The sequence below is a fragment of the Diabrotica undecimpunctata genome, chromosome 10 (assembly GCF_040954645.1).
Source record: "Diabrotica undecimpunctata isolate CICGRU chromosome 10, icDiaUnde3, whole genome shotgun sequence".
In the NCBI taxonomy this organism is placed as follows: Eukaryota; Metazoa; Arthropoda; class Insecta; order Coleoptera; family Chrysomelidae; genus Diabrotica; species Diabrotica undecimpunctata.
In genome coordinates this window covers 50,723,766-50,795,854 of record NC_092812.1, presented here as the reverse complement: position 1 = coordinate 50,795,854, position 72,089 = coordinate 50,723,766, and the positions used below count along the sequence as shown (strand labels likewise).

The 72,089-nt window shown below is 32.0% G+C and overlaps 2 protein-coding genes across 3 annotated transcripts; one reads left to right on the top strand and one right to left on the bottom strand.

Moving 5' to 3' along the window:
- Positions 1-12,949: 12,949 nt before the first annotated feature.
- Positions 12,950-63,687, bottom strand: LOC140452406 (luciferin 4-monooxygenase-like). 2 transcript variants are annotated; one of them, XM_072546636.1, is made up of 5 exons: positions 63,634-63,687; positions 54,633-54,736; positions 30,058-30,747; positions 23,027-23,320; positions 12,952-15,319 (listed from the first exon to the last, which is right to left on the bottom strand). In XM_072546636.1, the coding sequence occupies exons 1-5, from the start codon at positions 63,638-63,640 to the stop codon at positions 14,792-14,794; spliced, it is 1,623 nt and encodes a 540-aa protein (XP_072402737.1). In that variant the 5' UTR covers positions 63,641-63,687; the 3' UTR covers positions 12,952-14,791. The 2 variants fall into 2 exon arrangements, with proteins under 2 accessions (XP_072402738.1, XP_072402737.1); XM_072546637.1 differs by lacking the exon at positions 23,027-23,320 and having other exon boundaries at positions 12,950-15,319.
- Positions 63,688-69,005: 5,318 nt separating this feature from the next.
- On the top strand, positions 69,006-71,768 carry LOC140451710 (uncharacterized). The gene is made up of 2 exons (XM_072545555.1): positions 69,006-70,126; positions 71,006-71,768. The coding sequence occupies exons 1-2, from the start codon at positions 69,006-69,008 to the stop codon at positions 71,766-71,768; spliced, it is 1,884 nt and encodes a 627-aa protein (XP_072401656.1).
- The last annotated feature ends 321 nt before the right edge of the window (positions 71,769-72,089 follow it).

Here is a 72,089-nt window from a genome sequence, read left to right as displayed (position 1 = left end):
ACTTTTGTACGAAACTTTTTTTCAAATTGTTAATAAATAACGTCTCAATTACAAAAACAAACAACGAATTGGAAGTAATCTGATATTATAAATTAGTTCTTAAAACCGGTAGTTGCTGCATGTGGTCCGAAACGGACTTTAAAAATTATGAATAGGGTTTAATATCTCGAGAAATACACTTCCAAATGAAAAAACCTATAAAACAATTTTGTAATAATTTTTAAGGCTCTATCGAAAGACACCAAAAACTACCACCCACCTTCACCCCCTGGGGGTGAGAGAGGGTGCAACTTTTAAATTTTAAATGGGAACCCCTATTTTTTGTTACAGATTATATTTCCTCATAAAAAACAAGTCAACTCACACAAAAATTTTTTCAAACGGTTAATAAACGGCCCTACAATCGGAAATAAAAGATTTATCGTGTTACCATAGGAAAATTTGGAATAGGGTTTGAAATATGGAGAAATACACTTCACAATAATAATCCAAATAACACGTATTTAATACTGTTTAAAAATCTATCGAATGCAATAAAAAACTATTTTCCACCCCCATCCCTAGGGGTGAAATGGGGTGCAACTTTGAAATTTTAAATGACAACCCCTATTTTTTATTGCATATTTTAATTCCTCATCAAAAAATAATTGACTTTTGTACGAAACTTTTTTTCAAATTGTTAATAAATAACGTCTCAATTACAAAAACAAACAACGAATTGGAAGTAATCTGATATTATAAATTAGTTCTTAAAACCGGTAGTTGCTGCATGTGGTCCGAAACGGACTTTAAAAATTATGAATAGGGTTTAATATCTCGAGAAATACACTTCCAAATGAAAAAACCTATAAAACAATTTTGTAATAATTTTTAAGGCTCTATCGAAAGACACCAAAAACTACCACCCACCTTCACCCCCTGGGGGTGAGAGAGGGTGCAACTTTTAAATTTTAAATGGGAACCCCTATTTTTTGTTACAGATTATATTTCCTCATAAAAAAACAAGTCAACTCACACAAAAATTTTTTCAAACGGTTAATAAACGGCCCTACAATCGGATATAAAAGATTTATCGTGTTACCATAGGAAAATTTGGAATAGGGTTTGAAATATGGAGAAATACACTTCACAATAATAATCCAAATAACACGTATTTAATACTGTTTAAAAATCTATCGAATGCAATAAAAAACTATTTTCCACCCCCACCCCTAGGGGTGAAATGGGGTGAAATGGGGTGCAACTTTGAAATTTTAAATGACAACCCCTATTTTTTATTGCATATTTTAATTCCTCATCAAAAAATAATTGACTTTTGTACGAAACTTTTTTTCAAATTGTTAATAAATAACGTCTCAATTACAAAAACAAACATCGAATTAGAAATAATCTGATATTATAAATAATTTATTTGCTTCATGTGGTCGGTGGTCGGCATTGGACTTTAAAAATTATGAATAGGGTTTGATATCTCGAGAAATACACTTCCAAATGAAAAAACCTATAAAACACTTTTGTAATAATTTTTAAGGCTCTATCGAAAGACATCAAAAACTACCACCCACCTTCACCCCCTGGGGGTGAGAGAGGGTGAAACTTTCAAATTTTAAATGGGAACCCCTATTTTTTGTTACAGATTATATTTCCTCATAAAAAAATAAGTCACCTCACACAAAAAATTTTTTTAAACGGTTGATAAACGGCCCTACAATCGGAAATAAAAGATTTATCGTGTTACCATAGGAAAATTTGGAATAGGGTTTGAAATATGGAGAAATACACTTCACAATAATAATCCATATAACACCTATTTAATATTGTTTAAAAATCTATCGAATGCCATAAAAAACTATTTTCCACCCCCACCCCTAGGGGTGAAATGGGGTGCAACTTTGAAATTTTAAATGACAACCCCTATTTTTTATTGCATATTTTAATTCCTCATCAAAAAATAATTGACTTTTGTACGAAACGTTTTTTAAAATTGTTAATAAATAACGTCTCAATTCGAAAAACAAACATGGAATTGGAAGTAATCTGATATTATAAATTAGTTCTTAAAACCGGTAGTTGCTGCATGTGGTCGGAAATGGACTTTAAAAATTATGAATAGGGTTTAATATCTCGAGAAATACACTTCCAAATGAAAAAACCTATAAAACACTTTTGTAATAATTTTGAAGGCTCTATCGAAAGACATCAAAAACTACCACCCACCTTCACCCCCTGGGGGTGAGAGAGGGTGAAACTTTCAAATTTTAAATGGGAACCCCTATTTTTTGTTACAGATTATATTTCCTCATAAAAAAATAAGTCACCTCACACAAAAATTTTTTCAAACGGTTGATAAACGGCCCTACAATCGGAAATAAAAGATTTATCGTGTTACCATAGGAAAATTTGGAATAGGGTTTGAAATATGGAGAAATACACTTCACAATAATAATCCATATAACACGTATTTAATACTGTTTAAAAATCTATCGAATGCCACAAAAAACTATTTTCCACCCCCACCCCTAGGGGTGAAATGGGGTGCAACTTTGAAATTTTAAATGACAACCTCTATTTTCTATTGCATATTTTAATTCCTCATCAAAAAATAATTGACTTTTGTACGAAACTTTTTTTCAAATTGTTAATAAATAACGTCTCAATTACAAAAACAAACATCGAATTGGAAGTAATCTTATATGTATTATAAATTAGTTCTTAAAACCGGTAGTTGCTGCATGTGGTCCGAAATGGACTTTAAAAATTATGAATAGGGTTTAATATCTCGAGAAATACACTTCCAAATGAAAAAACCTATAAAACAATTTTGTAATAATTTTTAAGGCTCTATCGAAAGACACCAAAAACTACCACCCACCTTCACCCCCTGGGGGTGAGAGAGGGTGCAACTTTTAAATTTTAAATGGGAACCCCTATTTTTTATTGCATATTTTAATTCCTCATCAAAAAATAATTGACTTTTGTACGAAACTTTTTTTCAAATTGTTAATAAATAACGTCTCAATTACAAAAACAAACATCGAATTGGAAGTAAAATCTGATATTTTAACCTTATAATTTTGTAAACAAACCAACAAAGACACCATCAGCAACAGCCGGTTCGATGCCATGCATGCATGCATAGGCAAGAATTCTATTTTAACTGAGTGATGAGTAATGTCATATTTGCGTTGGAAAATTCCAATAACCGTAACAAAATTGATTAAATTACTTACATGAGGAGTTGTTAGCTGATAATTCTGTGACAGCATTTTGAAGGTCTCGTAGCTGTCTTACAATTTCTAATATATTTATGTTTTCTTTCCGGCATTATTAAGCACTAACACAAAAAACACTTTATAGCGACTTATGCGTACGACACTAAAAGCAAGAATGAGGCCAGACCGGGGGTGACCGGATGAAGATTTGGTTTATTTACTTTCGACTAGTGTGTACTTCACTAGCAAAGCAGTGATGCCATTTGTGTACTAGACTGATGGAATGAAGCGAAGTATAATTGTGTGGAGATGTGATGTTTCGTCCACACATAAGAAAGGGAACCAAGCGTTTTGTTGGTTTCGTATTAAGACGTCGATTCCAAATAATCTCGGTCGAAGTAAGGATGATTTCCGGTAATAAAGAAAGTATTGAATCTGCTACCAGTCAATTTTATTGATCACAACTATTCTAACAAATGCGATTTTATATAATAATTATCAACGAAAGCCGACCATAAATGCTTCTTGCTATGTCGTTGATCGCGAACAAATGTGAATATATCCCGTTTAAGATTCTAATTACACTATTTCCGAGTGAGAGTCAGAGAGAGAAACTCTATATTATCGAACCGTTACGACTGAAGGCCGATACTTGAATATATTTTTGTGTTACTGCATCGTCGCCAAAACATCAAGTCAGGGACCACAACCCGTTAAATCACCGGTTTAACAACTCCTAGAACTTGTTTAATACAATATACGACTTGACGGTCAGGTAGTCTCTGAGAGAAAAAAGGTTTTATTTTTTGAACAAAGAATAGATTTTTAATTCCACTAAACATTCGGAGAACTGATATAAAGAGAATTGACAAACTGACTTTCCTGTAAATTACCTTACTTTGTAAATAAATACTTTTATGTTAAAGAGATTTGAACAATAATAAATAATTTATTTGCTTCATGTGGTCGGTGGTCGGCATTGGACTTTAAAAATTATGAATAGGGTTTGATATCTCGATCAATACACTTCCAAATGAAAAAACCTATAAAACACTTTTGTAATAATTTTTAAGGCTCTATCGAAAGACATCAAAAACTACCACCCACCTTCACCCCCTGGGGGTGAGAGAGGGTGCAACTTTCAAATTTTAAATGGGAACCCCTATTTTTTGTTACAGATTATATTTCCTCATAAAAAAATTAGTCACCTCACACAAAAAATTTTTTCAAACGGTTGATAAACGGCCCTACAATCGGAAATAAAAGATTTATCGTGTTACCATAGGAAAATTTGGAATAGGGTTTGAAATATGGAGAAATACACTTCACAATAATAATCCATATAACACGTATTTAATACTGTTTAAAATCTATCGAATGCAATAAAAAACTATTTTCCACCCCCACCCCTAGGGGTGAAATGGGGTGCAACTTTGAAATTTTAAATGAAACCCCTATTTTTGATTGCATATTTTAATTCCTAATCAAAAAATAATTGACTTTTGTACGAAACTTTTTTTCAAATTGTTAATAAATAACGTCTCAATTACAAAAACAAACATCGAATTGGAAGTAATCTGATATTATAAATTAGTTCTTAAAACCGGTAGTTGCTGCATGTGGTCCGAAATGGACTTTAAAAATTATGAATAGGGTTTAATATCTCGAGAAATACACTTCCAAATGAAAAAACCTATAAAACAATTTTGTAATCATTTTTAAGGCTCTATTGAAAGAAACCAAAAACTACCACCCACCTTCACCCCCTGGGGGTGAGAGAGGGTGCAACTTTCAAATTTTAAATGGGAACCCCTATTTTTTGTTACAGATTATATTTCCTCATAAAAAAATAAGTCACCTCACACAAAAATTTTTTCAAACGGTTGATAAACGGCCCTACAATCGGAAATAAAAGATTTATCGTGTTACCATAGGAAAATTTGGAATAGGGTTTGAAATATGGAGAAATACACTTCACAATAATAATCCAAATAACACGTATTTAATACTGTTTAAAAATCTATCGAATGCAATAAAAAACTATTTTCCACCCCCACCCCTAGGGGTGAAATGGGGTGCAACTTTGAAATTTTAAATGAAACCCCTATTTTTGATTGCATATTTTAATTCCTAATCAAAAAATAATTGACTTTTGTACGAAACTTTTTTTCAAATTGTTAATAAATAACGTCTCAATTACAAAAACAAACATCGAATTGGAAGTAATCTGATATTATAAATTAGTTCTTAAAACCGGTAGTTGCTGCATGTGGTCCGAAATGGACTTTAAAAATTATGAATAGGGTTTAATATCTCGAGAAATACACTTCCAAATGAAAAAACCTATAAAACAATTTTGTAATCATTTTTAAGGCTCTATTGAAAGAAACCAAAAACTACCACCCACCTTCACCCCCTGGGGGTGAGAGAGGGTGCAACTTTCAAATTTTAAATGGGAACCCCTATTTTTTGTTACAGATTATATTTCCTCATAAAAAAATAAGTCACCTCACACAAAAATTTTTTCAAACGGTTGATAAACGGCCCTACAATCGGAAATAAAAGATTTATCGTGTTACCATAGGAAAATTTGGAATAGGGTTTGAAATATGGAGAAATACACTTCACAATAATAATCCAAATAACACGTATTTAATACTGTTTAAAAATCTATCGAATGCCATAAAAAACTATTTTCCACCCCCACCCCTAGGGGCGAAATGGGGTGCAACTTTGAAATTTTAAATGACAACCCCTATTTTTTATTGCATATTTTAATTCCTCATCAAAAAATAATTGACTTTTGTACGAAACTTTTTTTCAAATTGTTAATAAATAACGTCTCAATTACAAAAACAAACAACGAATTGGAAGTAATCTGATATTATAAATTAGTTCTTAAAACCGGTAGTTGCAGCATGTGGTCGGAATTGGACTTTAAAAATTATGAATAGGGTTTGATATCTCGAGAAATACACTTCCAAATGAAAAAATCTATAAAACAATTTTGTAATAATTTTTAAGGCTCTATCGAAAGACACCAAAAACTACCACCCACCTTCACCCCCTGGGGGTGAGAGAGGGTGCAACTTACAAATTTTAAATGGGAACCCCTATTTTTTGTTACAGATTATATTTCCTCATAAAAAAATAAGTCACCTCACACAAAAAATTTTTTCAAACGGTTGATAAACGGCCCTACAATCGGAAATAAAAGATTTATCGTGTTACCATAGGAAAATTTGGAATAGGGTTTGAAATATGGAGAAATACACTTCACAATAATAATCCAAATAACACGTATTTAATACTGTTTAAAAATCTATCGAATGCCATAAAAAACTATTTTCCACCCCCACCCCTAGGGGTGAAATGGGGGTGCAACTTTGAAATTTTAAATGACAACCCCTATTTTTTATTGCATATTTTAATTCCTCATCAAAAAATAATTGACTTTTGTACGAAACTTTTTTTCAAATTGTTAATAAATAACGTCTCAATTACAAAAACAAACATCGAATTGGAAGTAATCTTATATGTATTATAAATTAGTTCTTAAAACCGGTAGTTGCTGCATGTGGTCGGAAATGGACTTTAAAAATTATGAATAGGGTTTAATATCTCGAGAAATACACTTCCAAATGAAAAAATCTATAAAACAATTTTGTAATAATTTTTAAGGCTCTATCGAAAGACACCAAAAACTACCACCCACCTTCACCCCCTGGGGGTGAGAGAGGGTGCAACTTTCAAATTTTAAATGGGAACCCCTATTTTTTGTTACAGATTATATTTCCACATAAAAAAATAAGTCACCTCACACAAAAAATTTTTTCAAACGGTTGATAAAGGGCCCTACAATCGGAAATAAAAGATTTATCGTGTTACCATAGGAAAATTTGGAATAGGGTTTGAAATATGGAGAAATACACTTCACAATAATAATCCATATAACACGTATATAATACTGTTTAAAAATCTATCGAATGCCATAAAAAACTATTTTCCACCCCCACCCCTAGGGGTGAAATGGGGTGCAACTTTGAAATTTTAAATGACAACCCCTATTTTTTATTGCATATTTTAATTCCTCATCAAAAAATAATTGACTTTTGTACGAAACTTTTTTTAAAATTGTTAATAAATAACGTCTCAATTACAAAAACAAACATCGAATTGGAAGTAAAATCTGATATTTTAACCTTATAATTTTGTAAACAAACCAACAAAGACACCATCAGCAACAGCCGGTTCGATGCCATGCATGCATAGGCAAGAATTCTATTTTAACTGAGTGATGAGTAATGTCATATTTGCGTTGGAAAATTCCCAATAACCGTAACAAAATTGATTAAATTACTTACATGAGGAGTTGTTAGCTGATAATTCTGTGACAGCATTTTGAAGGTCTCGTAGCTGTCTTACAATTTCTAATATATTTATGTTTTCTTTCCGGCATTATTAAGCACTAACCACAAAAAACACTTTATAGCGACTTATGCGTACGACACTAAAGCAAGAATGAGGCCAGACCGGGGGTGACCGGATGAAGATTTGGTTTATTTACTTTCGACTAGTGTGTACTTCACTAGCAAAGCAGTGATGCCATTTGTGTTCTAGACTGATGGAATGAAGCGAAGTATAATAAATAATTTATTTGCTTCATGTGGTCGGTGGTCGGCATTGGACTTTAAAAATTATGAATAGGGTTTGATATCTCGATCAATACACTTCCAAATGAAAAAACCTATAAAACACTTTTGTAATAATTTTTAAGGCTCTATCGAAAGACATCAAAAACTACCACCCACCTTCACCCCCTGGGGGTGAGAGAGGGTGCAACTTTCAAATTTTAAATGGGAACCCCTATTTTTTGTTACAGATTATATTTCCTCATAAAAAAATAAGTCACCTCACACAAAAAATTTTTTCAAACGGTTGATAAAGGGCCCTACAATCGGAAATAAAAGATTTATCGTGTTACCATAGGAAAATTTGGAATAGGGTTTGAAATATGGAGAAATACACTTCACAATAATAATCCATATAACACGTATATAATACTGTTTAAAAATCTATCGAATGCCATAAAAAACTATTTTCCACCCCCACCCCTAGGGGTGAAATGGGGTGCAACTTTGAAATTTTAAATGACGACCCCTATTTTTTATTGCATATTTTAATTCCTCATCAAAAAATAATTGACTTTTGTACGAAACTTTTTTTAAAATTGTTAATAAATAACGTCTCAATTACAAAAACAAACATCGAATTGGAAGTAAAATCTGATATTTTAACCTTATAATTTTGTAAACAAACCAACAAAGACACCATCAGCAACAGCCGGTTCGATGCCATGCATGCATAGGCAAGAATTCTATTTTAACTGAGTGATGAGTAATGTCATATTTGCTTTGGAAAATTCCCAATAACCGTAACAAAATTGATTAAATTACTTACATGAGGAGTTGTTAGCTGATAATTCTGTGACAGCATTTTGAAGGTCTCGTAGCTGTCTTACAATTTCTAATATATTTATGTTTTCTTTCCGGCATTATTAAGCACTAACACAAAAAACACTTTATAGCGACTTATGCGTACGACACTAAAAGCAAGAATGAGGCCAGACCGGGGGTGACCGGATGAAGATTTGGTTTATTTACTTTCGACTAGTGTGTACTTCACTAGCAAAGCAGTGATGCCATTTGTGTTCTAGACTGATGGAATGAAGCGAAGTATAATAAATAATTTATTTGCTTCATGTGGTCGGTGGTCGGCATTGGACTTTAAAAATTATGAATAGGGTTTGATATCTCGATCAATACACTTCCAAATGAAAAAACCTATAAAACACTTTTGTAATAATTTTTAAGGCTCTATCGAAAGACATCAAAAACTACCACCCACCTTCACCCCCTGGGGGTGAGAGAGGGTGCAACTTTCAAATTTTAAATGGGAACCCCTATTTTTTGTTACAGATTATATTTCCTCATAAAAAAATTAGTCACCTCACACAAAAAATTTTTTCAAACGGTTGATAAACGGCCCTACAATCGGAAATAAAAGATTTATCGTGTTACCATAGGAAAATTTGGAATAGGGTTTGAAATATGGAGAAATACACTTCACAATAATAATCCATATAACACGTATTTAATACTGTTTAAAAATCTATCGAATGCCATAAAAAACTATTTTCCACCCCCACCCCTAGGGGTGAAATGGGGTGCAACTTTGAAATTTTAAATGACAACCCCTATTTTTTATTGCATATTTTAATTCCTCATCAAAAAATAATTGACTTTTGTACGAAACTTTTTTTAAAATTGTTAATAAATAACGTCTCAATTCCAAAAAGAAACATCGAATTGGAAGTAATCTTATATTATAAATTATTAGTTCTTAAAACCGGTAGTTGCTGCATGTGGTCCGAAATGGACTTTGAAAATTATGAATAGGGTTTAATATCTCGAGAAATACACTTCCAAATGAAAAAACCTATAAAACAATTTTGTAATAATTTTTAAGGCTCTATCGAAAGACACCAAAAACTACCACCCACCTTCACCCCCTGGGGTGAGAGAGGGTGCAACTTTCAAATTTTAAATGGGAACCCCTATTTTTTGTTACAGATTATATTTCCTCATAAAAAAATTAGTCACCTCACACAAAAAATTTTTTCAAACGGTTGATAAACGGCCCTACAATCGGAAATAAAACATTTATCGTGTTACCATAGGAAAATTTGGAATAGGGTTTGAAATATGGAGAAATACACTTCACAATAATAATCCAAATAACACGTATTTAAACTGTTTAAAAATCTATCGAATGCAATAAAAAACTATTTTCCACCCCCACCCCTAGGGGTGAAATGGGGTGCAACTTTGAAATTTTAAATGAAACCCCTATTTTTTATTGCATATTTTAATTCCTAATCAAAAAATAATTGACTTTTGTACGAAACTTTTTTTCAAATTGTTAATAAATAACGTCTCAATTACAAAAACAAACATCGAATTGGAAGTAATCTGATATTATAAATTAGTTCTTAAAACCGGTAGTTGCTGCATGTGGTCCGAAATGGACTTTAAAAATTATGAATAGGGTTTAATATCTCGAGAAATACACTTCCAAATGAATAAACCTATAAAACAATTTTGTAATAATTTTTAAGGCTCTATTGAAAGAAACCAAAAACTACCACCCACCTTCACCCCCTGTGAAAGTGTCTCTGTTAGGGACGCTGAAGGAGCACACCTGACTTTTTCCGGGGTTTGGCTTAAAATTGATTCATTATCTATTTTTGTTGTGTTTAAGGTATGATTTAGATTTTTCTCCATTTCACCAACAAAAGTTTTTTACTGTGCAATAATAGATGTATCGTCTACATAATTAAAGTCCTAGCATTTACTGGTATGTGCTGTATGAATGGAATACAGAATAGGTGCCATTACAGTACCCCAAAGGAGACCGTTCTTCTACGTTCTCCATCTGCTATTCTTACCATTGAGTGATACGAAAAATCTTCTTTTGTGTAGGCATACGCGGATAATACAAGTGAGTTTATTACATGCTTTGCCACTAAGGCTTTGCACTTTTTTTGCACTTTGCAGAATTGGTATCTGAACTTAGTACCGAGGCATTTTTAGCCTCATTCAGACGTTTTATAGCACGTCGAGGACGTTGCTCTGTTGTCTATTCTGATTGCGGAACAAATTTTGTAGGAGCAAAATCCTATTTAGAAGACATTAAGTCACATTTTGATAAAAACGACCTCATTACATGGTATTTAAATCCTCCGGCAGCTTCCCATTTTGGTGGATTGTTTGAAGCGGGTATAAAAAGCGTAAAAACACATGTGTCTAGAGTCATAGGCGAACAGGTTTTAACCTATGAAGAATTCAATACATTACTTATACAAATAGAGACTGTCTTAAATAGTCGTCCCTTATGTCCTGTCAGTAATGATCCAAATGATTTTACAGTGTTAATACCTGGACATTTTCTTACACTAGAGCCTTTAAAGATAATTCCCGATCGGGATTACAGTGATGTTCATTTAAATAGGCTAAGTGGTTGGCAATTGCTGCAACGATTACATGCAGACTTTTGGCAAAGATGGAGCAGAGAATATTTACATACTCTTCATCAACGCACGAAGTGGCATAAAAATGAGAGTAATCCTAATATAGGTACACTCATATTAATACGTAATGAGACCAAGCCTCCCTTCATCTTCTATTAATTTTCTATTTACCAGCGATATTTCAGATTCTAAGTCTATCAAAATTTTGATGGGTGTTTCATTGATAAATTCAGCCACAAAATTTAAATTTGATTCATTTTCTTTTTCCTTGTGTCCTGCAAGTTTTGATAATTTCTTGGGGTGGCAAAAATCTTGTTCATTTGTTCTCCTGTAATTGTTATTTTTTCTGGAATTTGTATTCGTGTTCCTATTACGATTTTCCCTGAGTCTATCTCTGTTCCATTGTTGGTTCCTCGGTTCGTAATTTTCTCTTCTGTTTTTTTATTTCTCATATTCTTTTCTCTGGATAAATTCTCTTTGTGGCCTTTCTTGGCGATAATTTTGTCCCATATCTTTATATTCCTGCGTTATTTGCGCTCTTCTCGCTTTTCTGTCTTGTAGACGCGATTCTCTTATTTGAAAGAACTGACACAGACTATCAATATTTTTATAATTTTGCAGAATAACATGATCTTCTAAGGTTTCTTGTCTTTAGTTCTACTAATTGCTCTGATGAATAATTATATTCCAAATGTTTGGCGTTGTTGTAGATCTGTAATACATAGGTTTTTTCTGATATTCCTTTTTTGTCGTTATATCAAAACCTATAATTGCCTTTTTTCAAAATTTTCACAACTATTAACTTGCTTTTCCTTACTGTCAAACCATAGGCTCGCTTTTGGAACCGGCTGTATTTTTCTCACATCCCCGCCAAATTGCATTTTCACGTCACCGGTACCATGAATGACTATTGTCCTTCTTTCTCTGAAATTTTGCTGAGTCTGGATTTCCGTAATTTGTTTTTCGTTTTCCTTAACTTTTTCTTATATCTCTCGCTTGTCTTCTTGTATCGCGTTTTCAAATTTGATATCTAACTCCTTTAAATTTTCTTTCATTTGATCTTTTTTTCTCATATTTTGTTTTTCCATCTCTTTTTTTATCATTTTCAAATATCCTTTTATTTCTTTTTCGGTCTTTTCTATATGTTCCTCCATTTTCCTCTTGTCCTCTTCTAAGGCTTGTTTTGTCTCCTGTTGATTTTCTTTTATAGTTTGTTTTGTTTCTTGTTGATTTTTTTCCATTGTTTGTAATTGTAACTGCATAAGTTGTAAAATTTTCTCTATTCCTGATAATTTCTGACTTTTTGTCTCTACTATTGTTGTTTCTAAAATCCTTTCTTATTCTATAATTTCTTCTTGTCTTTGGTTTTCCTTGCTTTTATTCATAGTTCCATACATTGTGTTGATATTTAATAAATCTACTTCCTAGCCAGATATGAAATTTTATTTAATGGAATCTCCCCGCTGGATGTCAAAACATTACAATTTTCTTAATTTGTTGCAAATACGACAATTGTTTTTTACACAAAACCAAAAAAAATGTTTATAAAATGTTACCAAATGTGAATAAAATTTTTAAATGAAGTTGTTATAATTTGTAAATATCAATAAAAATCAAATATCGCAGAAATGGCATATATCCAAAAATAATTTTAATTCGATCAATAAACTCTCAACCACCTGCGAATTTCATTTCCAATTGCCTTCCTTCTCAAATGCAACTATTAGTTTTTTAATTGCCCCACGCGTTGGGAAGCCAGTTATTATGGATTGCAAACTATTACTCTTATGATGTTTTTTAAACTTTAATTTGCCTTAGGATTAATTTTGCAAAACAAATAGATTTTTTTTAATTAATTTTTAATCTCAGAGCTATTTTTATCGTTAATTTTTCTACGAGGGTTTAAAGTAATATATATGGGTACTTTTGCCTTTGAGGGAGAAATGAACAATGGGAAAATAAATAAATTTGTGATAATAAATTATCAAACAATTTTTTTAATTTACTTTCAATTTATTAAATCAAATAAATTTATAATTAAACCAATAACCTATGCTTTAATACGTATAATTAAACTTAAAAATTCTCTAATATTTATACACAAATTACCAATATTTATTATGGCTTGTACTAGAAGATCTCCTAATTAAATTTTATATTTATTATGAAAGCGAATAGCTGAACAAAATGTTAGAAGAATCAAATTAGTTATGACATCGTTACGAGTGTGGTTGAAAGTCCTTTTTTTATTGTATATCAAACTGACTTTTTCTGTACACAATTTTTCTATTGGCTCCTTTTCTCTTCCGACTGTGCTCTGACCACCTACTACTCGTATTCTTGGATGCTTCACATACCCCCGTTCTCCTTAGCTGGTGAAAGTCTCCGACACACATTAACGCCGCTTCATTTTCTCCAAAACATCTCCTAAATAAACACCTATCCCACAGGAACATACTTTTTACTAATCGAAAGGATTTTCACTTCATCGATTAACACTAGATATATGCTACACCTGTTTTCCTTACTGCAGGATGTAAATTCCGTTTTGAACTGCTACTACTCCTTTGGCTAATCTACCAATCAGATTCCAGCATCATACTCTCCACACCTTAAATTTCAACCAATCACATTCCATACTTTCTCAGTAAACAAACTCGCTGTCGTCATGACCTTATATCATTTGGTATTTCCAATTTCATAAATAATTCATTTCTTTTTTTTTTACAAGTCTCGATATAGCAATATAACTAAACATCAAGATTATCTACCCTCATCTTTTACTAAAAACTTTCTCCTTACTTTCAAAATTCTGTGTACAAAAGATTTCTATTTTGTACTCAAAGAATTCTTATACCTGTGCCTTTGACATAATTGTTTATTAAAAACCGACTATTGCTATAATACCGATATCTATCCGCTTTATCATAGCTTAGAAAAACCATTACTCATTCTTATTTATTTGGTTTTTACAGAAATAATTCTCCTGTTTATTTATTAAATCGAATTTAGTGGTCGACGAAATTAAATTTATATTATATTTTTTTTTTAAATATTTTAGACCAATTCAAACCACAACAACATGTAGGTCGTAAAGATAAAAAAGATAAACCCAAATTACATAAAAGACATAAATATTAACTTATAGGCATTAAGATCCGTTAATTTTCCTAACTAACGGGTTTATTAAGTTGAATTTGTCTGTCTGTGTTATAAATTTTATGATAGCTAATACATTTTTATAATCTTATTTTCAAGGATTTTTTTATTCTCCCATATATTCACCACTGGGTTTTTGGAGAATTAAATACATTAAATAATTGAAGACAGTAATATATTTTACGCAACATCTAACAAAAAGGATAGGTTAGTAATCATATAATAATATAAAAATGATGTACCTACTATTGTAAGTTGGTTCTATTTTAAACGTTAAATTATTATACGTTGACTTTATCTATTAAGTTAGATATGTAATAAAATCAATTGGCTAATCAGATACTTTTATGTTATTTAGAATAAAATTTCCGAGATCCATTCTTCTAATCTTTCCTGTTGCAGTTTTTGGAATGGAATCTACTATCCATACACCTCCCCTTAATTTCTGACTATCAGCAACTTTTTCGTTAACAAAGGTTTGTATTTCTTTTGCACAACTTTGATCGAATCCAGGAATTAGTACAACAAATGCTCTGGGATGTTCACCGTCAACTTCATGCGGAACACCTATTACTGCAGCTTCTTTAACGGCAGGATGTAAAAGTAAAACGTTTTCTATAATAGCTGGAAGCACATGCCATCCACGGTATTTAAAGATTTCTTTAATTCTATTCTCAACGTAAAAACATTCATCTTCATCATAATAGACAACATCACCAGTTTTAAAATACCCCTCTGTGTCATATGCAGAAGACGTATCCATTTTAAAATAACCATTCATTAAATAACCGTCCCATTTCAATCTAAGTTCTCCTTGTCGATTGGGACCAAGCACTTCTTCTGTATCAATATCTACTACCTGCAAAAAATTTAATGCCATGTAATAATGACGTATATATATATATATATATATATATATATATATATATACCAGCCAACTTTAAAACCTAATACTAAAAATTACTTTATATGTAACTTAGTAGCAGCTCAAAAAATTCAAATTAATACTTGAAGAGACAAAATCGATTCTGCAAAAGATGCTAAACCACTCTGCAAAATAAATTCCCGATATCCAAAGAATAGATATTAAAAACCTGACTAGATATTAAAAAATCGTAGATATTAATAATCATAAGTATATTCTACTTCATTGATCACATCCTTGTTATTATTTTTCCATTTTCATATCCTCCAGTCTAAGTGGTTCATATATTTGCAATTATACTCATTCCTAACTAATAATAATCCCACACTAATCATTCCTCCTGGTCCATACCTAGCATAAAACTCAGACTTTTTCTAATATATGCATCTACCACGTAAAATCAGATTAATAGCTGTATCATAAAATACCAGCCAACCTTAAAGCCTATTAAGCCATGTATCATATAACACCAGCCTTAAAGCCAATAGTTTATATGTAACTTAGTAGCAGCCCAACAGGTTCAAATTAAAGTTTTTTTTTTATTTAACATCCAATGTTTATTGCAAGCTGTCTCATAACAAACAATGAGCAATATGTATAATTTATGTACAATAACATAGTGGGAAGCAGCTAGTGGCAAGCACCCAGGTAAGACAAAATATAAATATAATCTATGATATAACAATTAATTCAAACTTCAACTTAACAAACAAAGTTTAATACAGATAAACATCACTGACACACATATGAGTATTACAAGACTAAAAAAACAAATTTAGAAAAGATTTAGAAAACACCAGAATAGAAACTTGTTATTTCACCGCACCATGACACTATGCTCTGTTCCTCCTGATTTACTAGAGGTCCAAAGGGTCTGGTCGTTTTAATCTTCTTACGTGTGAAATGTTGAGCAGATCCGTGGCCAGCGGATTTGGATGGCAGTATAGTCTGGTCTTGTATATAGAGTTTACAGCAGATATTGCGTCGCTAACTGTTGGTAACTGTAAATTGTAGTGTAATCTGTGGTTCGTGATATAACAAGGGGCATTACAGATCTGGCGCAGTACTTTCGATTGGAAACGTTGAATTTTTTGTATGTTGGTATTACTTGCTGTACCCCAGATTTGTGCTTCATATTTCCATACCGGTTTTAAAATACATTTATATATCAGAAGTTTGTTCCCCAGGCTAAGATTTGATTTTCGACTCATGTACCAATACATTTTCCTGTAGATTAAGCCGAGTTAAAGGCGTTTCTTCCAGATGTGGATGTCCCAATTAAGTTTGCTATCCAAATGAATTCCTAAGTATTTAACGACGGTATTAACTGGTAGTGGAGTGTTGTTTATAGAAACTGGTGGCGCGACAACTTTTTTTAAAATAAACGTTATTTGTGTTGATTTTAAACTGTTAACTTAAACTCGCCACAAATTAAGCCAGCTCTCTAGTTTAAGTAGATGATTTTGTACTACCTGGGATGCTTCAGTTACTGTAGAATTTGAAGCCATGATAACTGTGATATCGGCATATGTGGAGGGTGTAGAGGGTGGGTCCTAGCATGCTTCCTTATTGAACTCCGGAACAAATTTTAAACAGGTTAGTAATTTCCCCACCTCTTTTAACTTGAAAGAATCAATCTGTCAGGTAGGATCTTAAAAGTGAACTTATGGGATGAGGAAATATGGATTTAATTTTGGAGATAAGACCTACATGCCAAACTTTGTCGAATGCTTGAGAGACATCTAGAAATGCAGCAGTACAGTAGGTCCAGGAAGAAGAAGAACATCTTGGTTAAAGAACTTCATAATCTGGTTCAATACAACATCTGTGCAGCTTTTCCGCGCTGCTGCAGATAAGATAAAGATTGCCATGATGATCGCCAACATTCGTAACGGATAGTTACATCAAGAAGAAGAAGAAGAACCATGTTGTTTCCTAAACCCAAACTGATAATTCGGTAAAACATTACTGTCATATAAAATAAGCTCCAGTTTTCTCAGAAAAAGACGTTAAAATACTTTGGATATAATAGGCAACAAGCTAATTGGGCGGTATGAAGATACTTCCGTGTCATCCTTATTAGGTTTTGGAATAATAACAATTTGAGCAACTTTCCATTGGAGTGGAAAATAACCTGTTTTTAATATTGGATTAAATATACAAGTAATTAAACTTACGTAGATATTAAATCATATATATCCAGGTGACTTTTTCAATTTCCAGATTATCAATTATTTCTTTGATTTCAGATTTCTCAACTAAATGGATGTTTTTATTTCTTCTCTATGGGGAACAGTTATGAATTTGGCTTTGTAGATCTATGAAGAAAGGGGAATGATCTGATGAGAGGTCAAATGAAGGAGAAATTTGGAAGTAGGTATGTGATATTTCTTTTACTATAGGAAATCAATAAGATTGGGAATTTTTTGTCTATCAGTAGGCCAATACGTAAGCTCTCCAGTAGAGAAAGGAATTAAATGATTCTCATTAATATTTTTTATTAATTCTAGTCCACGTGAGGTTACGATTTTGGAACTCCATTTATGATGTTTAGAATTATAATCTCCAGCAGTAATGAAACGGTGTCCTAGCATCTTAAAGTATTCAGTAAAATGATCAGCTTTAATTATTTTATTCGGTGGACAGTAAACAGCAGATAGAATAATCGGGCCTTGTGAATCTTCGGCCGACACTGATGTGGCTTTGATGTTAACTGTACTAATTTTATTTGTTTCATAATGTTATTTCTTATAATAATTGCCGTACCTTCGTGGGCTTTACATAATGGATGTTGAGTTATATAGGTTGAATATTTGGGAATATGGAAATGGGTCTTAATAGTCATGTGTGATTCGGAAATAAACATAACATTTAGATTATGAGAGTAAATAAATGCTTTACCTTCGCGGAAATGAGTGGTTAAGCCATTGGCATTCCAACAGCACATCTTTAGTTTAGTGTTGAAGGTTAAGCTTAGATATCAGAGACAGTATGAGATCAAACATCTGTTCTTTCCATTAACTTATGTACTAGTAGTTCTAGAATATTTTGTATATGTTGAGGAGAGTTTTTATCTCTAAGTGTTGGACTTTTTTTTTCTGTAGCTCTTTGTATACTGAGCATCCCTTATAGCTGGCAGGATGATTTTCTAGACAGTTTACACATTGAACATCTTGCATATTTTTTGGTTTTGGGCATTGAGATGATAGGTGATCGCCCACGCATTTTACACAGCGTGCACTCCTGTGGTAATAATTTATGTTGTTTGCGTTTTAAAGTTGAAGTATGCAGCTTTTTTATGCAATTTTGGATTTTGCCGCATATGTAGTCATTTTCTTTAAAGATGTTAACTAAATAAATAAACGTTGCGCGGTTGTTTCTATTTTTTACAATTCTCATGAGATCAATAAAATGTATCACTACGGAATTTCCATCGCTAAAGCTGAATATTTGAAATATAAAGCACGAAATTTCCGTTCTAAGTTTTGACAACAAATGTAAGGCATTTGAAATATGTCTAAGAACGCTGAATTTTAATTTTCACACTATAAAGCGTTCTTAAACGATATAAAGCATTTAAAACTACTTTTGTTTAATTACACAAGTATGTTTTTCAAAACCACATAAGTTCAGCTACAAATCCCACCTAATACTGTCTTCGTGAAAGCATTTTCTGTGACGTGCATTCGTTTATAATGTGAAAGTTTCTCAGCCTTTTTCAAGTACATTTCAAATGCCTCATATTTGTTGCCAAAACTCAAAGTCGAAGTTTTATGTTATAGATTTGAAAAATTATAATTATAACTTTTATAGCAACCGGTCAATGTAAGAGATAATTTTTATTTATTTAACAAATTTATAGAAATTGATTTTGTATGTGACGAAATACAAAAATTGCATACCAAATTTGCACTCTTCACCTTTAAAACGTATTTTTTGAAATCCGTTGTCGATAAAACACTTTGATCAAGAGATATGAAATTTTTACCGTTGAGTTAATACAAATTTATCTAAATTTGATTTCGCGCGCATAACTGACATTCAAAATCGCTTTAAGCGTTGTTTCTGAGAGAACGGTTTATTCTACAGTGCTAAAAAACATTGAAACATTTTTTTAATGGGTTTAGCAATTCTGCATATTATCTCGTCGGGTTACAAGCAAAATGCACTAAGTCAAAAAAGTGGCTTTTGAGTTATTGCATTTTTAAATTTGACTCATCTTCTTATTCATAATTTAAGGATCCGCGTTAGTTTTTTTAATAAAATGTCCACTCTGTATATCTCCACACATGTTTTAAGAACAATCTTTTATAAAAAAAATATTAAATCTAATAAAGGAAGAACTATAATAAACTAGTTTTTGTTAACCTCGCAATGACTTAATGTGTTTTACCTGAAACTGAAAAATTAATGTATTTTGCTTGTACTTTTATAATCGCATTGTTGACTTATTCGTACTTTAAAGTTTGGTCTTATAGAAAGTACTTAAATAACCTCATAGAAAATTAGTGAAAAAAATTAAAAAACGATTTTTTATTAAGTAAAATATGATAGTATAAAATTATTTAAAATGTTGATATTTTAATTTATAGTATTTCTTCATCCTCTGAATCACTAAGAGATGATGGTTCGGCTGCATTGTCCCTTACTAAGGTTGAAGTTGGTAGACTCTCGTACCAACAGTGAAGAGCAGGAGGTACAATATTTTTTTTACAAAGTTTCACCAAGTCCCTTTTTTTTGCTTCAGAAATTGGCAACTGCTTAGTGTACAATTTAGGAATAGTTAGAATTTTTGAAACGTCCTCTTTAACATTTCTCTTGCTAAGGGTTCGTTTAAAATTAACATGTATACTTTTATACTCATCTGCAAAATTAAATTTATATTGAATGACATTGGGCAACTGTTTTTGATACCTAAAACATTTCACGTTTAGCCAATTAACAGTATTTCCTTCAAAAATTCGTTATGTTCAATTTCTCTTGTTTTGTAAGCAGATTTATCACCTTTTCTGTTTTTTCTTGCCATTCTAAAGATATTCTCGTATTCATGTACACTAAAAATATCTATTTTGTGCTTGGCGGTTTCGATGGAACTGTGCATAGAATCCACTTCCATGTAGGAATGCCCACTCTCCATAAACTTCTGTTCAATGACATCAAGGGTTGGATGGCATTGGACAGTATGAAGCAATACAGCGGCTACTTGAATGTTCCGATTTTGGCCACCACACGTATCAGAGAAGATAGTTAAATGCATCACATTTTTTCTATTCTCTGTTAATGATTGTATATAAAGTGACAAACAGGTGCCAATTTCACAGCTACCCCTTTTTCCATTTACTTCTGTCCAAAAATAACAAAATGCGTCATTGGGTGGAGCAGATTCATAAATTGTAAAATTGTATAAGTTTAGTTTCCGTAAATAATAAAGCAAACTAATTTCAGATGTTGGAATATGTAACACACTTTGCATGTCACAGGAAATGGATATGAAACCATTTTCATCAGTTGCTCTCTTTTTGTCGGCTTCTTTTTCTTTCATAGCTGCATCCTTTCTTTCTAAATGCATCTGATACTTTTGTTCCAGCTTTGTCCTCTCCTCTGGAGCGGCCTTTTCATATTCGCTGCAAGTCATGCATTGATCCTTCTTTGGTTTGAAAAAGGAAAAATTATATTCCTTACAGAAGATTCGTCTGTAAGTAATGCTGCTTACTTTTGGCATATTATTTCTTTGGCAATCTTCTAAAAAGAGACCATGCAACTTTTTTATATTCAGATTTTTATCTAGGTAGAGTCTTTTTGTTGACTTCCTTGTATAGTGACTTTCCATCACTGGGAAACTCTCAATATGATTTTTCACTCTTAATCTAATTTCATCCGATGTTTTGTTGCACGGAATATGTTTACCTCGATTGTCTTCACCTCCATATTCCCCACTCTGACTTTTATATTGAAATGCATTGATGATTGGTAAATTTGAAATACAGAGTGTTGCACAGAAAAACTTTTGGCATACTTGTATCTTATGATTGTTACTTAAAAAGTAGTTTTTAGCATTATTTCTTTGTTTGCTGTCATTGCCCTTTCTAGGTCTACGTGTTTTCACTTCTTTAGACAAAACGTTCATTAATATAAAATCTCTTTGCCTGTTAAATTCTAAATTCCAGTAAGTACGACATAATTCAGTACGATCCTCCGGTGAAAAATTGTTACTGCATTTATACCTGCAACGAGAGCAATCAACAGGTTTAGGTAGCTTTGGTGCCTGCGTTTTTCCTGTTCTGCTTTTATAAGGTAAACCTTCAATCTTCTTTTTTCTTTCTATGCTTCTTTTCCAAAGCGCTGGTTTCGCTTGGTTCCACCTTACTCGTTTCTCTTCTGTTATTGGGTTTTCTCTTTTTTGACCTGCAACGTTTTCATCTATTATCAAATTTTGTTCTTTCTTTAGACTCACCTCCCTTTCCGAACAATCACTTTCATTGTCTGACGAAACAGGCGGTATCCAGTCTCTATCTTTAAAAAAAAAAAAGGTGCAGATCACATATCTATGATTGTGACAGCTCATCCAAGTTGTCATTTGTCACATGTCACCCCAACATTTCCGTTAGATCAGGAGCCATTCTGTCTCCGGCTTCTTCAAGTAATGTATCCTTTCTTAAATTATTTTAAAGTGTTTGTTTGTCCATTTGTAGTGTAGTGTAATGTACATTTATATGTTTATGACATCTTGTTCTTGCCGGATAGGCCACAATTGACGAAGTAAGTCTATAAACGTTAATCACATAAAAACCTTTTTTCAACCATAAACTTCGAGTTTTTATCGAAGTTAATCAATTTATTAAAAAAAAACGTTTCTTGGCTTATTTCAGATGCCCCTGAAGATGATCTAGGGATCGAAAGTACTTGGGCAAGATTTAATTAAACTGGCTCGATATATGCCTTTTATCTGATCAAAGTATAATTTATTGTTGTAAATTTCATGTTATAGCTTTTGAAGACCACGTTCAAAAAATAGAAATTTCACAGCGATTGGTCAATGAAAGTGAGAAAATTTTATTGATCTCACGAGAATCTCACTTCATTTGCGACAAAATAAAATTAATTCATATAAAAGCTGCACTCTTCTTCTTTAAAATAAATTTTTATTTTTAAGATTGGACAGTCTTATTAAAAGATATTGAATTTTTACCGTCGAGTTATAACAAATTTTATTTAAAATTGATTTCCCGCGCATAACTGGCCACAAAAACGCTGCTCAATCCAAGCGTTGTTTCTGAGTGACCGATTCACACTACACATAAATTGCTGATAAACATTTTTGCTCAAAATGATCTCAGCTCCATTTTTTTTTAAACATTTTTTCTACGACGTACAGATTCTTGGTAAATCAATTTTGTCCATTCCCCTCCTCTGAGGGATCGTTTCAGGGGAAAACCAGGGGGAGGAGTGGTAAACATTTTGGTATATTTTCTGAAATCCCAAAATAAACATTCTCAGCAAAATTCAGTTTGTTTGTATGAGTGTTAGAGGTTCAGTGGCATTTTCGTCTCGACAACTGGAGTATAAGTTGGTTAAAAAATAAGCTGACCAATAAAAATATTAACAAGATGTATGCACGTACACAAAAAATATTCTATTTACCTTCCATTTCATCTCTTCCTTAATTTTACCAACCGAATTTGGTTTTTTAATGCTCATTTTTGTATGATCTGGTTTAGTAGTATCAAATACGCTAACAATTCCTGCTGTTTCTGTTGTACCATATGCTATTAATATTGATACGTGTGGTAATATCTGCCTTATATTTTCGATTAATCGTTTTGGAACAGGACAGCTACCTGTCAGGAAAAATTGTAAACTGCTAACATTAAGTCCAGGTATTTGTTGTTTGTAAAAATCTACTGCATGATACGTAGCCAAAAATAATGAAGTTACCTAAAAGACAAATAAGTTATATATATATATATATTTATATATATATATATATATATATATATATATATATATATATATATATATATATATATATATATATATATATATATATATATATATATTATATGGCAAAGTAAAACTTAATATTATGTAAAAAGTTTAATCATAATAATTTATTATAATTTCATTTATAAAGAATATAATCTGAATGTTCTAGATGCTTAAAACTGGTTACCTTAATTGACAGTACGTTTTTTCACAGAAACAAGGAACCTAATAATAAAAATAGAAACGAAGTAAAAAATCAAGAATAGCATTTCATTGTGCAAAATACATAAATTTAGTAACATCTACTCCTTTTCCGCTACAGTGATTACGCATTTGTGGCTTGCTTCGGTATCAAAATTCATTCCACTTTTTTCAAGGGGAGCCACACGTCTTCTTTCATTTCGGCTACAATGTACTAGTTGCTTAGTTAAACTATTTTCATCCACTCTGTTTATATTTTAATTCCATTTTGTTCTGTATTCTTTTATCTTCTTATTACCATGTAGATATTTAGTTTTTCTCTTACCTCTTTATTTCTGTTTCTGTCGAGTAATGTCTTACAGTCTTTGGAGAAATTTAGATTCTAAACTTGTGCAAAGCAAAGCAATGGAAATCTAAAGCAACTCTAAAGCAAAGCAATGAAAATGAATTATTGGAGAAGATGTTGCCAACTCACTAGAAGAGATAGAGTAAGGAATACTGAAATCAGAGAGCGTATGGGCATAGACATTGACGTCCTGGAAACTATAGAATGCAAAGGGCTGAAATGGTATGGCCATGTAGAAAGGATGAATGATCAACGATGGCCAAAGATAATGTTACAGTGGATCCCCACCAACCGCAGGAAAAAGGGAAGACCAAGAAGATCGTGGAGACAAGAAGTAAAAGATGCAATGGAAGATAGGGGTCTACAAGTAGATGACTGGAACGATCGCAAGCGTTGGAAGCTAGGTTGCGAGAAACGGCGGCAGCTGTAATAAACTCGTTATATATATAACTTGTCTCCTTGCATCGGTACCCAAATTTTATATTCATATAATGGGAGTAACTGTGGTCATTCTTTTATAAAGCTTCACCATTGTTTCTTGTCTTGTCTTGGCAAATAAGCAAAATTTAATAGGGTTTTGGACATTTCAATAGCAAGGTATTTGCAAAACATGCAATTTTTTAAAAGTTCTAGTGTCCACTAAAATGGTATATATTTATACCTAAATCTAAATATTTAATCTGTAAAGAAATAGAAAAACTAGAAATCAGGAGCGAATAAGGTGAACTGCAAATCCAAGCTTACTAGAAGGTATTGAACGATGTTAGGAATAACCTTTTATTCCTATTACATTTTCTTATAATGCATCTATTACATTTACATTGAAAAAATAGGTATTTTTATTTTTTACTAATCTTTTTATTTTGAATGAACAATGTTACTACTGAACTAGTGTAGCTAACATAAAATTAATACTGGAAATAAATAGATATTTATTCTTTCCTCTTCTATCAATGCCTCGACATATCCATATTTTTGTCTACAATATCAATGCAAGTTTAACTGTATTTATGTGAAATCTAGGAAGCACTGATAAACATATAATTTGTTTATAGTAAGATATGTTTGAAATTGGTTGGAAAGTACTTATAAAATTTAGTAAAAGTGCCTGCAAATTTAAGTACAGAAGATAGAATTGATTTGGTTGTGAGAGATCATTATAAAACACATAGAGAAGCAGCTATTATTTTTAATAATAGATATCCCAATACAAATATAAATCATTCCACTGTTACGGAAATATTAAATAAATTTAAGAGTACTAAAAATGTAAAAGTATAAAATATAACTCTGTGATAGAAAATCCAAAACTCTTATTGCGCCAGAGGAAATCGTTGATGCAACAAACTGTAAGTAAAAATACAATAACAAGAATTTTAAAACTAAATAAATACACGCGTTAGGCTTTCACGGCCATCGTCTAACTTGTTAAACTGTTTGTTCGGGCTGTTAGGCCGTTGTCTTCTGATATTAGTTCTAGAAGTTTCGCCAACACTAGGCGTGCTGAAACTGACGCCGCGTTGTACTGCGGAGGCCATATTTATATTTTCTACTCGCCTCCCCTCCACTGGATTCGGCATGAGGGGGCGTGTCGTCGTTTATAGTAGCTTTTCTTTCTTCGTGTTTTGCGGGAAGGGCTTTTGTGGATTTTAATATTGGTATCCATGTTTTGTTGATTTTTAGTCCTTCTTCTATCCGATTAAAATTATTTGGGTGCTTATATATCTCCACCGCTTCACAGTACTACCCAAGGTTGTATCGGGAGAAAAACTTTTCTTTCTAAACAACAAGAGAATTTTTTTAAACGGCGTCCATTTTAAATAGTTTAGGAATCTTCTTGTGTAGTGTCATCATGACATCTCTGTAAGTATTTTTTCTGATTTATTTTTTGTAGTTAGTTCCTCCCAGTCGCTCAAATAAAGGAATCCTTATTCACAACCTAGCTCTTCAACCAAAACATGATTATCGCGAATCAAGTTTCTTTTCTTGTTAAAGGTACAACTAACAGAGTAACAGCACTTTATTTAACTAATTACAACTGACTTTAAAACAGAAATTTGCAGTATCTATAAGAAATTAATTAATAAAGGTATGTCTGCAATTTGTGTGAAAACTACTGATCGGCTGGACTAGTGGACTGCAATATCTCTGACAATCGGGGTTAATATATCGTAATTTGCGTCTCAACATTTCTTGGTCCATTTATTAATACTTGTATGATAATTTCTTGCAGGCTTTCTTTATGTTTTTGATACCGAACTTTCCGCTGACTTTGGAAAACCTGCTTTATATGCTGCTGGCCATATCTTTTCTCCAAAGCTTGAATGAGAGAAGTAGAAAGGGGTCTATCTTGGGGAAGAAATTTCATGACAGTTACTGCCTGTCCTCAAAGCGACACTACTAGGAAAGCTGCCATTTCTTTCTCAGTCCAGATGCAGGTTCGAATTGAAAACGATAAGTTTTCTATTATGTTTGGTCATCGAATGTAAGTGGTTTTAAAATTTTGCTAGTTCTAATTGTACCTACGTTAAAAGATGGTAAAGCCGTTTGTTCAGATTCAACACTACTTACTGAAAAAATATTAGATAAAGAAGCTTGAGTATTAATTTTTTTTCTAACTGACCTAGTTCGCTTTCTAAATTAGATTTTAAATCATTTTGTTGTTTTTCTTCTAATTTGTCTATTCTACAAGTAATTTTACTTACTTCTTACTTAAAATTCTTGTGAAGTTAAGATGAACTATGTATAATTTCTACTTCTGCTATTCTACGTCTCTGTTCTTTTTCTTCCTCGTCTTGCCAATGGTTCTCTTCCTTTTTTGGTCTACGCTTCTCCTTTTCTTTTTCCATTTTTTAAAACCATGCAGGGGGTCCGGACGTATCCATTTCTTTATCAATTTCAGTTGATCTAGTCTTAATCATTAAGTATTACTATTCGCTATCACCAATATTACACTTGTTGAAAATAGAAATGCGAAACACCAACAATATTATATCTAATGTCGCCCAGCCTACTGAATTGTGATTGGTCAAATGGCAACAGTAATTGCAGCCAATCATAATTCAGGGGTCTGTTGCTCATTTTCTGTATTATCGTTGGTCGAACGGCATCTGAGCTGCAGCCAATGATAATTCTGAAAATTGGGCATTGGTCGTCGTGCAGGTCCAATCGTAAAAAAGTCCAAAACGACCGTTACGATTGACCTACTTTTTTTGGCATAAAAGAAGTGCACGACGGCCAGGAAATCAGATCTGGTCAGGATTGGTCCGCAGATCCAGCCTTCTAGGCATGTTAAGATCCTCTGATTGATTAAGTTCTCAGAGCTTCTTGTTTTCTTTCCACAGCTCACCTTTAAACCCGGAACCTAACGTTCCCATCTATAACTACGGTTTGTTTGCAAACCAACGGCGGCCATTTTTGAGGGATTTATCTGTGCTTTTCGACTTAGTCGAATTTGCTAATAATTCCCTTAAAAGCGTCGCTATTTTTCATCGAATTAATCTGTGCTTTTGGACTTAATCCAAAATCTGATTATTTCGGTAGGCTTACAAATAGTGTAAGGAATTTTCTCTTTCAGGATTCTGCTAAGTCCCTACTTCACGGGACTTAGCCACCGGACGGTGCATATATCCTTTTTTTTTTAAACAAATTGAGATTAAATAAAGACTCCCGGTGTGTGTTTTATTTTCTCTTTCAGATATATTGCTAATATATATATTTTGATACTTGCAAATAAAACTTTATAAACTGTGTTTTATTTTCTATTCTCTTTCAGGTACACTGTTAAAACTTATATATTTAACTTTGACTCTGATACCTTAATACATATATAAATACTTATAACTTGTATCCTATTTCTTTTCTCTTTCAGGTACACTGTAAAACTTATAAAATTTATTTCCATCTTTGAATTTGATATTTATTTTATTTCAGGTGCACTGTTAAAAATTGAGAATTATTTTCTGACTTTGATATTTGCTATTTTATTAACAGTTGTTTAAATTGACTTATATTATGCCTATTTGACACCATTTAAAATAACTTATAATATTTTTCATAGGTCTCAGCGACTTAGGAAATTTTTCATAAAAATAATTCGAATTTTGTCTCTAATTATTTTTACTGTGTACTTTTTTCCCTTTTTATTGTTGATTGTCCCGAATGGCATAATAACCAACATTCCTGTCTTTATCCCGAGTCTCCAGCTCAACTCCTTCCCACTTTAAGCATTTTTGACAAGTGACATTTTCCCTACTTAATAATTTGAATTGTGTTTATATTTGGTCTATTGTTAATAACTAACATATTTTACCTTTCAGATTCTTAATTTAAGAATAATTAATATAATTATCTTCCAGATTTCCGGATCAGAAGATAATTATAACTTTCTTTCAGATTCTTAGTATAAGTTATAACATACCTTTTCTAACTGTTCTAATTACTTTATTTATTGCTTAATAAACATTATTTATTGTGTTTCTTCTTTCAAAAAGGCAATTTAATCCTAGGTAAGTGTCCATAGCCCGTGTCTATGGCCACTGACCGAGAGCCCTACTCACTTAGGTCACACACAGCAATGGATAGAGCGGTTAACGAGCCTTCTCTCTCTAGAAGGAGATGAGAGTTATCCAAGTTACCGACACTAATACTTTAACAGACTCACAACTATACAATTTAAAACTAAAAATACAACTGTTATCCAGACTGTCAACAACATCTGCTTATATTATAATTTCTAACGTTCCTAACTTAACTAAACATTTCAGGATTTTACGACGTCGTCTTGAATATTCTATAATTCTTCTTTATTACTTCTTCCATTTGATCAAGGTACTTTTTCTATATGGAATAAATCTGACAGAACTGTCTTAACAATACATTAAAATTATTAAGTTAGGTTAGATTACCTTACTGACTCGATAATTCTAAATATACTCTTCGTTATCTAATGCAATTGTTCAGTTTATACCTTCAAACTGGGTCGTGTGTAGTCAGTGGGCGAATATAAAATTTACACAGATTATTATTCTTAACAAGATAATTATTTAAAACTTCTGTGTACTCTGTAAAAAATTCGACATTCGGCATACAAATGTTGTCGATAGTCGATCGTTTCTTGACCAAGGTTTGTCACCTTGTAATAGAAGTGCAAAAGTGAGTAAAGCTCTTATTAATCTGTTCACCTTGCTTTTGGTTGTTCTTGTTGTTGTGCTGTAGTTAATTGTATGACAGAAACTTGCCTTTAACTTCCCACATGCTGTCACGTCCAGCGCCGGCGCCATACTTTCCCTGGCCATCCTCATGCAGCGACCATAAACATAAATTTAAGCAACATTTTCGTGGGTGTGCATTTTATATCCACTGCCTGGCATCAGTTTTTGTTCCGCGGCAGGTGTCCCTACTATCCTTTGGGTAATGGAGCCACAAATACACAGAGAACATTCCCCATTCGCAGGATGTCGTGCCTAATAGAAAAACTGACAAAAACTTTTACAGGAACCAACAAAACCAATAAGTCTCCCAAGGCAAAAATTTGGTGATCATACATTGGTCATAATCAACAATGATATCGAGACAATTCTCCCAAATGTCCGTATAAAATAAAAAAGATACCTCATAGATATTGTAATATACCAAATTCCTGTCATAAGTGAAACTACCGATGGTTCACATAAATCGTCGTGCAATAAAAGTTTTAAAAAATATTTATCAAATTATGCGGATTAGATATTAAGAAATCTAGATTTAGCGTGACGATCAAAAAATAGACAGACCATTTTATCGTTTTAAACGATATCTCCATATCTAATTATGTCGTCCAAAACCTCAACATGACCAAAGAATCTCGTCAGTGTTTAACAAAATGTTTAGTTGCTCGGACGTGTTGAAAATCAGAAGCAGAGTTAGTTTAGTCCAAAATTTGGAAGATAATGAACCTGGTGGCCATGTTGATTTAATTACCATACCTGGTAATTAAATCAACAACTGAAACAACTTAAAAATATAATGTTTCCTCAAGCAGCAAGATTTTTTTACAAACATACAAAAAGCATAATATACATAATATATAGCTACTACGGTTTTATTATTGATTGTAATTTGACCTAATATCATAAATGTCAGTCCAGAATATTTAGCTTACCTTATATTTTTCAATAAGTTTCCACGTATGTGCCGGATCAAAATCCTTACAAACAACGGAAGCAAAGCCCATAAGAGTAGCTCGTATTAAATTAAATGCTGCACTAATCCAATATAGAGTAGGGTACATTAGAATAATATTTGGCACCATTGGATCATTACTATCCAAACTAATATTTAAATTTGCTGACTTAATCAATGCTTTGTGACTTAAGCAAATACCTTTAGGTAAACCAGTTGTACCGCTACTACAAAATATGGCCGCAGGTGCAGAATTGTCCAAAATAGTTTTTAGTTTAAAATTTCTTTTATTAACACTTATAACATACTCTGAAAACTGAGTATATTTATTACTCTTACCAAAAACAACCATATCGGTTGTAACATTTGCTTTATTCAGACATTTTTCTATAAAATGTAAAGACTCTTCAGCTACAAACAAAATTTTGGGCTGAATCAACTTAAGTAAATGAACTGTATCTATATGAGATAATTTAGGATCAAGGTTGCATATTACTGCTCCCAAAAACTGAGTTGCTATGAAGGGAATGGCACTAAATTTTTGGTTATGACTGCAACTACAAATTATATCATTTTCAGTTATTCCTCTTTCTTTTAATTTAGTTGCTACGCTTACACTCCATTCTAAAATATCTGAGTATGTAATTTTTTCATTGGTGTCATCGAGATACTAAAACAGAAAAAGATAAATTTAATATAAAATACCCATTATTATTAATTCTTTAGGCTTATATAAGTATTTAATATTATATTACTAGGTATTGTTAAAATATTAACTAAGCATTCAATTAAAAAAAATTCTAAGGAGTACTAAAAAATACTAAGTTACTTAAGGAAGTGTTCAATTCAAAAGTTGGAACGTCAAATAACTGTCAAAGTGAAACTTGAAAATTAAAAGTTGTCAGTACTATGGTACAGTATCGATTAAACCTGTAAGCGCAAAAGACGTACTAAACGGGCCGGTCTTCTAATTATTATTATTGTGATAAACTTTTTATGTGTAATTATTATTTTAATTTTGACTAATTTATACTAAAGTGTTTTACGGCTATAAACTATTATTTTGTTACCCCAAATGGAGGACACCCCTAGTGTAGGGACGTCTTCGTTGATGCCAATGTTAGTACATAATAGGATTTGATAATAGTGACATAATAGTGGTAAAAACTATCTAAAAATAAAATGATAATCAAAGCATGGCCACAAAAAATGTCAACAGTCTAGAAGGTTACATGGAACCACAAAAAAGAAAACTTTCGTATAAGTACAATATTTAAAATATTTGAGTTTATATTAAATGTAAATTAGGTAGGTTATATTCCATGACTCTTGGTTAAATTTTATTTAAAAAACCGAAACTTACAAATATTTTAGAAATAAAAAGTATAGGTAGACATAGCGGTAAGGTTTTGTGAGAGTTTTTATAAGAGGCAAATAATTTGGTAAATATTCCTGCATTCAAATAAGAAAAGCTGAGGGCATACATACGTAATCATTTGCTTCCCTAATACAAGACTTACAAAGACTAAGACAACTATTTAACGAATCTCCTCTAACTTTCTTTAACCGCTTTCAAGTTCTGAATGCAAAAATGCACTTCTTCTTCTTCAAGTACCATGTCCTTTCAGAACGTTGGTTACCGTTATAGCTATCTTAATTTTATTCACTGCTACTCTAACTAGCATGCCTGTATCAACACCATACCAATCTCGCAAGTTCTTCAATCATGAGGTTCTTCTTCGTCCTGGACTGCGTTTGCCTGCTATTTTTCCTTACATGATATTTTGTAGCAACTTATATGTGGGACCTCTCATTATGACCGAAATGCTGTAGTATGCAAAAATACACGCCTCGATCCAAATACCAAATTTATCCCCAGGTCAAAACACCGCTTAATGTGATTTAATCGATACCATGGCCCTAAACACACTTTTAACTGGTTTTAACCTCGTATAGGACAAATTATTAGGGCTAGTAATCCAAAAGATCTCATTAAAGCAAGCAATCGTATTCGACGCTAACTTCAATTGTCATATTTTGAAGAACAAAAATCTAATTCTAAATCAACCATTCCTAAACGATCTCAACCAATGAGAAGACCCTCATCTCAATTTATAAAATGTACAAATTGTGGCAGCATTGGTCATCTAAATACTGAATGCCGTTCTTCACGTTTCGTATAGCCAAACAAAACTTTTTCTAGGCCGCACGGGTACCAAAACCAATATAATAATGGACTTAACAACTATCAAAACAATTAGAACACTAATAGAAATCAATATTCCTCCAACAATCCAAATTTCAACCAACAGAGACTTTCCTTTTCATCTCAAAATCAAAATCAAAATTGTCCATCTGTTATTCAAAGAAACCCAACGACTTACTATTATACAGACGATTACTATACAGATAATTATTATAATACCGATAACTAAGAAAACTATGGAACACATTATTATACAGAAAATAATCCACAAACTGATAACTTTTACGAAACCAATGACACACTCGACACAAAAAATTATCACGATTTTCTTTCACTTTAGAATCAAAATCATCCCCCAAATCATACGAACCACTCAACGAATATTACGAATATACAAGAACAAATTCAAGCACTCAACATGGACAACTTTCATCCGGATTTCAATTTTCCCGAACAGACATTCTTCTAAACCAATTTCATACAATAAGTTCCAAAAATTTATATTACATTAACGATGCTACCAACACTTTTAAACTTTTAATCGACACAGGTGCTGGAATCACTGTTTTCAAAGAAAACACAGCACGCAATTATGATAATAGATTTCCTGAAAACGTTACTATTCAAGGTATAACCGATCAAAAATTATTGTTAATAACAGAGTCTGTCCTGATTCTGTTCACTAACGATAATCCTCACAAAGTCTTTATTTTCAATCTAGACATTGATTTCGGTGGCATAATAGGCCTAAACTTTCTAGATCATTATAAAGGCGTAATAGATCTCTAATTCCCACAGTTGCATATAAAATTTAAAACTCTCACCCTTCACAAAGTAGGATATGAGACAAACACACATCCCAAAGACAAATCACTGACACACCCTACAGAAACAAGACAAAACAAATCTAAAATAAAAATTAAATCAGATTCTAAACAGGAATCAAATTTAAAATATCAAAACGATATGAATGAAAAATATACTATCGTAAAAAACCGAGATCAAGACAAAAACCGGAAAGACCGGAGAGAAAACGAATAAAAGGGTAAAACAGAATTACCATTGACAGCCGGACCGAACAAATATGCAGACTAAAATGCAACTTATCAAATACAGATGCCATATTATCAGCTTAAGAAATAGAAAAACTTAGATTACCTCATACATTAGTCCATGTAGACGAAAATGGAGAATTCTTAACTTCCGTCCTAAATGCTAATGCTATGCCGAAGACAATCGAATTTTCAGACAATCGCACCTTTCTTTCTTTGGTTCCGGGAAGTTTTTGATGCAAGATATTTTAGCTGGATTTGTTTTTACACCATTTTCTGTTACAAGGTGGCCCAAATATGCCACTTCTTTTCTTAAAAATTCGCACTTGTCTGGCTGTATTTTTAAATTTGCTTGTCGTAACATTTAAAAACTTCTGTTAGTCGTGACATATGATCGTGAATAGTGGGTGAGTAGATAATTATGTCATCCATATACACTAAGAATCTATCGTTTTGTATTCCTAAGAGGATGTTCTCCATTACTCTTTGGAAAGTAGATGGAGCATTCATTAGTCCAAATGGCACGCGCACAAATTCGTAATGTCCATTTTCGACGGAAAAGGCCATCTTCTGGATGTCTTGTATTGTGAGTTCGTTAAGCTGTCAATATTCAATAACAACTCGCCAATTTTGTTTTCCTGACGCATGTAATTTCTTCGGTACGACCCAGACTGGATTCGACCAGGGTGAAACGCTTTTCTGGATTATTCCTTCTTCTAACATTTTATTAATTTGCGTCTTTACCTCTTCCTTATGTATCTTATGATATCTATAGGATTTAGTGAAGATAGGATTAGTGTTGTTTGTTTCGATTTTGTGCTTGATTTCGTTTGTAAAGGTCAGTTTGTCACCTTCGACATAAAATATATCTGCATATTCAGTACATATATCTAGAATTAGTTCTTGTTTTTTGCAATTTAGATGATCAATTCTTAGTTGTTCTTTAATTATTCGTGTTCTATCTACTACGAGTTCTATAAAATCATTTCCGTTGTAAAGTAGGATTGTCTCCGAATTTTTGAAAGGTGCGATTAAAATGTCTGTAACAAGTAACTAGTTAATTGTTTAACAGAATTCAAATAGTCATAGTTTTCAAATAAGCGAGTACATAAACAAATATATTAGCTATTATCGTTTATGAGTATACGTATTAAAGTGAAAGCAACTATCGAAGGATATATTTATTATAGCTTGAAAAATAAATTAAACAATACAAATAGTAAATAGTACTTACATTTCCATTACACATTATTATTAAATCGCAAATCGTCTCAATTGACATTTACAAACAAAAGTTTTTCCACTTTACTTGTTGTTAACTGTGTTCTTCTTTTATTTAAAATTAAACCAGATTTTGAAGATGTCTTCACAAGGAACAAATGTTGCTACAATATTACAATATTTTATGAATATAGTGGTTTAGTTAGGATATACATGGCGATGGTTTTTCCACCACTGTAATGGACAGTTCCAATCTCCGGTCGAATTTTTTCTGGGTAATATATCATCAGACAAATACATGTCTACTTCTTTTATAGCTCTCGATACAGGTTTACGTTTAGAGATTTACAGAAGTCATGTCCAATTAATTCATCAAAAATACACCATGGACTTAAGTCATCTTTATCGGTTTTTTTCTTGTACTGGTTAATTTTCAATGGTACAATCTTCTTTTTCTTTTTTTATAGAAGTAACCGGCTTCTTAACTCTTCCTTTTGTTTTTTAGCTTAATTTTTATTAGAAAATCACTGCATGTGAACTCCTTATTTGTCGTTAACGAATCTACGGTTTCTCACTGGTAAGCCAACTATACTCCGTCTACCTAACAGACGGAGTTATCACGTGAATACTATGTGAACTCATGAAATATTATAATCATTCCTACAAACAGTCAAACTAGTCAGAATTCGTGGCAAACAGTTGATCAGTGAGATAACAAGAATACTGTCATTAGTGCTATCCTCCCTACTCGCGCTGGTCGACTATTCGTTCATAGTTTCGGACGGTTTGGCCGCTTGTTCGAAGAAACCTATTGATACTGCCATGTTCGCATTAAACCAGTGACGTACCAGAAAAATAAAATAAAAAGTTATTATACAGACAAAAATTGAAATGAACGATTATTTTATAAAAACATGTTATGTACATCGTAATAAAAAAAAAAACGTAAATTTCAATAGGATTAATTGGGAGCGTTATAAAAGAGAGATACCACTAAAATGTAAGTAACGCAAGCTTGACTGCACGGGAAATATATATATATAGCGTTAATTTTAAACAATTTTTAGCATTTGGCGTAGAAGTGGACAATTCAATTTTAAAATATAACTTTAAAATATAACCTCAATCTGACACTATAACTTAAAAATTTTTAATGCAATACAAAAATAATAGAAGTTCCTTAAAAAGTAAACAATAAAACCTGGAAGTGTCTTTAACAAATGGGGAGAAATGGGAATCAAAATACTATAGGCTAACTTTGGGCAATGTGGACATTGCTGTGTGCACATGTAAATGTAAATGTGTAGGTGATGGTAGCTTACCCCGTTTGTACAACATATACGCAACTACAAAACATCGACCATGTGGAGTTCTGATGCTTTTAAGTGTCTTAAGTGCCAGGTCTTACGTGGTAGGTCTAATCCAGGAGGTGTCTCTGTGATGCAAGGTATAACTGTATTTGGTTGAGGTTCCGACCATTCATGGATCCATTTGGTGATCATGTTGAACTCGGTAGTTGCAGCTAATTCTGCGATTTGTATTGGAGATTTTCTGGAGCGCAGTCGACCTTGGTTTGCATCTTTTATATAGTTATGAATCGGCAGCGCCATGTTGCTAAGGATCTTCGTATATTCTTTGGTCAGCAGATTGGTAGCCAATGGGTTGGTTTAGGTTTGATTACTCTAGCTATCATTCTCATTCTGTTATTGAGCTGGATATCAATCTTTTGAACGTAAATCTCCGGACCTGAATCCCATCGAACATCTCTGGGACGATTTGAAAAAACGTATTCAAACCCATACACCTCCTCCTAACAACGCACGGGAGCTTAAGGATCTGTTAGTGAGAGAGTGGAATAACATACCACAACATGTAATCCGGAGAAGAATTGAGAGTATGCCCCGTCGTCTGCAAGAGGTTATTAGAGCAAGGGGAGGCAATACACGATATTGGTCATTGAAATTTCACTGATTTTTTACCACGTTCTGTATTTTCCATTTTTTTCGTATGTCTGTTTTATCAACAATTTGATTTATTTTCTGTTTTTTTCAATAAAAACAATAAAGAAAACCATTTTTTTCTTTCAAAACAAACATTGATGACAAATAAAAAATACATTAGCCAAAAAAAAGGTTATTACTGCACCAGAGGCAAAAATATTTAAGAAACTTGAAATTTTCAAGATGACCCGGATTTTATGATCGCGAGTGTATATATATATATATATATATATATATATATATATATATATATATATATATATACAGGGTGGTCCTTAAGTAATTGTACAAACGAAAACCGTAAATTCTACACTTTAAAATATTACGATTTAAGCCAAATTGCTTTAATAAAATGTTGATATTAAGAAAGATACAGGGTGTTAAAATGCAAATTTAAATTTTAATTTTTGGCTATAACTTTCATGTTTGTAAATATTTATGCATAAAAATTTACAACTGGGTACTTTTAAATATGAGAAATTATAATTTGATGCACACTTTGATGTAGCTCATAGAGGGCGCCACATATGCCACATATGTGGCATAAATTTGCACTTAACTTTTTTGATCATTAAGTTACCTGTATTTGTGACAAAAAATATTAAAGATACATTATTTTAACAAAAAAAAGGTATACTTCTTAATAACTTCAAAACTTAACAGTTTTCGTGATAATCGCATTTTACAAATCCGCTGCATAATTCTGATTTAAGGCAATTACTCCAGGCAACGAAGGAAAAATAGACAAAATCATTAATAAATCTAAATTTTGGTATAAAATACCTTAAACTAAAGTTAATAGTTAACGAAATATTAAATAAAATAAATATATCAGCAGGATAATTAATAATAGGATTTGACAAAAACAGAATAATAGGATTTTACATCAAACATTTTATGTTTTATGTTAAATTAAAGTCATAATCAAAACATTTTGTTTACAAACCAAATTAAGAAATAGTTAAACTAAATAACATAACTTTTTGTCAAAGTAAGTGTTCGATATGTACACCATTTTCTTTAATTCCTTTGTCAATATATTACATAAAAGATCATCTTATTAAATAGCATCATTGGTTCTAAAGAAACTGCTGCGGTATTTATTTCTTCCCATAGTTGATTGCGAATGTTTATGGGATTCTTATAGACACGTTGTTTTAATACGCCCCATATAAGAAAATCAAGCGGATTAAATTCTGGGCTACGTGGTGGCTATAATGTATAATGGATGAATATATTCTTTTGGATACATATCCAAACCTTATGGTATATTATGGAACTACATCTTATTTGTCGCAAAGGTTAAATAATGTATTAAACTGTGATGTGTGTGATTCATTGGTTACTTATATAAACACGAAATAACCTATCGATGACATTACTTATTTATATGATTACGTTACAGCTTACGAGTAACTATAATTACATCTCGAACAAACGGTCTATTATGATTAACTAACGAACTAATATGCTGAACTAAATTACCTGTGTGTTTACTATATTTATAACAATATCGGTTATTAGGCCAACGATGATGTTTTTGTATGCTGAGTCTTTAAGGTTAGATTGGTAGCAAAAGTATTATGAAACAAGACACATATGTGTTATTCAATACCTGGGCTTTAGTTTCTAATTGTCCTAATAAAAATGGGTAAACAATTTACGTAATGAATAATAAGTATCCTTTTGGGATTTTTTATAAATTAAATAATTATATCAATATCTCACCACATTGCCAAGGAATATGACTTCCACGATCAATCCCACGTTCAGAACAGTTATATTTAAGTATGTTCTCACTGTCTTCTCTCTAGAATGTGGTGGTGTACCATCTTACATAAACCACATATTTTGGGTTTTCAGCATTTTACAATAGGGAAAAAGTAATACAACGCCAGTAGGTATAGAAACTTAAGAAGCGATAGAAAAGGGAAATTGTAAACATGATGACGGCCAACGTCTGAATACGGACACGGCACCTAAAGAAGAAGATGAAGAATATTTTCTTCAATAAGACATTTAGCAGTCATAACAAAAATTTTGTAATGTTACATTATCATCTTTGAGTTGTTTAATAAGTATAAACTATGAAATATGCTTATCTACAGGTATTCAGTGCTTTATAATGCATACCTTTTCCTTGTAAAAATAATGTATCTTTAATATTTTTTAACACAAATAGAGCTAACTTAAAGAGCAAAAAAGTTAGGAGCAAATCTATGCCACACATGTGGCATATGTGGCGCCCTCTATCAGTTACATTAAAGTTTGTATAAAATTATAATTTATCCTGCTTTAAAGCATCCAATTATAAATTTTTGTTAAAAAATATTTACAAACGTAAAAGTTATAGCGAAAAATAAAATTTTAAATTTCCACTTTAACACCCTGTATCTTTCTTAATATCAACATTTTATAAAAGCAAATTGGGTTAAATCGTAATATTTTAAAGTGTAGAATATACGGTTTTCGTTTGTACAATTACTTAAGGACCACCCTGTATATATATGTATATATATATATATATATATATATATATATATATATATATATATATATATATATATATATATATATATATATATATATAAAATATATATATATATATATACATATATATATATATATATATATATATATATATATATGTATATATATATATATATATATATATATATATATATATATATATATATATATATATATATATATATATATATATATCTACGGCATAAAGTGGACTCCGCCCATGTTAAAATTCAGGTTCAATCGAGCTCCGTGGTCTAGTGGGTACCGATATACGGAGCTCACTTGACCATTCCATAATATTGGTTCTGTCGATTCATCAACATGTAGAGTTTAATAATTTATAAAAAATTTTTGGAGCCCGTAAATACCCCTGTATCATAAATGTATATCGGTTAGTTCACGTGTATATATTATAGGGGTCGTTGAGATCTTCTTCAATGTATAATTGAACCATAGGTTTATCGGTTTAAGTAAGCTCTGAGAGTTTGGCAACTGTGCGATTATACCTTATATTTTCAACATATATCCCGAGCGGTTTATATGGGCTCCTTATTTTTATCTACTGTTCGTAGACAGTGTAATGTCATACGCATTACACTGAGTAACAAAGGATATCTTATTACATGGTATAACTACGTACTAAGAGGTAACTGGTTCTTTAAAAACAGGTATATAGATACAAAAGGATTTGGGCTTATTATTTAATGGAACGTTCGCTTGCATAGGAAATTTTATTTTTTCTGCATTTTTAAAAATGTTGTTTTTTTATTTAATATAATTTTATTAGTTAAATGCCGAACTCAATGTTTTTTTTTTAATTACAGAAATTTCGTAATATATTTTGTTTACGTGAGTATGTCTTTGTACGTTTTATGTAAGCATCCGATTAATAAAAACTACTTTTATTTCATCCAATCTTCTGCGATATCTTGTATAAAGCTTTTTTATTATTTTAGTTCTGGTCTTATTTGTGTACTATATATGATATCTCGATAAAAGGTTATCTCAAAATAAATATGGTTAAGAGCTACAATAGATATTTTTGTGTTAAAATGGGTAGTACTACACAAAACTGCACAAAAAGAAAGAATTTGTCTAACAAGGTATATTCGGCAGCAGATGCATATAGTGCAAGCGTCTATGTTTTAAGGGCGGAAGGACGCGCACCTCATTTTTAGCTGACAAGCATGCGAAAAATATTATTTCTGGTCCTCAATTATACCTTTTTGTTTTAAACAATGATCTGTGACTGACCCCGTGCGATACAAATTATTTTCAAGGAATTTATATGAAGTCTACGTTCAACAATTTCATGACATTATTGGATGTTCAGTTTTGTGAAAGCGTCTATGTTAGGGAGATTAATGGAGCACACATGAGTTGTTCAGGGATTTTGGCTGAAAATTGATTCATTGTTTATTTTTATTGTGTAATAATAGGTGTATCGTCTATATAATAGAAGTTCTAGTATCTACCGGTATGGATCGTTTACAGTGTAGGGGCCTTTATGCTACCCCAAGCGAGACCGTTCTTTATCTGCTATTCTTATCATTGAGTGATACAAAAAATATTCTATTGTGGAGGCATACGCAGACAATATAAGTGAGTTTGTTATCTAAGGGGATATCATATAGTTTTTGGAGAAATATTCTGTAATTTAAGGTGTCGTAAGCGGCATTTAGACTGAAAAATACCACCCCTGATACCCGATATTTTTCGTACCCGTCTTTGATTTAGTATTTGTGATGTACGTGATCTTCCCTGTCTACAGCCACTTTTGTCTTTTAATTTAAGTTTTTCGTCTAATATCGGTGATATCATATTAACGATATTGTGCAAAAGTATTTTGAATAGCTGACAAAATAAAGATATTAGCCGATAGTTTTTGTGGTCGTTGGAGTGTTTGCCAGGCTTAAGTAAGGTAACAACTTTGGCTTGTCTCTATTTTTTGGGTATCTCCTAATTTGAATACAGTTGTTCATCATCTGGATAAGTCATTGTAGTGTTTTTGGTCCAGATTGCGTAATAAGCTTTGTGCTCAGATCCTCAAGGTCGGTAGTTGTGTTATTTTTCATTAAATATGTAGATGGTGGATCCAAGCTCCACATCATTAAAAGGTTCTCTCAGCTGACTGGTTTTGTCCTTTCTTACTTTCCGACAGAAATAGTATGTCTATATCTATAATGTGGTTTTCAGCGATCAGCTATATACCAAATACCCTAGGTTAGTCCCTATATGTGTTTCCTGTACTAGAAATTAGTCAGATTCGTGTTAACTCATATGTCTGATAAATTTAAGTAAAGTAAAGTTTATTGATTTTTAGATATACCCTTAACAGTTATAGACATATGTTATTAGAATAGTTGGTCCTAAAAAGGACCAATTTGACAAAATCATATTAAAGGGGTGACTGAAGAATTAGCCAATTAATTAATTAATCATTACCCGGGGTATGACCGATTGCGGTGGTCTTATTAGTACTCCAATCTTCCTAAAGGCTCGTTCTTTAAACCCCATAAGTAATGCGTAATCTTTTTATTAAAAATTTAAATTTTACATGCCGTGTATTACTTTTTGACGATATGTCGAATCAGATTTGTATAGTAATAATTTTAGGTTCTAAAGAGCCTCTTTGTGGAAAATAAATAAGTTTGTTGGCGCCACTGTTCAGATGATGGGTTTATCACAGATGTCAAAGTTTACATTTTAATTCAATGTTCTATTTACGTATCTTCAATATTAAAAAAGTAGGAAAAGACATGTTTATGCTTTTATTTTTTTAAATCTATTCTGTTTTCTTTCTAGAGTTCCGTCTTTTTTGAACGACCTGTGTTCTTTTTTCAATTGGGCACTTGTCGAAAGCTATGACAAGTACTCTGTCCTCTGCTATTCTACATTAATATGACATTCATTATTTTCTCTAAACACTTTGTCCTCTGCTGTTCTACATTAATATGGCTGACTTATTTTATCTTTCTTGCAGCTATTTTAATGTTTATCCTGTGTATCTTCTTCTTCTTCTTCTTTTTCTTTTTATATAGACATAACTCTGTCTGTTTTTCATTGTGCTTCCAGTAAGTTGCCTTTCCATCGTTTTCGTGGTCTTCCTACTGATCGTCTTCCTATGGGTTAACCGTCTCTTGCCGTCTTTATTGTTTTATTTGTTGTCATTCGGCTTATATTATCGTTCCGTTCTACTCTTCTATTTCTTAACCAGTTCTTGATGTTCTTCACCTTGCATCTACGTCGTATATCTGTACTTCTAGCTCTGTCTCATAGTGTCTTACCATCAATTTTTCTAAGTGTTTTCATCTCTGCTGTTTCACATCGTTTTTGTCCTCTCTGTATCAGGTCTTGTTTCTGCCGCGTATGTCATTATTGGTCTGATGACTGTTTTGTAAATTATGCCTTTCGTTTCTTTTCCGATATTTTTATTTCTTCATGTTTCATTTAAGCAGCCTGTGGCTCTGTTTGCTCTATTCACTGGATCTTTCACTTCAGTTTCGAGCTTTCCCTAGCTAGATAATGTGATGCCTAGATATTTAAGCTCCAACCCTTGTTCTATTATCTGACCTTTTAGCTCCAATTAACATCTTAGTAAATTTGCGGTAGTAACCATGCATTTTGTCTCTTTTGGGGAAATTAACATGTTAAATTTTCTGGCGGTTGTATGAAATTGAAGCAGCGTACGTTGTAAATCATCTTCACTTTGAAAGAGTAGTATTGCGTCGTCTGCACAGCAGATTAATATTATATTATATATTATTTGTTTTTCTTCCATTTGGTATCCTTTTTTAGTTTTTACTTTTTTATTATTTCATCCATAATCAGGTTGAATAATAGAGGACTCAGGGAATATTCCTGTCTTAACCCATTGTCAGCTTCAATAGGGTCGGTTAGTTCTTCTTTTACTTTTACTTTGATTGTGTTTTTTTGGTATAAATTCTCGATCGTTTTGATTTTTCCTAGAGGTATCTCTCTTGCGTACAATAAGTGGATAACGTTTTTTAATTTGTGTATCTTCTGTATATTAGTATTTCTTCTGCGTATTAAAAGTTAAATTTTGGTTATTATTTCTTAAGATTCTATTAACGTGTTTATTAATTGTCTTGTTTCATGTGTATCAAGATATGTGTATCATGATAGATTGTAATGCATATTTCATTTAATGTAATTATAGTGCTCTTTGCGTTTGCCAATTACTATCTCACTTCCTCAGTGATAGGTCTTTTTTTTCCTCATCAATAACCTTATCCTCGCGCGATATAGCTATATAGCCCCTCTATAGCCCCGTGTGTACTCAAGGCAACAAAGGAGTTTTTGATGCAGAAAACTTTTTTAAAACAATTTCCGACTCTAAGATGCCCTCTGTTAATTTCAGGCAACATTTGGTTATACATTTTAATACACTCTATGAACCTATGACGAAACCTATATGGAAATGTTTAACAGTATGTCAAATGGACATGGCTGCCTTATTAGTTTGTATTTTCGATAGTGATTTATTGTTATAAATTGTGTACAATTTATATAAAAATATATACCGAGGCATTATATCAGCATTTATATATTGATTACCGTTGAAATTTGTTTATTTTATTGTGTTGTTTCAGTACTGTGATAAAAAACAGGTATGTTATTTTGAATCCACACTGGACCATATTATTTTAAATTATTTTTTAGGATGGATACAAAAACGTTCTACGGGAAAAGCAGTAAATATCCGAGGAATCCAAAGACTCTGACTTTGACAGTGATAATAAGAGAGTGATAATGAATTTTCCATAGGTACTCAGATATCAATCGATCCAGGATCAAATAAAATGGAAAATGAAGATGATTTGTACGAAGCAAATTTAGACCAGCTCAAATAGTTGACACTATATCTAGGAATCGCTGGGAAGAAATAGAAACTAAAATTCATTTCAATAATAACGAAAATATGCTCAACAATAATGATAAGTTATACAAATTAGACCATTCATCAACGGTCAATTTCAAAATTTTCAGAGTATTCCTAGGAGTGAACAATTGTGTATTGATGAACAAATGATACCATTCAAAGGGGCACATTCTTTAAAACAATATATGAAGAATAAACCCAAAAAATGGGGATACAAGGCATTTGTTTTGCGTGATAGCAATGGTATTGTTTATAACTGGGAATTATATACAGGAACTGTTGAACATTCTCTTCATTAACTAATGTAGACACCAGCGGTAATGTAGTAATAAGATTGTGTGAGATAGTCGAACCAAACAAATACTATAAAGTATATTTTGACAACTGGTTTAATAGCATTCAGTTGCAGAATGAAATGGAAAAACGTGGACTGCAATGTTTGGATTTGCTTAGTACATTTGTTGGTTCTGAGCCTACTTCGTTAGTCAAGAGGTGGGATAAGAAACAAAAATCAAGAATTATTGTATGCTGTCCAAATTCAGTGCAATTTTATAATAAATTTATGAGAGGTGTCGATCTTATGGATTCACTAATTGCTCTTTACCGAACAGACATAAAATCTAAAAAGTGGTATCTAAAAATATTTTTTCACCTTCTGGATTTAGCTGTTGTTAACAGCTGGTTGTTGTATTGTCGTGGTTGCGATTACTTTGAAAGAAAAATCAGTTGCCTTTGTTACAGTTTAAGTCCCACTTATGTAGCGTACTGTTAGCAAGAACTGACCAGATCAAAAACAAAGGACGTCCCAGGCTCAGTGAAATTGAGAACGAAATTGTAAAAAAACGGAAGAGAGGACCTACTGCTATTGTACCACCGAAGGAAGTTAGGCTTGACCAAACCTTCGACTGGCCCGTATTTTCAAGAAAAGGGAAGATGCAAAAAACCAGGATGCTGTAATACTTCCAAAGTAATGTGCGATAAATGTAAAGTTGCTTTATCTTTTACAACTACAAATATTTGTTTTTTTGATTGGCATAATAAATAAGTATATAACTTAATTCGTTAGTTTTTGCTGCCCACAGTTGCCTGAAGGCAATACTCCCAAAACTCTCCCCAAACAAAATTTAAAAAATCTAAAAAAAATACTAGTTGTAAATGGATGGATATTTGAGCACATATACAAATTAAAACATTTTCTCTTAAGTTTACAAAAAAAGTCGGGCAATAGAGGGCTAAGATATTTATATTTCACTATATGCTCTATCATTTGGTTTTCATTTCAAATTAGCACCTATGACGAAATTTATAATATCTAAGATCTAGTGCTTTCATATGAAACTGGAATAAAACACTTGGTAGATAATATTTATTCGTTTTGAGTACCTACACTTTTTTTAGAACCTAGTATATAAAAGAATAAATATTTGTCTGTTCAGTGTTGTCCAAGTCTGTAAAACATAAACAGGCTTAAATATTAGATTATACATTTATTAAGAATGTTCAATTTCTAAATTGAAGATTTTATATTTAAAAATATGAATAGGTTTTTACATTTTATTTGACGTTTTAATCTTTTAATCGGAGTTCATTTTTCGAAAAACTATAAAATTGTGAGAACAAATTGCTATGTAAAAGTACAAGGCACTATTCTCATGCTGTGAGCTTTGCTGCTCTGTTACTTTTATAACGCTTAAACTATTTTTAATTTATTGTCAATGTTTTTGAGGCGGGTTTCCTTAAATGACCATTTTTAAGGTTAGTAGGTTTGATTAAATGAAATTGACATTAATTTGATAGTTTCCATTTTATTAGTACTGATGGTATATGACTATCATCTGTTGGTTCTATATATCAATTTGAACGTGGAAGTAAGAGCACTCTCTTGTTAGTAATTTCAGTGTAAATTGTGACGAAACCAGAAATAACCCATAATATTCTTCCCGTGTGATCTTAGTATTTCCGTTGATTGAATAGTATAGGGTATCCAATATTTTAATCAACGGTATGTCAGAGTTTTATTAATTTTTATATATATTTGCAAAATAAGAAATAAAGTTCAGTACAGGCAGTTAAACAGCTGATCTGTCAATTTAGAAGTAAGAGCAAGTATAACAAAACTGTCGACTTATTTTCAAATGTACTGCAAAGTTATTTAAAAAATGTGACCGAATTAGCGTAACACCTGTTTTGAAAACTAAATATTATGAGACGAATTGGGGATATTATATTACACAAACTAAACCGCTTGCCTACAAAAAATATCATGAAAATACGATACGGTGAGAAAGACAGCTAATTGCCACATAAGTATCAATGTAACTATAGCTCACAAAATGGGTTCAATTACATTGCAATTTTTAAATTTTTCATGATAAAATAAAGTGATTGATTGTTGTTTTGAAAAGGTAAGTTGTTTTTTTATTTTTGTATTCCTATCATCTGATATTGTAATATCAACAACATTTTTCATAATATATTCTAAAATAACGAAATTACTAATAACGAACAAAAGTTTTATTAATTTCTTGTTAATATAATTATGTAGAAATTTAGAGTTTTATCTTGTTCTTACTATAGTGCTAAAGCACAAATGTAGTCATAGTCTACCGTATTTTTTTCATAGTGGTCATAGTTTTTAATTGTAATATAGCTTATGTGTTTATAATAACTAGCGCATAGAAAATAATAAAATTTTGTACCCTGTGCTTTATGTTTATTATCCTTTATTGTATTGGAACATCTAGAAGTATAGCAATACATTTTAATTGTTGAACAAAAGAGAAAATAAAAACACTTTTTGTGGTGTGCCACTTAACCATACACAAAATCGTACACAAATAGTCAAATGGTAGTAAAAGTCGATAAAGGCCGCCAGACGGCAGAGGCATCGCCGCGCTCGATGTCTATAAGTACTATGAAATGTTTTTCATACAGTTTTCGGATCAGATTTTTCAAAACATCAAATTACATCTTCTTTTTGCCTTTCTTTATTTAGGCTAACCGCTACTGTTTTTTTCTTCAGCGTTTCTTCTTAATCTACATTAATGTTATATTACAATTCTTTCTGGAACGAGCTATAATTTTTCTCAAATAACCATTTTGTGTGGTTTAGTCGCCTTAAGGTTTAGCATGCTTTGTCAGATGCTCTTTAAAGTCCCTTTTAATATTAATATCGTTTGAGAAATTTTTCCCAGATACTTATATTTCGTTTTGATTTTCAATCTTCTTTTAATGTTAGTTTAAATGGTCTAGTAGTGTGTTCGTACAGTTCAGTTATAAGCAAAATTAGGTGTTGTACACCTAATTCTTTTAGTATCAGTCATAAGTGTATTCATTTGACTCTGTGGAACGCTTTACGATAGTCTATAAAACAAATCCATAGTGGGATATTGAATTCCCTAGACTTTATACTTTTCTTGGACTTTTATTATAATAATTTTAAAATTAAATGTTTAATGAAAATCTCTACGCGACTTTAATGCATTAAATATTTTAATTAAAAATCGACATATCTATTGAAATTAGACAGTAAAAAAGTATGTTATTAAAGATTGATTTATAAATTATTGTAGTTTAAATTCAACTACGCTATGAAACAAATATTGCATGTCATAAACTGCAGTAATCCAAAAATTATAAAGATCTCCCTGTTGTTTGAGTTTTCTTTAATTAGTAGGGTAACAAACATTATAATCCTACCGAAGGAGCCTCTAATTTCATAAACTCTTACACGATTACTCTATCCGATCTACGTACATTTATGAACTAAATGTTTTAGTGACAATGCCTTTTAATAAAAAATACTAATTAATAAAAATGGAAACTTAACTTTTCCAAGTTTATAATAGACACTTTCTTATGTTTAAAAATATATAAAATAAGTAATATAAATTACCGCCTTGTTTATTAAAACTAAAAAGTAAAATAAAGTTATGTGTCGGTTAACAATTTATATTTAACTACATTAGCGAAATAATCCTGAAATTCCTTCACGACTAAATTGATGGATATTTAAATAAATTTCCTGCTGCCTTAAGTGTTAAAATGTACCTGCTGTAAAATTTAAAAATCTACTACTAATACAATTATTGGCAACATCTCAGGAGTTTAGAAATGTATGCAACATGGTAAATACGGATCCCAAAAATGGTTTATCCTATTGTGGAGTCCACTTAATGCTACATGTTGGTCGGAGTCTACATAAAGCGCTACTTAGATAATAATATACACGGTGTATATTCTACTGGAGTTAGTATAATACCGTTTTAGAACGGAGCTTACATTAACCGCTAGATGTATATATATATATATATATATATATATATATATGTATATATATATGTATATATATGTATATAATTAACAGATGCATAAAATGTATATTAATGGTCTGCTCTATTTTTCTTACTTGACAGTTTTTCGGCATTTTGCAAGAAGTTTTGGCTTCTTGTAATACTTATTACCTCTTGTAACTGAATATAGGGGTACAAAATTATTTGACCAATTTAAGAGAAAGTTTAGAGGCCACGTTATCTAAAAATATAGATCATCCTGTTTCTTGTTCTCGTACTAAAGTTGAAAGTAATCTTTCATATCCTTCAACTTCTAATACCTTTTCTTGAACATGTCAAATTTTTTCCAATTGAAAATTTTATAAAAATTGCACAAGTTATGATTTTTTTCTGTCTGCAGGAGCTTTGTGTAAAGATAACGCCAGATATTTCCAATCGTGGTCTCATTTATTGGGGTTTTCTTATAGTAAGCTTATTTTCCTATTGAATATGAAATGGACCCAAGAAAATAAAATACGTTTCACATGAGAGAGTTTTAGGCAATCTGTATCTGTCTATAAAATATGTACTCACAGATCTTGCTTCTTGAATGCACAATTTACCTACCAACACTATAATACTGTATGTTAGCGTAGTGTAAGAATTTTACAATTGTTTTTACTCTATAAATTAAACAATTTAACAGGATATATTAAATAGCGCATATTTAAACTTTGACAGTTATTTCACGTTATTCATGACTTTAAAATGATATTTCCAATATTGTTGAGTTACTTTGCTTGGACGACTTTATTGTAAAATAGTTCATTCGATTATATATGAAATCAACTTTAACTTGAGAATACCCGTCAGAACAAATTATAGCATGTGTTTGGGAAAGTATTTACTATTTATTTTTAAATTTTACATTTAATATTTTTCTTTTTACTGTACTATAATATGATATTATTTAATGGTATATTCTAACTATTTATTTGCTTTAAAATATATTGTTTTCTGTTATTCAGTAAAATCTCATTGTTAAACTGGCTTAAACACATTTAGTCTGTTTTTAAGATCAGAGAATTTGAATTCCTTTGATATTTGGAAAGTATGTCGTCATCACACAGAAACCGCTGTAAAGTATCATATTTCAGAGACCATTAAGTTAGATTACCGCCATTCATAAGCGCCATACAATAGCGCTGATTTTTGGGGGAGCACTTGTCCCATAGACCACCTAAAAACGGCCAGAGGATTTTTCTGACCATCTCAAGACAATACTTCCTACAGAGACAGCGTACAGTAAGCATATCGAGATTATCGGGACGTCTCTTTTTGTGCCTCGGACGAGCGTCGCGACGCGCAGCGACCAATTCTACTGCCTGTTACGATTAACACACCAATATTTCAAAGGGTAAGTTTATTATTTGTACAGATAACAGTAATGAGTAAAGCCAGCAAATTATCGTAATTTATTTACAATTAATATTTGCTATTTTCGCTAATTTATTCACAATCAGAATATTCCATTTTTTCTTTTATTATTATTTCTAATTTCATTTAACCAGCGACCTCTAGTTTTACACAAAACATTTGGTCACTTCGAGACGGACAATAAATAATTATACTTTGATTAATATTTTGTTTCATTTAATTAATAAGTTTTGTATCTTTTCAATTGAACTTTGATCGGTCCTTAGAATTTTTTTGCATTATTTTAATCGTAATTTACATAATTAAATTGGATCATATTTACAAAGCAATTGTTAAATTCATTTCTACTTTTTAATTCACAATATTAGTAGGTACTTTTATACATATTGATTATACCTATATGTTACATTTATCATTTATTGTATTACATCTTTACATTTTGTGCCAACTGATTTTTTTTTTATTTATTTTTATTCTACTTTTATCATACTTTCCAACTCGTTCTGTACGTCTTGCGTGTTAATTTAACTACATTTCTTTTATTTATTTCTTTTATCTTACCTTTCGTTACTTACCTTTTTATCGATATTTTCACTTGTTTGTTTAAAACCGTTCGCTTCTTTAAATCTAAATATTATCTTCGTCTTGATTTGTTAATTTATGTTTGCATTGTGTTCTTTTTCATTTCTTTTATCTTAAAATGTCCAACAAAATAAACAAAGCCAAATTTTCGCGCCATACTCGGCATTCTCTAGATTAAAGGAAGCCTATAAAACGCAGTCAAGCATCGAAACCATACACGCTAATAATTATTCGTAGCCAGGGTAGATGAAAATCAAAGCCATTTATCGAGATTCTCATACATCTCACAACCTCATTTCAATTTAATTCATTGTTTTCTTGTACTTACTCTCGATCATAGCTGTCTTATTTCAATATTTCAGTCAAATATCCGTTACCTGTGGTTTCGCCACCGCCACAAAGCACCCTAAGGTAACTAATCAAAGTGTTAAATGTGTCTTACGTTTTGGTTTTCACCCTTTCTATAAATATTCGTATTTTTTATAACTAAACGGTTTCAAGAACTTTGTTCGTAGGTTAAACCACATAATTCTTGTGTACGCTGCCTGACTTCACCTCATTCACGAATGTACGGTTTGTAGAAATTAGAAATCCCAACATTTCTAATTTTGCTACACAATCACATTTAATGTCCTCGTCTATTTCTTTCCACATGGTTGATACATATCAAATATGTTTTCGGCAGCTTCTATAGAATTTGTATTCTGCTAGATACAGGCTTTACAGCCAATTTTATTTCAGTGATTTACCAGATCACACATATTAGTATTTAGCTCCTATAAACATACTCATAGGTGTTGAATTGGTTCTTCGTTTCTTAAATTCTGGTCAAATTCTTGGCGAACCAAATCACCCTGTGGCCTTAGAAACCTCTGTTATTGAATAAAATTATAAAACCTAAATTATGTTCTATAGGGCGAGTCTCTAAGACTCATTCCATACTTTATTTCACATCTTTCGGTACTTCTATGTATACAAATATAGGTTCTACAAAGGTTTTGGGAAATCGAAAACAGTAGGCACCTGTTAGTTTTGAGCCGCAATGTCCAAGCTCGTAAAGGATATTTCTAATGCGGTAATTTTCAACATGCCTAAACATATTAGTTTTGTCCCAACATGACCAAGCTCGTGGAGGATATTTCTAAGTTGTTGATTTTCCGAAAGTTAACAGGCCGATATTCTGTTATTTCACCCTTTTTACAACCCAATCATCTTTATTTATATTTTTTCTCTTTTCTTTTCGATACTACGATAATTTTATTACCTGAATCCTAAATCCGATTTTAAATCGACTATTTTTTATTACTCTCACGCAGTTTTTAAAAAACAAATTTTTATTTCGCTTTTAAATCGACTATTTCTTATTACTCTCGCAGTTTTCAAAAAACAAATATGTATTTCGCTTCTTCTCTCCAAAATTCGTACTAGCTTCGACGCCAATCTATATGACGTTCGAGGTGTGTCGCTAATCGACTCTTTTTATACTGGTCCTAAAAGGGCATCTCGTTCTTTACTTAATTTTCGATATTTTCGTTGTTGTTTCATTTGCGATATAAAGCAAACGTATCAAAAAATTAAAGTAAATAAGGAATTTTGGAACTATAAGGGGGTTTTCGGATTTTTCTAAACCTCTCCGAGAGTTTTTACTACGTACCGTTACTTATGGCACTTCTTCGTTTTATTTCGCTTAAAAACTCTACAAGCGTAACTCTTTTATCTACCCACCTTCTGCAGTGAGCACTTATTCAGCTTCTAAAGCTCGATGGTTTTTTCGCTAAACAATGTGCCAACAACCATCTCGACGGCCTTCACGCTTCAAGTGATTTTTTTATCTACTCACCTTCTGCAGTGAGCACTCGCTTAGCTTTTAAAGCTCGATGGTTTTCCGCTAGACAAATCAACAACGTCAGCAACCATCTTCGTTTATTTTCAAGGCTTTGGCCCAGACATTTTGGACATGTTGTTCGTTGAAAAAGAGGAACCTTCCATTGTTACGGTGCTAGGCCTAAAATGGGACCTTACTACTGACTTCTTTTCTTATTCTTCTCGCCCCTTTGACGAACCTTGTACAAAGCAGGCTATTCATTCGTAAATCTGTCGTATTTTTTTTTTCTATCCTCTTGTTTTTATTTTTCCATGTCTAGTCAAACGCCTTCTACAACCGCTGTGGTACTTTAATGTATCCTGGGATGATGAAACATCTGAACAGATACAACTGACCTCTGTACTTGTATGTGTTACATTTCTAGTGTTATTTCTACCCAAGACCATCTATCGCAAGATCGAAGCTCTTGGCAGCTATACTGCTGACTGATCTAGTCACTTTTGTCAACGAGTCTCATTCAATTTTCATGCTCTTTCTGATTCTTCAAGATTGGAGCTCTTTGCAGCCATATTGCTAGCTGATCTATTCACATTTGTCAAAGTGTTCTTCCGATTATCTAATGTTTGATCTGACTCGGCGATTGCGCTCCCTTGAGCTATCTTTCCTACCCACAAATTGCCAGTTATATTAAATACATGCAAGAATTGATACCGACCCATATATCGCAAGATCGGAGCTCTTGGCAGGTATACTGCTGATTGATCTAGACACTTTTGTCAACGAATCTGGTTCAATTTTCATGCTCGTTCTGATTCGACAAGATTGGAGCTCTTGGCAGCCAAAATCTCATTGTTAAACTGGCTTAAACACATTTAGTCTGTTTTTAAGTGCAGAGAATTTGAGTTTCTTTATTATTTGGAAATTAAGTCGCCAGCACATAGAAACCGCTGTAAAGTATCATATTCCAGTGATCATTAAGTTAGATTATTGCCATTCAAAAGCGCCATACAACAGAGCTGATTTATAGGGCGAGAACTTGTTCCATAGACCACCTAAAAATGGCCAGAGGGTTTTTCTGACCATCTGAAGACAACACTTCCTACCGAGACAGCGAACAGTAATCATATCGAAATTATCGGGATGTCCCTTTTTGTGCCTCGGAAGAGGGGCGCGATGCACAGCAACCAATTCTACTGCCTGCTACGATAAACACACCAATATTTCAAAGGGTAAGTCTATTCTGTTTACAGATAACAGTAATGAGTAAAAACAGCAAATTATCGTAATTTATTCACAATTAATATTTGCTATTTTTGCTAATTTATTCACAATCAGAATATTGCATTTTTTCTTCCATTGTTATTTCTAATTTCATTTAACCAGCGACCTCTAGTTTTACACAAAACAGCATGTGATTATAACATTCAAAACAACAAACACGTTGAGACCTATTTTATCTAAAACTAAACCTAACAATGAACAAGAAATAACAGAGAATTGTATTTATATAATACCTTGTAAATGCGATCATTTTTATTTAAGTGAAACGTCAAGACCATTAATTTTTAGAATAGGTGAACATCAATCTTATATTAACAATAGAGAATTTGATAGATCTTAAATATGTAAACATGCATGAAAAAATGAACATAAGATTCAATGGAAAGATTTAAGTATAGTCCTAAAAGAAACAGATGGTAAAAAAAATCAAAAAAGTGGCTTTAATTGTGCTAAATGAGACCGATTGCGTCGCAAATTCCTTGGCAGTGTGCAGTAGGATTTGGTTATCTACATTAAAAAAAATCAATAAAAAGAAAATACATTATTAGTAAGATTAGTAAATCAATAATATATCGAAGATACATTATATACCTTTTTAAGTAACATACATATAAAATCAGAGTTGGTGTTTATTAAGAGTAAACTAAATATATGACCAAATACTTAACATATCGGGATAGTATGAGGTTTTTACTGATTTTTCCTCATGATTTACTATAGTCTCACTAACGGGAGAATTTTACTGTCATATTTGCATCTTTTCAAAGACAGATCACATGCTATAATTTGTTGTGACGGGTATTCTCAAGTTTAAGTTAATTTTGTGTAATCGAATGAACTATATTAGAATAAAGTTATTGGCAGGTAGGAAACAATATTGGCAATATTATTTTAAAGTCTTCTAAGCAAACTAAGTCTTCTATTTTCACTAAGCAAAAAAAACAAATTTTTTTTAAATTTATTACTGTTTCTATTTTAAGAACGATTTTCGAAGTGGAAATCGAAATCAAAGTCAAAAATAAACTTATTTTAAACTTATATTGTGGCTCATTCGCAACGAAAATAATAATTTTTATATAATTTGGCAATATAAAAGTTTCCGTTTTTTGTATCCTTTTTATTTTTGTTTCTGGCGGAATTAATTACTAACTAGAGAATGTGATGGATATGACACTCACAATATATGTCAAAATAATTTATTTTTTTATTTTCAATATTTATTTTATATAAATGTAATATCTTTCTTACTTGAAATATTCGTTCACTAAATTTGTTTAAAGAATGGAAAAATAAATCACCCAACGATCTAAACATTGGTTCACTGCTAGTAGTTTGGTGGTTTTCATATATTCCTTAAACAGAAAATATTCTATAATATAAACGAATTATTAAAATATTTTAGTAAAACTATACGAATAGAAGTAAAATTATCTTTTGAATTATTAAAAAATTTAGTGATTTTAGTAGGTGTAAGCACTTTCTTGGAACAAGAATGTTTTGTAGAACAATAACTTAATACTTTTATTAAAATTATAGTCGCAAACACAATATCTAGTGGTTCTTTCTTTTACTTCCCTTTTTTAAATTTATTTATTTATAAAATTTAACAAGTCCTGAAGGCATTTATTATAAAGCTGAACAGGTCTTAACGGCTTAGGGCTTATTAACTTAAAAAGGCAAGAGGATATTTATTTATAAAGCTTAACATGCTTTGAAGGACTAGGGCTTATTTATTCATAAAGTTAAATAGACCTTAAGGGGCTAGAGCTTATTTATTTAGAAAGCTTAATATTCCTTGATGGCCTAAACCTTTTTTTTTTTATAAAGCTCAAGAGGTCTTAAAGGCCTCGGGCTTATTTATTTATGAAGCTTAGCAAGCTTTGAATGGGTTAGGCTTATTTATTTATAAACTTTAACAGGTCTTAAAGCCCTAGGACTTATATAAATTTAAACGCCATTAGGTCCTTAAGAGCTAGGCCTTATTTATCTATAAAGCAAAACTGGCCCTTTAAGTCTTAGGTCTTATTTATTTACAGACCTTAATACGCCTTGAAGGCGTAGCACTTATTTATTTTTAAAACTCTACAGGTCTTGAAACCCTACGGCTTATTTATTTAAAAATTCAGCCTTAAAGGTCCAGAGATTATTTATTTAAAAAGTTTAACCGGCTTTGAAGGACTAGGGCTTATTTATTTTTAAAGGTTAATAGACCTTAGGAGGTTAAAGGCCTAACGTTAATTTATTTATAAAGCTTAACAGGTCTTAAATGCCTAGTGCTTTTTTTTATAGCCCTTTTTCTATCCGAATTGTCGAATAAAGGCCTTTCCCATTTCTCGCCATTCATCCCTGTTGTGTGCTAGGCGTTTCCACATTGGTCCTGCGACTCTTTTGATATCGTCGCTCCAGCGCATTTGAGGTCTTCCTCTTGGTCTCTTCGCATCGTACGGTCGCCAGTTTCCGACTTCTTTGTTCCATCTACCATCTTCGAGACGTTCGTTGTGTCCAGCCCATTTCCATTTTAATTTAGCTGCTTGTTTCGCGGCGTCCTTTATTTTTGTTTTGTTCCGGATTGCTTCGTTCGTTTGCCGATCTATTAGTGAGATACCAAGCATCTGTCGTTCCATGGCTCGCTGAGTTTTTCGAATCTTGTCCATGTTCTTTTTTGTGAATGTCCAGGTTTGAGCTCCGTAAGTGAGAACGGGAAGGATACAAGAATCGAACACTTTGGTTCGAAGGTTTTGGGGTATCTTTTTGTCTTTCAGTATCTATGAGAGTTTTCCAAATGCAGCCCATCCCATTCTTACTCATCTGCTTATTTCGGTAGTTTGGTTTTCTTTGTTTACCTTGTAATTCTGACCCAGATATATGTATTCTTCTACATGTTCCACTTTTGTTCCTTGGATGGTTATCGTCGGTTGATCATCTTTATTCGACATTAGCTTAGTTTCACTCAGATTCATTTTCAGTCCTTTTTTTTATGGATTCCGTATGAAGCTCATCGATCATCGTCTTCAGTTCTTTCCAGCTGTCGGCTATTAGTACTACGTCATCTGAATATCTTAGATGGTTTAAATACTTTCCGTTTATTGATAGTCCCTTCGTTTCTCAATTTAGTGATTTAAAGATGTCTTCAAGTGCGGCAGTAAATAGTTTTGGAGATATGGTGTCTCCCTGTCTTACTCCTCGGTTGATTTTTATTGGCCTCGTTTTCATTCCGTTATCCATCGTGACTACCATTTCAGCGTGTTGATTTATATATTATGTATTAATATCCTATATCTAGAATCTATTCTGCTGTTGACCAGTGCTTCCTCAATAGCCCATAATTCTATGCTGTCAAAAGCTTTCTCGTAGTCTATAAATGCTAAACAGATTGGTAAATTGTATTCGTTAACTTTTTCTATTAAGACCTTTAGTGTGTGAAGATGGTCACATGTACTGAACCCTTTTCTAAATCCGCCTTGCTCTACTGGTTGATATACATCGAACTTGGTTGTCAATCTATTTGTAATTATTTTTGTGAATGTTTTATAAAGTTGTGATAGTAGTGATATTGGACGATAATTTTTCAGATCTGTATTGTCCCCTTTTTTGTGTATTAATATTGTGTTAGCAGTATTCCATTCCTTTGGTATGTTTCCTTCAAATAGGCATTTATTAAAAAGTATTTTTAGGTACCTGATGACTTCTTCTCCGCCTTCTTTCAACATTTCTGCCAGAATTCCATCACTACCCGGTGCTTTATTTCTTTTCAATTCTTTAATTGCATTTTCTATTTCTACTTATTTGCTATTTGCTTAAATAAGTTTCTACTACTTATTTCGGGCATTACTTCAGAATATACGTTTGTTATTTGTCTTTTCAGATTTTGCTTTGTAGAGTCGGGTTGATCGTTTCTTGAGCGGTATAACTCAGTATAGAAGTTTTCAATTATGTTTGATATCTGAGCTTTGCTTGTTTCTAGTTGGCCTTGTTGATTTTTCATAGTTATAATATTTTTCTTTCCTAATTTCGGTTTGATATATTTCAGACTTCGATTTTTCTCTATCACTCTTTCTACATGTTCTTGTTGATGTTTTTTAATATCGTCTTTTATCAAATGAAATCGTAGGCTTCCACGGCCAGAGTCAGAATTATAGTTTATTCGTCTTCCGGGTTTGGACCGTGTCATTTGTGAGTGACCCAAAAGTGGGTTCATCTCGACGTTTCGCTACAATTGTATGTAGCTTCTTCAGGAGAACAAAAAAGGAAAAAGAAAACAAAAGACAGGAAGATGGGTAGTTAGCAACGGTAACTCAGTTACTCAACGCAACCAGAGGCGAATACTAACTACCAAGATGAGCATTTGGTCACAGTAACTCAACTACTCAACGCAGCCAGAGGTGAAAACCAAATGCCAGGACAGGGATTCACGTCCAACAGCTCAGAACACTAACGCGTCGAGAGGCGGGGAGTGAATCCGACGATTACTCCGCTACCGCTCTATTTATAGTCGCGGTGACCTGTCGTGTAGGGACGTATCGGCACACTCCATGGCGCGAACGTCAAGAAGCGCGTGCTGGCCAATCATGTGGCTGCATCGTGGTAGCGGAACCGGACGGCGGCTCTAGACTGAGATTCCAGATGGGAGACAAGTAGTATCCTTCCTCTCGATTGATATTATGTGGATTTTTTCGGATCTCTAGAGATTCGCGGATTTTCCTGGAATAAAAGAAGGGGCTCTTAGAAATAATATGGGTTTTTTCGAACAATATGGAATGACCGGTTTCTTGGCAATGTTCTGCAACTGCAGAATGGGAGAAAAGACCTGATCGAATGCATCTTTGATGCTCTTGAATCCGAGTTTTGACGGAACGACCAGTTTCGCCAATATACACTTGTCCATATGAACAAGGAATAGAATAGACACCACAGGAAGATAGGGGCGGTAATGGGTCCTTAGGAGAGGGTAGATATTGTGAGATTTTCTTGGGTGGTCGAAAAGTAGTCCTGATACCTTCTTTGCGAAGAATTTTGCCAATCCTATCAGTGACACTTCGAATATACGGAAGAAAAGCCACAGGAGTATTACCCGAAGATTCTGAATTTGTCGTCCTAGGGTGTAAAGGGGGATGTAGATGTCGGTGTGTAATATTTTGAATTGTGGACTTGGAGTAACCTAAAAGTAATCAATATCCCTTAATTAATTATTAAATAAATATAAATCCAATTTTAAAATCTATCTTAGTAATTTTGAGTAAACAAATGAATTTCTGATCGCTTTGGTTTACTAAAATTTTTATCCTAAGTTTAATTGTCTTTTTGAGAGAGATCAGTTAAATAACTTTTTGTTGTCAGTACCAACATTCTGAGAACGTATAAATTATGTCTTGAAACAAAAAAAATGTTAAATTTATTTGTCAAAATAATTTTTAAAATAAATAGACCTGTTCACTAGCTTTAGAAAGTAGAAACTGTTTACTAGCTTCAAACATGTATGTATAATCAGAGATATCCGTGCAGAAGACATCCTACAAAAAGCCTTCCTAAAATCGCTTCGTTAATTCAGGCAATGTGTTATATTTAAAACCATTAATACCAAAAACAGTTTTAGGGATGAGAATGAACAGACGAGTTATGGTACATTTAATAGAGAATCCACATTTAAATACGCGTCGATTGTTCAATAATACAGAGTTTGTAACGAAATATTTTGCCTACCACATGGGGTATTATTACAAGGGGTAGAAAATTTGGGACAGAAAATATTGGGGCGGAGATAGTGCAAGCTAAATAATCGATAATTGTGCGAACGGCACTCAGGGTTTGTTTGGAGAGCTGTGGTCGTGGATAAGTATATGGCAAGGGGTCGGATTGGGGCAACTACAAAAAAATTAAACAAAGGGGTACTAACGTGAATCTCCTGGGACAAACAGAATAAAAGGAAACAGAAAATACCTCTAGCAATTTAAAAAGAACGCCGCTTCGAGGTGCCAAATTATAACCATTACAACAGCTAGTTGTAACTATTGAAATAATTAATGAAATAAATTTTAAAAACTGAAAACAAATAAATTGACCGCTATCATAAGTCAATCTCTAAAATTTACAATTTTTTAATTATTAAAAATTTAAATTGTTATGAAAGCAATTTTTGTTATAAAAAAATGTTTACTTTACTTTGAAATTAAACACAATCAGTTACCTGGATTTTTACTAAAATACACTGAAAAAGTTCAGGGATTACCTTCTCTGCCACGCATAAACTGCATCTCCAAACTGTGGAAAAAATATCTCGAAAGGGCTGCTTAGGACATGGAGGATTAAAATGGGCAGCACTAGATACAAACTTCAAACTGGACTTCTTAAAAAAACAGAAAGCTGGAACATCAGAATTGCTGCAGGCGACACAAATCTCTTAAATAATTTTTTAACCTCCTCTGTAACTACACATACTTTACAATTTACTTTACACTGCTACAAATTTCCATGAAAAAGGTCAAAAACAGAAAACTTTACAAATTCGACGAATAAATTTGGATCCAAGCTAAAATCGACTACCTCTGGTAGCGATTCTAACGAGAATGACGAAATTATCTTTAAAATTCATTCACATAATTTTGAATAACAAAACACTTGACGGGAATTAAAACGCAAAATATCCTATTAGAGGCTTCGATCAAAAAATACCGACAAAATACGCATCTTGTGAAATATAAACAAAACTATAAAATGGTTTACATTAACTTCGGCGACGTAAAGATGAATTGGAAGAATTGGGTGTTTTAATACGTACGAATGGGAAATGAAATACACTAAAATATTCTTTGATTGCTTAAGCAAATACGAGGGGATTTCAATACATCTCCAAAGAATTTTGAAATGCTACAAGTTAAAGTAGTAATAGACATTTTATCGCAATATGGTTCATTCATAGACATGTAATTATTATTATTACTATGATGAAAATCTTCACTTATTTCGAGCTACCTCCCGCTTATCGATTAGGTAAATATTATACTGTAACTTAATAAGTTAGTTCAAATAATTTTTATTAACATACCTACTTTTTTTTAATTTTTGATATTTTAATTTATGTTTATACAATTAGATTAAGTTTTTTATAATTTTTGTTTGTTATACTTTAGTAGGAATAAAAAACTGATTAACAAAAAAACTGCAAAAACATAAAATCTATAGTTATCCTCTAAATATCTACAAAAAGAAACATGCTAGGTATATAAAACCTAATACCAAAAGAAACCTAATATCGATGGCGTCACGACAAAAAGGCATAAGCGCCAAAATTTATAAATTTATGTTTTGGTATCAAAATAAAATACATTTTACGTCGTATCGACTATTAAAATGACGCAGCTGTAAAAAATTCCAACTCGACTAAAACAAGCTTTGAATTTTCTAACCGCCAAACGAGTTTCTTAAAAGATGAGACACCGAAATCAGTAAGCGACAAGATCCGTAGTGGAAGGTGGTGCTTACGTCTTGGGTCTGAAAACGTGGTTATATCAATAAGGTAAACAATAATTTGAAATATTATTAATATTTAATGTTTTGTTAAGCGTTTAGTTAGATTATTTATCTTGAGAAATCATAATATACCATAAGAATGTACAATTTTACCGACTGTCGGTTAGGCCTTTTCAGAAAAAATTTTTTCGTTTATCTAACCGCCATTTGGCCATTTAAAATACACTATGACTTAGATTTGCCATAGAAAAGTTACTACTTAACCGACTTAAATAAGGTTTGAACCTAAATAAAATATATATTGACTTTGTTGTATAGTTTTCTTTTTTTTTAATTTTAAAGTTATATTTTGGTAGTAATATTATTTTAAAAAACTAACATTTGAATGGCGCTTACTTCTTTTTTTTAATGGTTTTTAGAATAGTTTCTCGGGGGCACAAAATAATGAATCTTGCATTGCAATCCATTTGGGAAGATCAGAAAAGCAATGTGCAGGAATCCAGCGGAAATAATAAAAACCATGGTTCATTTTCCACTGAAAATGAGGTCCTCAATGAAGCGCTAAAGTATAATATTCTTTTAGAGCCTGTACTAAAAGACCATGAACAAGAACTGCAAATGCCTAGTTCTGTTCTAGATGATGATGCCATTGTGGATTTCAGTTTTCCTTAAGTCTAAATTTGAATATTGACAGCCGTTTATTTTCGAATATTGATGAAACTGCCGAAGAAGAGACTGATTTATTAACCTGTGATAAAAAGCTTGTACCTTACTCAGATAGTGATGATAATGATGATAGTAGTAATAATGCCGCAATAGTATTTAGTTCATTAGTTGATGATAAGATAGGTTGTAATGATTTTATACAACAAAATGATTCTTTAAACTCCGAATCAGATTCATCATCATTGACAGTATTTTTTAAAAATGAGACTGAAATTGACAGCATTAGTTCTAGCTCACTACGTTCTAGCTCATCAACTGGTTCAATTTTCTGTTATATCGGTTCTTCGTTTCTATTAGTTTGTTTTGTTATTGATAAATGTTATTTTCTGTTATCAAATTTTGATTTGCATTTTATTTCTATTAGTTTTATAATACAACTTACTTAGTTATCAATGTAGAAAAAATGGTACGTTTTAATAGTTTTTGTTGTTTTTTACTTAATATAACGTGATAATTATATTAACTTTTATTTTTGTATTTTTTTCACCAATATAACTCTAAGAAACTCATAAATATATTATTGTGTATTGTTTAATTTGTATTATTTTTACTTAATTGTTATGCTTTAAAATGAAAAGATTTATTCTCCATTTTTGTTATAATTCCGTAAAATTAAAAGGCGTACAAGTTCCTGAGCGACATTTTTCGATCAAAATACTTTTTTCGAAATATGGTAACCGCCTTTCAAAAAGGCTTAAACACCACAGAACCTAACATTAAAGGGGTAAGCACCAAAATGTTAAATATCTCATGTTTATAATAATTGTTTTATAAATAACATATGGTAAGTCAGAATGCCTCAATTCGATAATAATAAAATGCCAAAAAAATTTAAAAAAAGAAATATTAAGCGATATTAAACGTTTTTTGTGTCTCCTGAAAAAAACTGGCAATGGCGCTTATGCCTTTCTGTCGTGACACCGTCGATATATAGGGTGTTTCAATCAAAGAAATTAAAACATTTTGTATTCAAAAATAGTGATCACACTGTATATTCTATTACATTTTTATTACCTTGAAAACCTAAACCACAACCCTTTAAATATTACCTTTTTACTGAATAAAAGTGTAAATATTTCAAAAATTATTGCCTTTAGGTCTATAAACCTTATAAACAAAAAAAATATTTAAAAATGCTTTAATATACAGGTTGTTTCATTTAAAAAAAAAATACAACTTTGGTTTATTCCATTGTTCTTTTATAGTCGAAATTAATTTTAAATGAAAGACTTCTTTGTTATACATAAGTTTGGTTGTAAACATTTTTTATATACTCCATAGTTTAGCGATAATCAAAGAAAGCCAGAGGTTTGGCGCACCTCGTATGTAAGTATGTGTGTGTGCGTGTGTGTGTGTGCGTGTGTGTGTGTGCGTGTGTGTGTAGGTGTGTGTGTGTGTGTGTGTGTGTGTGTGTGTGTGTGTGTGTGTGTGTGTGTGGGTGTGTGTGTGTGTACTATTAAAATTAAAAAAATATGAATGGAGATATTTTGTGGTAAAATATAGACTACACCTTGGCTGCAAGTGACAAATCGTATTTTTAAGAGATATATCAAGAAACAATAATATTAGGCTTAATAAAAAATAATAAATTCAAATATTTAAGAATAGTTAGGATTTACCTATGCAATTAAGTATAAAGAAACGTAACTTATTAGTAAAACATAAAAAAAAGGTGAACCAAGGATTAGATGGAAAATTTAAAAAAAAAAAGATTTAAACAATCTTCAAATTGTAAACTGTAGGGAATCGAAACCTGAGATGCTAGATAATCGCACAAGTAATTGAAATACTAAGACAAAATACTACTTCATAGTCCATAGTAAAGTGACGGTCTAATTAAGTAGAGAGTTACAGAAAAATTTGTTATGCAACTATAAAGACATAATGTAGGTACTTTGCGAATTACACCAAATCGTGAAAGGTGGTAAAGTGTAAAATATAAGGTAGTTGGCAGTTTTTTACACTGTAATTAAGTAAATTTAAAATATATTAGGTACATAATAAAAACACCATTTAGTTGAATCATTTACAATACAAAAAATACGAGCATTCTTACCACTCATCTTTGCAGTTAATCACTGTATTATAAATTGCAGAGATCATAAATAATGTTGCATATTTATACTACTTTGAAATTAAGAAAAAACAGTGCGATAACTATTTTATCAGCACCGACATAAATCCACTGCATATAACAAGTGACTTAGTAACAATATTTTATAGAAATCATTTAAATAAAGAAACATCGTCAAACGTCTTTAAATGTTGATTTGGCTTATTTTGTTTGTATATTACTTTTTTGGGTTTTGCTTCGTATTAAAATGAAATAGGTATTTCCGGTAACAAAACATGATAGTTCAGTTTCTTGAAGCAATACAGCTACTGTAGTGGATCTGTAGTATCACCAGTCGTAGAATCTGTAAAATAATTCTATTTGTCTGTTCTTCTCTTCTTTAAAGCTGTAATTTTGTTTAGAACAAACTATTTTGGTGAAATAATTACAAAAACTCTGATATCCTGTAATCTGAAAGTGTGACTACCTATTTTGGACTTGTGCTTTGCTAAAGTTAATTTTTTTAAGCGATTTTTAAGCCCCCATATTACCATCCTGTTTTTCTGTGATCTTGTCAAGGGGGCTTAGAGGCCTTTCAGACAAGGATACTGTATCCGAGATACGCGTATCCAAGACGCAGATATTACATAGACTCAAATGGAGCTTTTCACATGGGACGCGCGACGGATACAGTATGCGAGATACCGAATTCAGTATCTCGGACCTTCCTGTCGCCGACGACTGAATGCGTATGCCAGATACAGAAGAAACATTACGTTAAATGAACGCTTTCAGACACGAACACTTTTGCACCACATTCCATAGACGTGTGATTTTCTGTCGAATAATTGTGAATGAGCAACGAAAGAAAGGTGTTTTCTGAATATAGTTAAATAATGGAGCGTGCTGTATTTGATAATGACAAATTTATTTGTTTGGTACAATCAAATCCCTGTCTATGGGATACAGCATCGCCAGATTACTGCAATAGAAATAAAAAGCAGCAGCATGCTGGGTCGCAATTTCTAAGCAAATGTGCGACAATTTTGAGGCCATGACTGCAGTAAAGCAAAATGAATACGGTAAGAAATAAACATGTTTTTATTATAAATACATAGGTATTTTGTTTCATACGTATACAGTTTAGTTTTAAAAGTTTGCTAATTGGAATTTTGATTATTTAACATTACACACACTACATTATTGTGAAAGGAATATGGTCATTTTTTATTTAGGGCGAGGTAAACAATTTACAAATTGAAGATAAGTACACAGATTTATTTTGAATTTAAGTCATAGACTTTAACATTAACTTAAAGTCATAGAAAGCCGTTCTTTTGATGAAATACTCTTACGCATAGTTGTGTCTTTTTTACTCAATTGAATTTCCAAAATTTTATGTAGTTCTTCAAACGACTCCACAGACATTCGAAAATAATTAAAAAACTTGGATTGCAATAAATCTTGATACAGCAAATTATGCGTTCCCTTGGTTTCTTTAATTCTACAATAGGATGAACCCACAAATTACGTCGTCTTTTCAGTTTCTTTTTCTTTTTATTTAATATGTACCACAGCATAATACACTTTTCTACATCCATAATTTAAAACTATAACCGCACTGCACTGCTACTGCTTTCATACTGACGAGCATGCCTGTGAATACGATACAGCAGCCATCGCAAATTCTGTATCTTGCATGTAGTATCTCGCATACAGTATCCTCCTCTGAAAGCCCTCTTAGAATCCACAGTAAAATTTTCCACTCTAGTAACAAAACAAATAGCGCAGGTCAAGCGTCCTCCATTCCATAACCGCGGCGGTGCAATGTTGTCATTGGTAGCGACTTATCGCGAAAATAGCGACTTTTTACGTGCTTTGCGACGTAGCGGCGATTTATAAAAAAAACACCATTTTGTAGCGACTTTCTCGAGCATAAAATAAAATATATCACATTTATTTTAAAAAATACAATACACTTCAAAAAACACTTATTGTATTTTTCGAAATGTCTAATTATATTATATAGCCATGAATTGATTTATTTGATATTTAAATTTAATTTATTTAAGAACGTGCGCTACTGATTACCAGCTGCCTTGTAATTTAAGAGTTGTTTTGCGCTTCTCTTTATTCGGGACTTTCCCGGAATGCATCATTTAATAAAATGCACGCAACTTTTGCTTTCGTTTTCGTGCCGGCATGCAGGGTATTTCGTTTCTCTTCTCGCTGGTTCTCGGTCTGTTGGTGTATTTGGATTATTTATTTGACGCATTTATCGCTTGGTGTTTGTTTTTTTTGTCATACAAAGACTGATAATACCATAAAGAAATACTTTGAAGCGTCGACTTCAACAGCAAAAAGAGGTAAGTTGTATTAAATTATTCAATACGGTAATAACATACTGCTTTATTGTTTAGGTTACGATGCATCAGAATAAGATAATAGTGATTCTGAGGAAACTAATGACACTGAAAATCAAGCGCCGGAAAAGAAAAGGGCAAAGACATCCGAAAAGGGCAAATCACGAAAACAGAATTTTTCTATCAAAGAAGATCCTCTTTTCTCAGGATGGTTATTAAAAACTACAGACGGTAGAGCTAAGTGCATTTGCTGTAATATTAATTTGTCAACGAAAAGATCCGATTTACTAAAACATGCCAAAACAGTAAAGCATAAATTAAACTATGATAAGGTTTTCAATGCCAAAACAATAAATGTTTTATTTGAACAGAAAAAAGTTACTAAAGACGTGATGATTGCTGATCTACGATATTCCTTGTTGGTTATGGCATATAATTTTAGTTTCAATTCTATGAAGCATGTTGTGGACATATCAAAATTGATCTTTAGTGATTCTTCATTGAGTGGAAAAATTACATTAAGTAGAACGAAATGTAGTTTAATTGTAAAAAATGTAATATGCGATAATTTAAAATATATTTTTTCTGTTCTGGTTGATGAAAGTACAGACATTTCCAATAAGAGTAATGTGCATTTTTGTAAGATTTGTAGACTTTAAAAAAAATTAACAACGCAACTTTTAGACTGCATAAAAATTGATGATGATCAAGGAACACCTAAAGGATTGTTCCTTTTATTCGAACACTGCCTTAAAAAATTTGATCTCAATTTTAGAAATATTGTTGGATGTTGTTCTGATAATGCCTTTGTGATGATGATATATGAATAAAGAATCCTTCAAAACTTACTTGCTAAACAAAATTAAAATATAATCGCAGGCGGATGTATTTGCCATAACGCCCATCTTGTAGCTTCTGCTGCATCAGAATGTTTACCAACTAATTTGGAACCCTTTTTACAAAATATTTCGTCATATTTTTCTAGAAGCCCTAAGTGCTAATCTTTTTTTTGAAGAATTTCAGGTATTTTTTAAAAAGGAAAAACACAAAATTTTAAAACCGGCTAAGACTCGATGGCTATCGTTATCTAAATGTGTAGAGAGGGTACTTAGCCAATGGCGGATTCTACTAGAACTATTTAAAGTTGCAGTTCTGGATGATAAAAAGTCAGTAGCACAGCTTATTTATAATGAATTTTTAAACCCCTTTGTAAAAGCTTATTTAGAATTTCTTAATTTTATTTTACCACTCTTTAATGAATTTAATTGTTTTTTCCAATCCGAGAAAACTTTATTTCCCATTATTGCCAAAGAAAGTAAAAGATTCATTAGAAAATTGTGTGGAAAATTTGTTAGGGCTGAATTTATTACTGATGAATCCTTACATACGTTAAACTTTTATCACATTCACTGTTTACTGCCATTAGAAGAAATCGAACTTGGGCTTAGCCCAGATACATATAATGCCTTCAAAGACTTAAATAAAGACGACGTTCAACAATTTAAGTTAAAATGCTTTCTACCAAAAGTTTCTACCAAAAAGCTGCCACAGATTCAATTCAAAGGTTTCCCATTAAAGATAAGTGAATATATGGTCAGACTAATAATCAATGCAGAGGGAACCCAAAGGGCCAGAACTGTGGAAAAAACCAACACGGAGAGGCCTCGAATTGTGAAATATACTGCATACACTGCAAAAATCATGATCATATCTCTAAAGATAAAAAATGTAAAGAATTTCAATGACAAAAAGAAATAAAAGCCCTAATGTCTTTCTCTAACATCTTATATTACGAAGCAAACATGCAAATACCAAAAAATGAAAACAGGGAATACTCTTTGAACAAAGAGAATTTTCCTGTCTTGCATAAAGAATCCAAGCCTAATAATATAATAGATATCACAGAAAGAAGAATAGAAGCCATAAAGAATGAGAAAAATATACCAAAATATAACCAAATCGTCAAATCTCAACCCACTAAAAGAAGGAAACCAAACATGACAGGATATGACAAAAAACAACACAGTGCTCAACTTATTAATCTGGAGGGAAGATTGAACCGGGCAACAAACTCTCAATCAATGCCATCAACATCAAAAGGTTACAGTGCAAATAAGGAAACTGAACATGGAATCTCCCATGCAATGTCATTACTACCACCACAACATAAAGAGATGGTACTATCTTTTGTAAACAATTTGCTAAGAAACTTATACCGTAACTCATCTAATGTATCACAATATAAAACAATTAAAAGCAGCTCAACAAATAACATACCCATGATTTAATGGAAGATGGGACAGTATATGATGCTTCAGAATACTAAGCACAAACTGAAAAAAATAAAGCTTTCACTCCTTTGACTATAATACAATGGAATATGAGATCATATAATGCTAACGTGGATAACTTAAAAATAATTATCAAAGAATACAATCCTGACATATTATTGCTAAATGAAACATGGTTAAATATTAAATCAGATGCAAGGGCTATTAAGTAATTAGAAATGATAGAGATAATTCGTATGGTGGTATAGCCATCCTTATTAGGAATGAAGTAGAATTTTATGAAATATCTTTAGGTAATAAATTTAATATCAACTCTCAACTCCATATTCCTACCTAAATTCCAAATTAATCTACTTAATGCCTATGTCCCTAATTCAAATACCATATCTAAACAAAAATGGATAAAACTGATCCAGGAAATCAACAAACCAGTAATAATAATGAGAGACCTGAACGCCAATCATGAGACTTGGGGTAGCCCCTGTAATTATTTCGATGGGAGAAACATCTTCCAAACATTAGATGAGCTGGAATTAGTTTTTTTAAATGATGGTTCATATACCAGAATAGCACCACCACCAAAAAGATCATCAGCGGTGGATCTAACAATAACATCTAGGATATTGATACCAGATCATCATGGCAAATAATTCCTGACTTAGGATTTAGTGATCATCTACCCACAATGTGCAAAATTGGTGTCTAAAACATTACCATCCACATGCCACCAAGGAATAACAGAAACTTCAAAAAAGCTAATTGGGAACAATATACCTCAGTATTAGAGTCATCATTTACATCATTTCCAGGTGAGAACTACCGATCATTTGCAGATTTAATATATGAAGCTGCACAGTTGTCCATCCCATTGTATAAATCAAATGTTAATAAACAGTATCATATCCCATGGTGGGACCAATCTTGCGCTGAAGTCATTAAAGACAGAATTAAGGCAACAAAGCAATTCCAATTAACACCCAACTTACAAAATTATTTAATAGTAAAAAACAAATGTGCTATAGCTAGAAGATTCCTTAAAGAAAAAAGGAAGAATAATTTTAGGAAATTTGCAGAAGGCCTTAATAGAAACTCATCAATCAAGACAATATGGGATAAAGTTAGGAAAATAGCTGGATATGGTAATAGCCCAATTAACTCCCTTCCTGATCCTAATATGGCACAAGAGATACTGAATTGCTTGGCTCCTCCCAGTATACATTTACATCAACAAAGTATACAAACTAGCAATACAAGTTCCCCTTTTACCTTTAATGAATACAAATTCATAATCAATTCTAAAAAGGAATCTGCTACGGGACTTGACTTAATTTCATACTCTATGATTAGAAATCTACCTCATTCAGGATCATTACTATTGTTACAAATTTTTAACAAATGCTTAAGTACAAGGACCATCCCGATTGAATGGAAACAGTCATTAATAATTTCAATCCTAAAACCTATAAAAGATAAACTCACTGCAACTAACTATAGGCCTATTGCTCGCACCTCTTGTGTAGGTAAAGTTTTAGAATCTATGATCAAAAATAGGTTGGAATGGCTTATAGAAAATAAGGGAATCGTCAGACCATTGCAGCTAGGTTTTAGAAGGGGTAAAGGATGTTTACAATGTATATCCTTTTTGACATCTGAAATCCAAAAATCAATTAATAATAATGAATGTAAAATACGAATATTCTTGGATATCCATTCAGCATATGATAATGTTAGTATTGACAAACTGTACTCTACATTAATACATTTGGATATACCACATGATGTAGCTAACCTCATACATGACTTTTTAAAATGCAGAGAACTGTTTGTCAAAGATAACTCTGGGTTAGTACATGGCCCAAATACCACTAGCACTGGACTCACACAAGGATCACCATTAAGTCCAATGCTATTCAACATAATATATACCTACTCAATACACGATGTGTTCCCCAAAAATGTAAAGTCATACAGTATGCTGACGATTTTGTAATTCTAGTCAAGGGAGTGAATGTTAAAAATATGATATCAAAAATAAACAAATATTTAGCCAATCTTGAGGCCTGGCTGGACAATTATAATTTGGACATCTCTGTGGGCAAATCTAAAGCTATCTTGTTTACAAGGGGTAATACCAAAATAATGCCTGGAAATATCAGTTATAAGAGACAACATATAGAGTGGGTAGATAAAATTAGTACCTAACATGGTGGGACAGTGACCCAAAAATATTAAAACTGATTTATGAAGCATTTATCCTAAGTCATTTGAACTATGGGGGTCAATTCCTATCTACATGCCCTAAATATATATTATAGAAACTAGATCAGATGCACTACCAAAGTATTCGGATTATCACAGGATGCATGAAGTCAACTCCAATCCAAGCCTTGTTATCAGAGTCTGGAGAACTGCCATTAAAATACAGAGACAAGAGAATGGCTAACAACAAAATTTTTGCTAAAAAACCTAAGCGTTAAAAATCAACCCTGTCATTCAATCAATCGTTGAGAAATAAGGAAAAACCCATATTGATAGCAACTATTAGAAAAATCCAACCTTATTTGCAGAACCTATATTCCAGTAAACTTCTTCCTTGCCATGAATATGAACTGGAACTACAACTTCAACCATTAGGAATTCTGAATGAAAACATTACAAAAAATGAATTCAATCTTATGAACTTAGTTAAAAAATTTCATTCATACAAAAAATTCTTTACAGATGGCTCAACGGACACAATGGGAAATACGGGATTTGGTGTTTTTCCCCAGATATAAACTATTCATTTTCATCTAAACTACCCAAGCATACCCAAATATGTACAGCAGAGGTAACCGCGATTAATCATGCAGTCCAAATTATACGGGAACAAAATATCACAGACGCCATTATCTTTTCTGACTCCAACAGTGCACTACAAAAAATCAAAAAAACAGGGTTTTTTAAAGACACAGAACATAAATCGTATTTAACGAAAAGAGGAATTATCCTAGCAAGGAACAATAATATCAAAATCTTACTAGCATGGATCTCAGGACACACTGGTATTACTGGAAACTACAAGGCTGACCAACTTGCCAATATAGGTCGTTCCCTGAATATTCCCATGAATATCAAGCTAAAGTTTTCAAATTTTACACCCTACTTGAAAAGAGGGATTTGGTCCAACTGGGCAGCTGAATGGTACGAAGGATATGGCACAAGCAATTCCTTCTATGCCAATATTAATAAACGAATACATACACTACCATGGTTCAATAAATTCGCATACATCAGTAGAAGACATTTAACTACAATCATCCGTATGAGAACGGCTCATTGCTCATCCCCTCTTCATCTATTTAGAATTGGAGTCAAAGATGATCCTTATTGCGAATGCGGCCAAGTGGGAGGCTTAAACCATATTTTATTAGAATGTCGCTTAAATCAAAACCCACACTTCGACTTGTATGCTGAATTAGCTAAAATTAAACTTACTTATTAAACCCACCCCTATAAATATTTGTACAATCCTCACAAATATTAACGAAAATACAGTAAACACCTTATGCAACTTTATTTCTACCTTTAATATTAAATTATAAACTATGAAATTCCTTCTTTCAGTCCTGGGTGCTTCTACTTTATCCGTCGGTAGCATTTCTGGTGTGTGCAAAGCTTGGAGGCTACCCCCGAGCGAGAAAATTTTATACCTTTGTTGTGTTGTCTTACTAATATTTTAGCCTGTGAAGAAAAAAAAACAGCACACTTATACATGTAGAATAATCTAAAATAAACAAAGAAAGAATATAAGTGTAGGTAGACA

Excerpts from the sequence above, each read along its gene's own strand:
- LOC140452406 (XM_072546636.1), bottom strand. Across the intron at positions 30,748-54,632 it reads TTAGTGAACGAATATTTCAA|TATCTCGATGACACCAATGA; the intron begins GTAAGAAAGATA and ends TTTCTGTTTTAG. Across the intron at positions 15,320-23,026 it reads AGGAAGAGATGAAATGGAAG|GTAGTAGATATTGATACAGA; the intron begins GTAAATAGAATA and ends AATTTTTTGCAG.
- LOC140451710 (XM_072545555.1), top strand. The coding sequence starts at position 69,006 with ATGCCACCAAGGAATAACAGAAACTTCAAAAAAGCTAATTGGGAACAA. Across the intron at positions 70,127-71,005 it reads TTTGTCAAAGATAACTCTGG|ATGGCTCAACGGACACAATG; the intron begins GTTAGTACATGG and ends AATTCTTTACAG.